This window comes from Enoplosus armatus, chromosome 9 (assembly GCF_043641665.1).
Source record: "Enoplosus armatus isolate fEnoArm2 chromosome 9, fEnoArm2.hap1, whole genome shotgun sequence".
Lineage (NCBI taxonomy): Eukaryota > Metazoa > Chordata > Actinopteri > Centrarchiformes > Enoplosidae > Enoplosus > Enoplosus armatus.
The window spans coordinates 826,927-878,721 of NC_092188.1; the positions used below are offsets into that span (position 1 = coordinate 826,927).

At 43.2% G+C, this 51,795-nt stretch overlaps 1 protein-coding gene across 1 annotated transcript; it reads right to left on the reverse strand.

The window, feature by feature from the left end:
- Nucleotides 1-7,206: 7,206 nt before the first annotated feature.
- Nucleotides 7,207-49,032, reverse strand: nek11 (NIMA-related kinase 11). The gene is made up of 15 exons (XM_070911953.1): nt 48,875-49,032; nt 40,645-40,810; nt 38,906-39,024; nt 38,569-38,633; nt 37,615-37,741; nt 33,836-33,985; nt 33,118-33,196; nt 31,652-31,722; nt 28,066-28,185; nt 26,485-26,578; nt 25,903-26,020; nt 21,827-21,945; nt 14,645-14,705; nt 11,660-11,753; nt 7,207-7,506 (listed from the first exon to the last, which is right to left on the reverse strand). The coding sequence occupies exons 1-15, from the start codon at nt 49,030-49,032 to the stop codon at nt 7,299-7,301; spliced, it is 1,749 nt and encodes a 582-aa protein (XP_070768054.1). The 3' UTR covers nt 7,207-7,298.
- Between the last annotated feature and the right edge of the window lie 2,763 nt (nt 49,033-51,795).

Below are 51,795 nucleotides of genomic sequence, written 5' to 3' on the forward strand. Positions count from 1 at the left end.
ATCAATCCTTTAATCATCCGCCTCATTTTCACGTTTCTTTCTGTCTATTTTAAAGGAACTCCCTCGTGGCTTCTATTGATCAGTATTAACATCTTTTACTTAACTTAAAGTACCAATACAACAATGTAAAAGTACAAGTAAAAGTCCTGCATTCAAAATACTACTCAAGTAAAAGTACAGAAGTATTATCAGCAGAATGTACTCAACGGGTCAAAAGTAAAAGTACTCGTACAGTAAAATATCCCCTGATATGTTCGTATGTATTTTTATATATTCATTTGCACCTCCTCCTCCTGCCCCTCCTCCTCCTCCTGCTCCTCCTCCTCCTGCTCCTCCTGCCCCTCCTCCTGCTCCTCCTCCCCCCTCCTCCTCCTGCTCCTCCTCTTCCTCCACCTCCTCCTCCTCCTCGTCCTCCTCCTGCCCCTCGTCCTCCTCCTGCTCCTCCTCCTCCACCTCCTGCTCCTCCTCCCCCCTCCTCCTCCTGCTCCTCCTCTTCCTCCACCTCCTCCTCCTCCTCGTCCTCCTCCTGCCCCTCGTCCTCCTCCTGCTCCTCTTCCTCCACCTCCTCCTCCTCCTCGTCCTCCTCCTGCCCCTCATCCTCCTCCTGCTCCTCCTCCTCCACCTCCTGCTCCTCCTCCTCCTCCTCCTCCTCCTTCTGAACCTGAACACGTAAAACCAAAATGAGAAGAAATGAGTATGAAAATCTGTTGTTTTCTTTAACGTGGGTTAGGTTAGGTAGGTTGTGCAGGTCCAGCTTCGTACGTCAAATCAAAGACAGAGGCTCTGTTGAACGGTTTGACTAAACTGAGCTGTTGGGAGGTTTTTCTGCTGCAGGTTTGGAATCTGATCCTGACAGTTTGATGGTGAGTCAGAAAAGTGCCCCTCAGAGTTTGGACAGTTTCCGTCTGAATAATCATCAGCAGGAAGTTCCACGTAGAAACAAGCAGTCAGACTGCAGCAGCCTCGGGCTCAGCAGCAGGAGTCCTCGTCACCGATGGAAACAGCTTTGGAAAATGGTGAAGAGCATCTTGATGGCAGAATTTTTTCATCTCTCTACCCAATTTCATGGGAGCAGATTGCTTCAGTCAGACTGTGTGGCAACGTGACGCAACCTCAGAGCAACATGTAGAGCACAGAGGAGCTGAGAGAGGCTTTCTGTTTACTGTACGAGGACCAGAGTCCACAGAGAAGTACTATATAAATAAATCTCTACTTTGATTCATCATTTCTGTCTGATATCGTCTTTTCACAATAAAAGTCCTTGAAATAATTTGAAATGACATCTACTCCTTCTCCTTCATTAAAATCCAGAATCTATAGATATAAGTTGAACTGCTGGACGAGTTGAATATTGAACCAGGATTGGCTTCCAAACTATTTGTGATGTCACAAATCACGCTCGTAGGCCCGCCCCTGAGAATCTGATGTCCAATGAGCTCAGAGAAACTGAGCAGCTGAAAACGTCATTCTGCACAGTGAAGCTCAAACATCAGGAACAACAAGACGAAATATGTGTAAAAGTGTAAAAGTGGATTATAATTCATATTCATGTTGCAGTAAAGATGGAGCTGATGAGTATTGATCACGCTGACTCACCGTCACGACAGAGTAATCATTAATGTTATTAATAACACCTCTGAACCCTCATTTTTCTATTTAAGGGAAATGTGAGGACTTAAGGGCAGCAGATATAATATGTTGAGGATAAAGTGATCACATTAATAACATAATCATAAAACAGTGATGCAACAGGTTTGAACGAATGAAATCAGGAATGTCTTGGTGATGTGTTTAATGACCCTGAACAAACTGTATTTAGTGTTTCTCACAGGGAGCCGGCAGCCGAGCGGTGACCTGACAGCGCTGGTAGAAAAGGGTGTTGGTATTTAAAAAGTGGGAACAAAGGGCACATTTAAACCAGCAGCAATTAAAGGGCATCGACATTCATAAATTCAAATGAAGTCGTGTTAGCCGAGAGTTGGTAAAGGCCAGCGAGCAGCCGACTCTCTGCCGCTCGCTAACCTTTATTTAAATTGGGACGCGGAGAGCCGGCGGACGCGCTGCTAAAACGAAAAGAATAAAGTGTCGTTTCGAGTCCTGCAGCTCTCAGGACGGGAAGCTGATTTATGAATGATGAAATGATGAAATATGCATGGAGCTGAGAGAAACTCTGACCTTGTGAGAACGGTGAGAAGTTTGGGATGAACACTGGAGTCTGAGAGGTTGTCTTCCTCCTCTTTTAGACTAAGTTCATCTTTAGTTTCAACAAACCACAGAATCATAACTTCATTTATCAAAGTTTATTTCAGCACTCACTCGTTCATCTTCTGCTCGACGTCTTTCGAGTTAACTCATTAACTAACTTCCTGTAGTTCATGTATATCTCAGAATACATACGCAGGTGTGTCTTTATATGTGCACGAGAAATGTCTCATCAGTGGTGGAGGAAGTATTCACATCCTTTACTGAAGTAAAAGTACTAATACTTCAGTGTGAAATGAAAACTGTCAGAATGTCTCGTCACCTTCTTCTGCTCAACATGAACAGCTGATATTTGAAGTCCTCCTGGTCTCAGCTGGCGTCTGATCCTCCATCATCATCCGTATTAAAACCTTCAGCAGCTGCTGGACGCTTTCACGAGGTAATTGGACAGTTAACACAATATTTAAACTTTAGAGGAGGGTTTCTTCACTAACAGGACATCCTGAAGATAATGAGGTCAGTGCTGGACTGACGTTCAAATGCAGCGTCTCATCGGGTTTAACGGCGAGAGTTCAGGTTTATTAAATAACAAAGAATAAATCAGCCGAGCAAAACAAGTCAACAGGTGAAGTCCTCAGTCCTAAAAACATGATCCTCTTTTCAGAAAGAGTAGAAATGTGTCGACACAGTAAAATATTATATTAGTAGTATATTTATATTTATATATTTATTATATAAAGTAGTTTCTAGTAGAACATAAACTTCAGATGACATGAGAGTGTGTGTCTTTAAACAAGGAAAACTATCATATATATATAATCAATCATATCAATGACAGTTCTCACAAGTATATAAGTACAAACCTGTGTGTGTGTGTGTGTGTGTTAATGCTGAACCATCAGCGAGGGAAATAAATTAAAGTGCTGATGAAACTTTATTTAGGTTTTATTTTGTCCCTCAAGTCTTTTGCCAGTCAGGGGCTTTTATTTTGACAGTCTCTACTCAGCTCGTCTGGTCTTCACACCTGAGACCCTCCAGCAATAACCTCCTAACACGAGAACACACACAGATCTATAAGATCCATCACACACACACACACACACACACACACACACACACACACACACATACCAGTGGACCAGTGAGTGTGTTAATTACACTCACCATAACTCACCAGGGGACGGACAGAGACGCCTCTGATATGAGCTGAAGTCCAATTACAGACTCCCAGTGTGTGAGTGTGTGTGTGTGTGTGTGTGTGTGTGAGTGTGTGTGTGTGTGAGTGTGTGTGTGTGTGTGTGTGAGTGAGTGTGTGTGTGTGTGTGTGAGTGTGTGTGTGTGTGTGTGTGTGTGTGTGAGTGTGAGTGTGTGTGTGTGTGTGTGTGTGTGTGCGTGTGAGTGTGTGAGTGTGTGTGTGTGTGTGTGAGTGTGTGTGTGTGTGAGTGTGAGTGTGTGTGTGAGGATACCATCAATGATCTGCTGTATTTCATTCTATTCTTTGAGGAGAGATAATAACCAGCAGCATGAGTCTCATTATTATTATTATTATTAGTTTTTATTGGCTTTGTGTCATTTTATCGTGTTTGTTTTGTGTATTTATTTGTTTATTTATTTATTTTCTGCACATTTATCAAAACAGGAGGGAACAACAGAACATATTGATTAATAATAGTATTTCTATAATAGAGAAAATCAGGACCAGGTTAGTCTGGAGAGACACGTTTCCATGGTAACGCATCATGAGACAGAGTTTCCTGAAAATAAACCAGATTTACTGAAGAACACCGGGTCTAACTATTAAATCCTGAACTGATTTATGATTTATCGTCTGATTCACGGCATCTTGTCATGAATCGATCTGTGGAAACTTCCAGAAGCATCCCGGAGGATGAACGTCATCAGAGAAATGTCCCGAAATCGTGATCCATCACTGAGGTACAAACAGTTGGATCTGCTCCGGGATCAGCTCACTGCTTATTTACCAGATAACACTTTCATAGTTCAACTGAACAGACTGCAGGTTGTTGTGACGGGACGTTTCACGTTCTAACATCTGCAGCTGCCTCCGGGTTCGACAGATTGTGTGTGTGTGTGTGTGTGTGTGTGTGTGTGTGTGAGTGTGTGTGTGTGTGTGTGTGTGTGTGTGTGTGTGTGTGTGTGTGTGTGTGTGACTGTTACTGGACCTCCTGGACTTCAGATGTGTGTCAGAAGCTCGTCTCCACTGTGAGGATCAAACCTCCAGCTGCTGTTTAACATGTTGAGGCTTCACTTTCACTCCGATGCTGGAAGCTGAACTCATGTGATAAAGACTCGTTATCTGTTTGTCACCGAGCACAAAGCTTCTGCTCTCTGTTTTACAGGATGAGATAAAAAACAATGATTTATCATTACAGACTTCAACCGGCTTCTGTCAGTGTGAGACGACGTCTTCCTGAACTGCTGAGCTGCAGTTTGACAGTTTGAAGTTTGAAGCTGCACGCAGACACAGTGGAGCTACAGCTGCAGTTAGTGGCTGTAAATATTTAGTAACAGCTAATCTCTCCGTCAGAACTAGTTAGTCTCAGTCTGATGATAAAACTCAGTTTGAACTCATGAACAGCTGCTGCAGCCGACTCCTGATGTTTAGCAGGTATAATGTTTGTCATGTTCACCATCTTAGTTTGACGTGTTAGCATGCCATTTGCTAATTAGCAGTAAACACTTGAGGTCCAGCTGAGGCTGAATGTCCTTAGTTTTACAGGTATTCAGTCTCAAACCAAAGTAGTGGACAAATTAAACAGGTGAAGACAGACATTCTTCTGTTTGTCCCTTTTGGTTAATTCACAGTCGTTTGACAAACTGGGAGCAGCTTTAACTCCTGGATGCTTCTCTGCTGCTGGAAACATTTTCTGGTGTGAAAACCAGAAACATCTGTTGTTTAGTTGAACCTTTCATCCAAACCAGCTCCCAGTGGGATCTAAACCCCCAACCGCTGGCAGGGTTTGAGCTTCTCTCTGCCCACTGAGCTCCACACAGCCGTGACAGAGGCCGACCCCCCCACAGACCCAACAACACAAAACCAGAAGCGAGAAATGTTGTCGCTTTGATTCCACGCTGAGCCCCAACAGATGGAAAGAGGAAGTTAAGGGTTGAATTGTTTCTCAGAGAAGAAGTCTGAAGTTAAACAGAAGGTTTGTGTTGTGAAGCGGGAAAACAGGCCGGCTTAAAGCTGCAAGAGACATTCAAGGTCACCGAGGCGTCATCAACATTTAGGTACACCCCCACATCCGCCTGTCTGAGGTCTCTGACCGAACCCACAGCTCGAGACTACAGGTGAGGGTTGGAAAGTAGACCACCTCCAGGCTCAGCTCCCTCGTTCAAGGGTGTAGACCTCATTACAGCTTGGGGGGGGGGGGGGGGGGCACGAACTCAAGAGTTTCTCAAGAGTTTCTCAAGAAATATCAATAATATCACCAACGTATATCAAATTATTCATCGTCCTTCGTCTGTTTGATGGAGATTTCAAATCACACGAGATGGTTTCAGGGTCTGAGTTAACTTCTCTCCTGCGATGATCTCTTCTTTTCAAACCTCTTCACATCAGAGACGTCTCATTAGCATTGACCGACTTCCATCTTATTACATTTGAATCGTGCTGCAGTTGCCTGACACAGTTTAACAGCTAAATATTCTAATATTATATATACATATATATATATATATATATATATATGTATATATAAGAGGACAAAAAGCAACCAGAAGAACATATTGTCAGTTTGTAATGAACAAAAAGAAGGTGAAGTGAACGTCTTGTTCCTTCCTCCTCTTCCTCGTACAGACCTTCAGTCATACAGAACTGCAAAAAATAAAGAAAACAAGCCGGGACATGTGCTCATGAGAGGAAGGTCACATCCTCCTCTTCGCTGTTTCCAGCTCTTCACTTTGAGTCACAGCTTCATTTATTCACCGAGTCTGTTTCTGGTTTCATCCACGAACAACTTTCACTCTCAGACAGTGGGAGACTCTTTTTGTCATTTATGTCACTAAATGACAGACAGGATGCAGTTTCATGGTCGCTGTCAGCTGCTGACGAAGTGAAGGCGGAATATTTAACAGGCCGACTGACGGTTTCACTGTAAGAAACCGGATTTGTCTGGAACATCAGACCAAACAAAGATGCTGACACGGATTTCGCTCTGAGCCCCCGCAACCTGTTGGAGAGGCACCACAACTGTCACCTGCAGCCTGTTTCACGTCTGTAAACTGTGATTGATCTCAGCAGGAAGCGTCATCACCCTGTCAGGAATCAGGCAGGTTCTGCTTCACACTCAATTCAATAGAAACGCCTGTTCAACAACACACTGAACAAAAGGAGCCAAAACGAATGGAAAACTTCACCTTTGGCCTTATTTCCTGTGAATTGAATCACTGCCTTTCTGCTGCTGATTTCTTTTTAACCAATTATGAACGGTCAGGTGGTAAATGCCTAATCTGTCCCTTATCAGTCAAACTGAGGGCTCATTAAGCCCACTGAGATCCACTTGTGTAAAATGTCTACATCTTGAAAATCGAATAATTTCAAGACGAACAAAAGACACCTCGATGATACTTTGATAAAAACCGTATCAGAGCCTGAGAGAAAGCCTGCAGGTGGGCTGGACTGCCCCCCCCCCCCTGCATTATTTCAGGTAAAAAAACATCACAGTTTTACTTTCAGTTGATTTTTCTTCTAACAAGACGACAGAACTGAGCCTCAAGAGCTGTTTGTGGTAAAGATGATGTTAGAGTTTGTGTTCCTGCTGCAGTTTTAAGGAGGCCTCATGACCCCTGGTGGTTCCTGACTCTGATGATCTCGTGGTGAATATAAAGCCCTTCGGGGGACCCTGATCTGAGCTCTCGGTTTTTGTTTGCTGACCTACTTTTTTACTTCTTCTTCTTTGTTCAGTTTGCATTTAAACAAGCACAGCAGACGAATCACTGTCTGCAATATTCAGAACTTGTACTAGAATAAATGTGGCAGTATCACAGTATCACTGGTATTTATTACATTTTACTGATGTTACAGCTCATAGTTCACGTGTGATACAACTAATCTGGTTGTTGCTGCCAAACAGTCAGACAGGTGGTCTGTCCTCCTGCAGCTGTCTCACTCTCTGTAGCTCTTCTTCGTAGAATAGCAGCTGGTCCACCTGGAAACCATCATCAGGTTTGTCCTCCAGGTGTTTCAGAGTCTTCGTCACGCCGTCATCACGCCGTCTGGCCTCCTTCAGGTCCTCATACAGCCTCTGGAAGACGTCTGAACCCAGACGGCTGCAGACAGACCTGCAGGGAGGACACGCTCAGGTGTTAATCAACATAACGTATATAAACATACTGCAGGTATGAAGAGAGTTATTATTATATTCAACATCACTGCTGTGATGTCCTTTCAGGACAATCAGAGTTAAAATCTACAAACTGAGCATTGCCACATATTTTTACATAAAATCAGGCCTTAAAATAAGCTGTAAAATGTGGCACTTTGTCTCAGAAGTGTTGAGACGTCCAGGAGACATCACAGAGACTGATGGACTGAATCAACACACAGACTCTCAGATGGATTCACAGCAGCAGGTCGTCTGGTCTATGTGTGTTTTATCATGTGACCTGCTGTTTCTGTACACACTGAATCTGAGTGATGACAATATCTGTGTGTGTGTGTGTGTTTCTATACCAGACTACTGACTTAACAAATCACGACGTCAACACTAAACCCTATTTTAACCTTAAACAAAGTCTGAACCCACAAACAGCCCATGTCCCCCCAGTTAGGGTAATAATCAAGGACCTCACATGGATAGAAAGACATAAAATTGTTTGTGTGTGTGTGTGTGTTTCCTCCCTGTCGTTAACATGACAGTTCAAATCAACAGTTTTGACCTGCTGAATATCTGAAGATGTTTGGGCTGTTTGACTCCATATCACCTCCACCCCCTCCTCCTCCTCCTCCTCCTGGGGGAGGTGTTATGACTGACAGGGTGGAGCTCAGTCCATCAGACAGCAGCTCTCAGGTCAGCTGACGGCTGTCTCTGTTGCTCACGTCAGCCAAAAGAAATACTTACACCTGCTGACGTCTGAGAGTGCTGAAGCTGTAGAGGTGTATGTAACTGTGTTTGTGGGTCAAATGTGGTAAAAATACAAATACGAATGCCCCTCCCCCACAGACAGCTGTTAGAGTGGAGGGTGGAGAGAAACAAGTTTACAATTGTGTCTGATAGCAGGCGTGTTTCGTAGATTAAGAGGATTATATTGTAGGTAAAGTTTGTTTACTGTCATGGAACAGGCAGTAAAACGTCTCGTTGTGTTTGAATCATATTTCAAATATTCAAATGTTTTATCTAATTGTAAAGTTGCTGTCAGGTGAGGCTGCTGGGAACAAAAAGCTAATCTGAGACGAGACAAACTTTCTGTATTAACACCATCGGAACAAAGACCGGCGATTTATTGATTCCAAACGTTCCGGCTCTGATCGAAGGATTAACGTCTGAAACAAAACGATATTCAAGAAAGAAAAAAATGATTCTTAGATGCATTTTGAACAATTCAGCATCGATGCACAAACCTGAATTGAAACGTTCTGACAGCTACGTTTAAAAAGTGTGGTGAGGTGACACTTTGTAGGAGGAGTCAGGAGATCCGCTCACGATGTGTAGTGAACCAGTGAGCTGTGCACTAAACAACAAACACATACTTCTACTTCCTGCTGACTACCGGCTTGTTTTGTCCAACATCCACAGGATCGTGGTGGTGACGCAGTCATTTGTTGGCCCCGCCCATTTTTTCCTTCCCTCCATTTCCTGTTTTGTCTCTGAGCAGATCGAAGTCTCGGCCCCGATTGGTTCACACACCTCTGTGAAAGTTTAAATCAATGCTGGTGATTTTGTTTTGCTGTAACGAGTAATCACATACATGTATGTACTGTATGAACTCCATACGTACGGACACATACATGTACGTACTGTATGAACTCCATACATACGGACACAGACAGATTAGGTTCACATGACGGATATATTCTGTTTGTCATGTGAAGTAAAGGAATGCTTCATTCTTAATTATGTCTGTTATTCTATAGTCAGATCAAACAAGAAGCACAGCTCCTGTTTCTAATCAAAGTTTATTACTTCTCAGTTAATGACGGCTAATGTATGAACAGATTTTCAGTCTAATGTCAGCAACAATAAAGCTGCTCGTGTTTCCGTCACGGCGAGACTTTGTTCGTCTTTTCCTCCACAGCTTTAAACGTCCCAACAGATGATCATTTTCAATAAAAAATATCATCTCTTGAGGCTCTGAAATCAGAACACCAGAGAGAACATGAAGGAACATGAAGGAACATGAAGGAACCCAACAGACAACAGCAGCTGAAGCTAAACACTAAACTGTCCTTCTCAGACCTCCTCCTCCTCCTCCTCCTCCTCCCCCTCCTCTGTGTGTTTTATGAGGAGCTGACAGCCTTTAATTCCCACACGGAGCAGCTGTGTGTGTGTGTGTGTGTGTGTGTGTGTGTGTGTGTGTGTGTGTGCACCTGATGTTGTTGCCATGGTGACAAACTGACCCTAGGAGGAGGGGAGCACCAGGTTCTCAGCTTCATCAACCCCTGCCACCTGACCAATCAGATGACTCGACCTTCCACCATCAGCCAATCAGAGGAGAGCAGCAGGTTTAAATTTCCCCTCAGCAATAATTACTCTTCACTTTCAGTCACAGCTTCATGTCCGTCAGCATTTATTCACTCATTCTGTTTCTGGTTTGATCCACAAACAACTTTATGGGGTGTTTTATGTGCAAATTAAAAATGTGAATAAAAACAGGTGGATGGAAACACACTAAATGAGTCCATCTCTCAGTCCTGTCTCACTTCCTGTCTCACTTCCTGTCTGTGTCTCTCAGCTCTTAGCCCATTGGTTCCTACTGAAGACGTCAATCTTTAAAAACTTTAAAAAGGCTCAGTCGTTTCCTCCAAACTAACAGCAGGAAATAGTGCATCTGTTGGGGACTATTTTCAGCGGCGGATGAATCCACATGTGGAGCTCTGGTGAGTGTTTGTGGCAGCAGGACGGTGTGTGTGTGAGTCCAGATAAACTGCAGTGTGTGTGTTCATGGTGATGAAGGAACACAGTGAGGCTCACTGATGGGATTATTAATAATAATAATACTAATAAGATATATCAGGCTGTGATACACACACAACTCTGTTAGAAACATCCACTGCTGCTCTGAGTCTGAACATGAAGGATTTGCCGCAGGACGGTTTGTGGATCCATCTGCAGCTTTAGTTTGAAGAATGTTCTTCAGGTGATCTCACACTGTGGTCAAACTGCATGAACCTTCCCTCATTAGACAAATCATCCCCCACCTGTTTCAGCAGGTGAGATCTAATCAGAGAGGGGGGGGGGGGGGGGGGGCGCACAGAGAGAACGTTTGATGGATTTTGGTTTCTATAAATTTCTTCTGTATCCAACTTTTCTGTGTTTGTGTGTGTCTTACACTTCATTCCAATTTGCCCAAATGTTTGTTGTCATGTTAAATTGTCTCTGTTGTTTTTTGGAGTGAAGAAGTTATTATAAGATCTTTGTTTTTTATTGTTGTGTTTGTTTTTATTCTGGTTTCTTTCATTTTAATCTGCACAAACAAACTGAATCTGGTTCATAGCACGCTCTGATCCACACGGCAACATGCTGCAGCTTCAGGCAAGATGTTTGTCTGGAATAATTGGATTATTCGCAGAGAGACAGCTCTGAGCTGATACCTCAAACCAAAAGGAAACTTGCAGAGGAGAAGTGAGCGCTGCGCAAAGTCAGGGTCAAAGTTAAGGTCAGAAATGCAGCTGTCGCCCTCCTTGTGCTACATCTACATTTTATAACTGTATTTTACATTAAATAACATGTTATGAAAGAAGAAATGTATAAAAACTGTATAAAAACAGAATAACAAAACGAAAATGCAAGAAGAATGCAACTCTTTAGCTACTCTAAATATAAGTAAACTCTATATAAACTCCATGTAAAACATCACTGACATGATACAGGTACATGAGGACTGCTTACAACTGTGTCATGCAGGAAACATGATCATATTTTCTATCAACATAATGAGGAAATGTTCTGTAGTAACGTAGAGCTTCATTCACGACGTTGCCTCTGTGCAGTGATGGTGTTTGTCACCACAACAGGATTTGGAAAACAATAATTTAACAGTATATGAAGAAAATATTAGGAGACAAGGCTACTTAATCCTGAATGAGCAGGACCAGAGAGCAGACTCATCACTGTGAGCTGCTGGGGTTTTACTGCCTTGCTCAAGAGAAGGAAGGAAAATATTCAAACTACGCCGACTGCATTGATACTCTGACACATTAGAGTTGTCATGGTGTTCAACTCCAATAACAGAAGTACATCAGGTGTAATAAACCCCCCCCCCCCCCCAGACTCACTCTCTCAGGTGTTGGATTCTGGTCTCCAGTAGGCTGCTGTTGATCGTCGGAGGCCCCTGAGGGCTCTGAGGGGCCTCAGGCTCTGCTGGGTCTCCTGGTTTACAGACAGAAACAACAGAATGAAGAATGACGAACAGAATGATATTACAAAGCATCACACATTTTATTTAAAATCCTGTATTTTCAGCTGTATCTCTGTGGTCTCTGCCGTCCCTCTTCATAGAGGTCTGTGGAGGTGATCTGATGGGATTATTAATACTTTATTAATTATTAATTATTTACTATTATTCTTCAGATGTGATGTCTTAGTTAAATACATTTCAAGTCTCCACAGGTTAGGAGTCTTCCCGATCTTTGAATCTTAACGAGGCTGCTGATTATAAGAAACTCTGAGCTGTAACGAGCTCGGAATGCTAACGAGCTCGGAATGTTAACGAGCTCGGAATGTTAACGAGCTGATGACCTCACAGAGAAAACAGCTCTTTAAAGCTACAGTCCAGGAAAACGAAATGCTCGTGTACATGTACACTTCACTGACACTTCAACTGCTTTCAACAATTACTTCAACTGACAGCTCAACCTATTTTAGATCTTACACTTCATCACCCATTGTCATGTTAGCACCTTCCCACTGCTTTTATCTCGTCAACTGACAATTCAGTTGCTTTCATCTCTTACTCTTTGACCAGTATTTCTTACTTTCATCTCTTTCTTGAACTGACGCTTCAACTGCTTTCAGTATTTGCACATCAGCTGACATTTCAACTCCATTCATCTTTTACTCTTCAATTGACATTTCAACTGCTTTCACTGCTTCCATCATCATGAAAAATCGGATCCAGAAATCTGCAGAGCTACAGTCCGAAGTGTTGGACCGACAGACAGGCTGACCTTATCACCACTAACAGGACTAGAAATAAGCCCTGAAGACAAATGAATAAAACAGAGTAAACATGAAGACAGACAGCTGTTGTAACCATAACAACCAGCATGTGTGAACACTAGTGTGTACATACATAGAACCACTGTGCATTCATGAATAAATACAAATAAACATGCGCTGGTGTTTCAAATGAAAAGCCTGGTAGTGTGTGTCGGTTTGTGTGTTTCCGTTGAAAATATTTACATCAACTTGTAATTTAATTGTCTTCAACATTTTCAATCTCATATCTAATTTAAAAAGACTACAAAACTGACACAGAGCAATTTGAATGAATTTAAATGTTAGCAGTTTTTTATTCTGATGCCAAAACATTTCAAATGTGCCGCTTTGATTTGCATCTAAATGACACATTTCCATTAAACTAGAATAAATCAACTGTATGTTTTCTCTTCACAGAGCTACAACAAGTCAAGCAGAATAATAATAGTTTCTCCAACAGCGGCTTCGACCTCACCGACAGAGAGATCCAGGTCTTTATTTCTAATTTCCTCTTTTTCATAGTTTTATGTTTTAGTAAGAAACCTCCTTGTTCCTCCAGCACTTCATGTTTATCTGTTAAATTCAGTTTAATTTGGGTATTAACTACTGATTATCTACAATCAATTAATCTACCATTTCATCAATTATTTGATTCATTGTTTGGTCTTCAATTTGGTCTTCGTGAGATTCAGTTTACTGTGAAAATCGGAGACAGAATTTTTTTTTTTATTCTTGATAAATAACTTTAACGATGAATTGATCACAGTTATAAAACTGTACCTGATTATTTCACAGTACATTAACATGTTTCATAAAATAATACTAACATGTCCACATGTACAAAGTACTTCCACAATGTCGCCAACCAAAACTGAAGGAAAAAAAGATGTTTAAAAAGAGAAGAAGAAGAAGACTCTCCTACATGTTAAATGGATCCTTTAAGCCTTCTGGTGAAGCTGTTCAGGATCATTTTATAGTTTTTAACTGTTTGTGTAAAGAAGCAGCAGAGGAAGTCGGAGGACGAACGAAGTTTCATCTCCGGCTGAGCTGTTCAGGGTCTTTCTGTTCTGAGGTCAGTGGAGCGAGACGAGCAGGTTTCACAGCAGAGGACAGATTGTGACTGAACCAAGTCAACAGGAACTGACGACTGAGAGGAGGACGAATACGCTCAGTAAGTGGAGGCAAAAAAAAGGAAAGGACGGAGGGAGGAGAATGTGATGAAGAAGAGGAGAGAAGGAAATGACTGCAGGGATAAACATCCAGTCATTAACATTTGTCTGGACAGGAAGGACAGACTTATTAACTGCACCATGCTGCTGGGGAGGGATCTGACCTTGAACGCTGTATTTCTACTGTTCACAATCGTCACAACAAAACTTAAAGTAATTGATCCCGCGATGACTTTCAGAGCTGTAAAATCCCGTCTCTGTGTGGGAGTTTGGTTTCTGATTGACCTTCAAACTGTGTGTGTGTGTGTGTGTGTGTGTGTGTGTGTGTGTGTGTGTGTGAGAGTGTGTGTGTGTGTGTGTGTGTGTCTGTGTGTGTGTGTGTGTGTGTGTGTGTGTGTGAGAGTGTGTGTGTGTGTGTCTGTGTGTGTGTGTGTGAGTGTGTGTGTGTGTGTGTGTGTGTGTGTGTGTGTGTGTGTGTGAGTGTGTGTGTGTGTGTGTGAGTGTGTGTGTGTGTGTGTGTGTTTGCCCCTTTAGATTCAATTTCAAATCTTTGCTTCACTTTCAAATGAAAGTTATGTTTTAATGTCAGCCGTCTGCACATTCAGTAATAATTGATGTTTATTTCAGTTTGTTGCTTTGCATCAACACTGAGCTGAATATTGAACATCAGCTGATTTGTTCCAACAATAAATAATTTGCTTTAACTGGAAAAGAAAAGTAAAATGAGTTTAAATGCAAAACAGTAAGAAATAACTGAGTATCATATTATTTCTCAGTGTATTTAAGTTCATTCTGAGTACAAAGTACTATGTTCATGTACCCAGTGTGTACAGTATATACATTGTGAATATACCCTGTGCATATGTACTTTAATGTGTATGTGTTCAAACTCACCACTCAGCTCCTCTTCCAGAACTTTCTGCATGTGCTTCATCATGGACTCCAGCTCACTGACCTGAGGACAGAAATCACCACAAACATCACATCCTGAGAAAAAACTATTTATGACATTAACCTCTATAATGACAGTAATGTAATACTTTATTGGATAACACTGAAGGTGCTGAGTTGTTTAGTAATCAAAGAAACAAACATCTTTCCCAACCCTAAATCATGTTTTTTAATTGCCAAAGTTTAAGCTTATGCAGATGATAGGATCTTGTGTACACATGACTCTTCTCCAAGTCAAACCATGTTTAGATTACTGCCTTTACGTTCTTCAGACATCAAACCTGACGGTACTGAAGCCTGAGACTGGAACAACTGGCACAGAATCTGAAGGTAAAAATGGGTCTTTTTATCAGAACAAAGCATGTTCTTCCCTGGAGATCGACAGATCGAGCATCATGCTTCACTAAAGAGATGCCCTGTACTCTCACGCTGCTCATTCCACCTTAAAACAACTCAATGCACTGTGTTTCATTACAGGAGAGAAATATCACACTCATCACTGTTTACGCTCACCAAATGCAAAGCCATGAGTTTATACGGTGCACACAGCCTGTGCACCGTATAAATGTGTCAGTTTGATTTCACACATTCATTCTGTAAAACAAACAGAGCGAAGAAGCAGAGAGTTCATGTCTGTAGGACGTTAATCCAGTTTCATTTGATTCACAGTCCAATTAAAGTTGATTTAGACATTTAAACTGCAGTCAAACACTCATTAAGGTCGCTGCTTCAGAGTAAATCATGTGGAGGACATGTAGATGTGATAACGACACAAACACACAGCTTTTCTGTTTCCAACAGTATTTTCTCACACACAGCTTCACTGTCACCAACTGACCAACACCAGAACAGACTTGGTCCAATTAGTCATCACAGCAGAATCATATTTGTAATCAGCTCATCAATGGTGGAGTGTTTGTTACTGAGTGATCTAGGACAGGTTTATTTGGGAAAATGACTTTTGATACTGAGGAAAACATTTCAAACATCTGAAGTTATTTAAGATGTATTTAATATATATTTAATATATACCACTATCATCAGAAACGGTTTCACTGATTCTGACTGTAGATGTTCGACATCAGTGTGTTTGATTAGACTGAGCTGCGACTCTGAGAAGAGGGGGTGCCACCAATTTGTATATTTCATTGTTCATCTCAAATTAATTAAAACCAGGATGAAAGGAAAAGTGTATTTGTGTTCTAACTGAAAGACACTCAGCATGTTTCAGTTTGCACATAAAGAAACTTGAAAAACTGGAAATTTGAAAGATTTGTGTGGATGAAACCAGAAACAGACTTGATGAAGAACATGAAGCTGTGACTCAAAGTGAAGGGCTGAAAACAGTGATGAGGAGGCTGTAACCTTCCTCACATGAACACATGAGACTAACACAAATGTCATGTTTCCATCATGTTCTCCACATGGTTCTCCACATGGTTCTCCATCGTTTGAGCTTCGACTGGAGCTCTTTAATGATGTCATCTTGTTGTGTCCTCTTCTTCTTCTGCGATTGTTTAATGGCAGCGACTGGAGAATTAGCTCCACCAGCTGTTTATTAGCTCCACCAGCTGTTCATTAGCTCCACCAGCTGTTTATCAACCAGTGGACCCATGTTCACACAGCAGCAGTGGATGAAACAAGCAGCAGGTCACGTTTTATTTTCATGAGGTTCTGGAAATTTGGTTCAGATTTATGCTACATTTGGAAGGAAACTCAACTATTGTGTTGTTGATGACATGACACTGACAAATAAACAAAAATATTATTAAATGATTTGGGAATATAAAGGACACATTCCTCAGGCCACTGCTGGGAATCATCAATCCAACCATGTGTGCTTTCACTGTATAGCCCTGACAGTACAACACATCCATCAGCCTGCAGATTGATCTATAACTGATATGAATAATGAATTCACATTTAAACATGACTGAATTCAAGAATCTGATTCAACATATATCAACTCCTGAGTTCACTTCCTGTTGTGAGACACAAAAGGAGATGGAGGGATTTCACCCTGCTGCTGCTCACACTGAGACTCACCCAGCTCTCTGTATCAATCTGCTGCTCGACGTCCTCACAGCTACTGAGCAAACAATAAATATCGTTTTTCATTATCTATGACAATAAACTCTCCTGCTCTTCTTCATTGTTACCGTCAGCTCTCCAGACAGTAATCACTGAGAGGGAAGTCAAACTGATGTGTTTCTGTTCATCATTCAGGAACATTTATGGCTTTCATTTCTGTTGATATGAAACACAGACGGAGTTGGACGGAAGTCATCTGTCACATCCCAGAAGCTGTGGGCCGACACTGCTCAGATCATGAAACGTCCCGATCCTGATCCTGACCTCCAGAGGATGGACCAGTTAGATGTTAATGAACCAATGGGTCTAGTGCCACCCTGAGGACAAACTTTACATTTTCAGCTGTTTTGTATCTTGTTCCAGTTTAATACAACACCCAAATAGGCAAACTATGAAACGGCTAACGTGTCTCTTATTGAATCGTCTGTTTGTTATCACTCTTTTTTTAATTAGCACACTTCTTATTTTCAGTTGGCCCTGACAAAGATGAAACCAACTGTAACTAATCAAAGGTTTAATATGTTGAATCAGCCAGAATAACTGAACACACGTGAAGGGCCTTTAAAAGATGTCCAACATTTTGGAAAACACTATCAATATGAACAATAGCTAGACGCAGTGACTTCCCAATGTCTTGTTGTCAGGAAGTGTTGAAGTGCTGGGTGGATGGATACATGATTGCTAGTCAAAAAATAGTTCCAGCACATAACTCCCCCTAAAACCACAATCTATGGTTTGTACATTTCTGTTTGTGTTAAACAAAACGAGATGCATCATGTTGAGTGAGCTTTAGAGGTTTGGACAGAGAGGTTATTATCATTCTTTGTTCACACAGTGGCTGTAATGAACACTGCAGCCTGTAGGGGGCGCTAACAGGAGTTTAGACTAGTAGTTTGGTTAATCTCAGTTTTTAAAATGTTCCCCTGTGGCTTTTTCTAAACCAAGTTTTGATACAAGCCAGTAATGACTCAAATATGAGACCAACAGTCTGAACAGACGTCTGGTCTGAACGGACCTCCTGCTTCCTACATGTGTGAGAGTCGGTTTGACTTCATGGACATGAAGGAGTTTTTGCTCAGCTGTGGACGTCTGAGGACAGACGGTCAGTAGGAGGTGAGACGGTGAAGGAAACCCAGACAGCTGCTGTACTAACACACAGTCACAGATCAGATGTGAGTCTGAACGGCCTCGTCTTTCTTAAAGTTACATCATATTCTGCATTTCACACTTTATGTCTGATAACCGACGTTCAGCACCAACTGCATTTACTCAAGTATTATTTTGAGGTACTTTATACTTCTACTCCACCACATCTCAGAGGTAAATATTGTGCTTTTCACTTCACTACATTTAACTGATAACTTTAGTTACTTTGCAGATTCTCATTAATAATACAAAATATAACCAACAAATAAATTCTGATGTATTATTATAGATTAAGATAAAACTTTATTGAACCCTTGAATATGTACAAGCTACCCAGCTGTACATAAAATAGCTGAAATGAGCTCCACCTTCACCAGCTGCAACATCCAAGTGACACATTAATGCATCAATAATCATAATCTAATAATATAATATATTTTATTCTGAAATGGGCCATTCTGCTTAAGGAGTACTTTTGGTACTTTAAGTATGTTTTGATGCTAATACTTTTGTACTTTTACTTGCAGGACTTTTACTTGCAACAGAGTATTTTACCCTGTACTATTGCTAGTCTGGTTGGTTCTGTTGTTGTGCATAATTTGGTCCAATGACATGACGCAAATGTTAAATAAAAGAGGCCCTAGAATTGAGCCTTGGGGAACTCCACACATTTGTTAAAAGTATTACAAACCAAGTGACACAGAAAACATGGTTCCAGGTTGTATTATTACAGAACTGGAGTACTGCTTGGTCTCTGGGTGTATAATGGCGTGTGTAGTCTTTACTTTATAGGAACATGGAGGTTACTTAAAAGCACATACATGATGCACAGAGGATGGTACATGGGGTTGTGGTTCAATTCAGCAGCATAGACAGAAAGGTGCAGAAACACACAGCAGACAAGCACTGTGTCAATAAAAACCAGAAGTATTTAAAAAAAAAAACAATATACAAATAATAAATACAGATGTAAAAAATATGGGGAACAAAATAACCAGAGCCTAACATTGCCGTTGATGACATGCCTGAATATTGCATAGATAAATAATCTTTAATCGTCCAATATCAAGATTCCATTATCTATCTGTTTATCCTTCGAGGGTCGAGGGGGGCTGGAGCTGATCCCAGCTGTTGATATCAGCAGTAATAGAGCCACATTTCCTCTCCACAACCATCCAGAGCTGAAGTCTCTGTGTTGGAGGCTTTTATCTCCTGGTCTCTCTCTGTCTCAGCTCCACTAATTATCCTGTTTCGCTCCATTTCTTTTCTTCTTCTCTCCTGTTTTTTTCTGCCATCACTATCAGCAGTGACAAATAGATTTAATCTCTCAGCCTCCCACTTTCTCTGAAGCCTGAAACACAAAGAGGCTGCTGGCCTCCACAAACTGTCTCTCTCTGTCTGTCTCTCTGTCTCTGTCTCTGTCTCTCTCTCTCTCTGTCTGTCTCTCTGTCTCTGTCTCTCTCTGTCTGTCTCTCTCTCTCTGTCTGTCCATCTGTCTCTCTCTCTCTGTAGACAGTATATTGGACTCGTCGCTTCGGTCTGGTGTTGTAAATTGGATGCAGAGCTGCTATTTACCAGAAAATTAGATCTGTCTCGTCCTTTTGCTGTGGGCCTCGAAAAGTGTGTGTGTGTGTGTGTTTGTGTTTGTGTTTGTGTGTGTGTGTGTGTGTGTGTGTGCTGGATCAGGCCCACAGAATCTGCAAAAATGGATCTCCATAAAGTGAAAAACTGGCATTTTTCTGTTGTCTGTCTGGTACCTGTTAGCTTTAGCCTCAGTCTGTTAGCATGATGTCATCACCTGGCACCTGTTAGCTTTAGCCTCAGTTTAAATTTAGTTTTATTTCAGTAATGAATGTATCGCTCTTTTAATCACACCTATTATTATTATTGAGCTCTTTAATGAATCCCTGATGTCCTATTGTACTGAGTACTGGTGTCCCACTTTATCGCGTCCCCCTGGTGTCCCACTGTACTGAGTCTTCCAGGTTTCCCACTGCACTGTGTCCCCCTGGTGTCCCACTGTACTCTGTCCCCCTGGTGTCCCACTGTACTGCGTCCCCCTGGTGTCCTGAGTTTAGAGTCCAGAGTTCAAATTTCCAGGTTTGAACTCCCTCAAAGTTCAAATTTGAGAAATTCTGTAAACAGCCACCAAAAGTTTAAAACTCTGTTTGTGCAGACTTTATTTCCCTCTTAATCCCTCGTTCCTTTAGTGTGATGTTTGTTGTTTTTCCCTCTAAATGTTTAAACTATTGGATTTTACTTTTTCACACAATAATCTTATCTGCTGAGAGGCAGCTTTGTGCATCAATGAGCTGGAGAAAAGGCACAAATGCTCTTATTGGATTATTTTCTTTAACAGCGAATAAGCTGCTAATAATGTGCATCTTAGTTAACAGCAGGTCAGAATACCCTGTCCTTGTGACTGTGTGTGTGTTTATGTGTGTGTGTTTAAGCCTCTAATTAGAGGACTTATGGGGCTCAGCTCAGTGTGTGAGAATCATATTATGATAATTTGAACACAAACGTCACATTAAAACACATGAAACCAGCAGCTGAAATCAAAGCTGCTTCTCAGCCTCCACCTACAAAATCCCCACTGTGTTTCATGCTAATCCATGCTAATGCTAACGCACACATTATACTCTGCTGCCCTAATTAGGGCGCGGTACATAATAATATTTGGCCTTTTCAGCACTGGATAATAATGAGGATGAGCTGAGTATAAACACAGAAACAACACTGATCTCAGTGTCTTTTCTCCGCTCACATCATGATTATTATATTTTTGGTCAACTCTTTTTTTCAATTGATTTTATATAAAACCATGATTTAATGATGGATATAACAATCCAATCAGAGCAGACACAGTTAGTTGATTAATCAAGTATCTCTGTGCCATATTGTATAATATTTCGTTTTAGATTCAGCTTCACTCAATTTTTACTGCAGTAAAAGTACTAATATCACACTGAAAATACTCAGTTACAATAAAAGTTAATAATGTTCCTGCAGTAAAAGTCTGTGAGTATAATCAGTAAACTGTCCTTAAAGTATTCCAGCAGTCAGATGTCCTCCTGTGTCTGTCCCCCTGTGTCTGTCCTCCTGTGTCTGTCCTGTTATAGATTCTGTCATTAGAGGATTATTCCTCCTCATTAATGTGAAGCAGGATGTTACTGTTGGAGTTGAGGTGGAGCTCATTCTGAACTATCAGCTAATGATTATTAGTTCACTGTGGATGAATCAGCTGATTATTTTCTCCATTAATGGATCGATTGTTTGGTTTCTTAACATTCTGAAAACAGTGTTGGGTAGTTTCATCTATAAGTTATCTATGAGTTATAAACTCTTCATATGATTTGTACATATAATTTGTAAAGTAAATACAGTTGTCAAATAAACATAGTGGAGTAAAAGTATAAAGTAACATAAAATGAAAATACTCAATTGAAGTACAAGTACCTCAAAAAAGTAAGTACTACTGAGTAAGTGTACTTAGTTACATTCCACCAGTGTTACCTGGAATTAATTACGAAACAAATGTTCCTCCTCTTTGGCGTCCCCAAAATACTCCGTGGAGTTTTTTCCGCTGGTTTTAACAGATCTATTTCCAGTGTTTTTCACTTGTATTTTATGTCCCCACACAGCTGACAGAAGACTTACAATAACTGAGGTTCTGCTGTGATGATCTGTTCATAACTGAGGAGAAACGTCCACACATGAGTTAAACACCCGAGTCTCTCAAAGGTAAATCCTTCTGTTTGGATTATTTTCTGATTGTCACATTTTCATTATTATTCAAAACAAACACTGACACCATTATTAATAATGATGTCCTGGACAAAATGTGTGAAAATAAATCTTGTTTGACAGACAGACAGACAGACTCACCTGTGGGTCAGACAGGAAAAGTGTCTCTGCAGGTGTTTCTGTCTCTTCGTCCTCTGAACAAGAATCAAATCCGTCCTGGTTGTAATAAACTTCTGCAGCCTGAGGGTCCTCTGGGATATCTGAACACACACACACACACACACACACACACACGAACAGCAACAGTTGGTTTAGCAGCTAAAACAATCTTCAGGTTAGCTGATGGTTTACTTTGCTAACTTGTTAACTAGGTTATCTTTGTCCCTCTTTGTTTTCTGGGCTACATGTAAATCCGGGCCGGTCCTCCTCCAGTCCAGAAGGAGGTGCTGATGGGCCTGAAGCTGTTTGATAACTGACAAAAACACCAGAAATGACAACAATAACAGTTTAGCTAGCCAACTAGCTAACTATCCATAAGCTAACAAATGAAGCGTATTTATGAGAAACAAGCAAGACAAAAGTTTTATCACCTTCACAGCTTCAATTCACACCGCTCTGTCACATATCATTCAGTGATTGAACTGATCAGGGATCAGATAATTTGATCCTATGTGTTGAAATGGCTGCAGCTGTTTGCTTTGATATGACAATATGAAAATGCAGTTTTCAGTCCAGTGCTTCTTGGATGGGTTTACACTTCGATTGAGATCAGATCTGATCTGACGCATGAAGAGACTCAGTGTAAATCAAACAAAATTGGTCCTGCAGGTTTGTTTGACTAAGAACAAAGTCAAAAAAATTAAACTTTAATTTCAGCTCTCTTTCACACACAAACTGATCCATTGTTGTCTTTTAAATCTGGTCCTGTTCTTGTTCACACTGACTTTTTACAAACCTTAAGTAACAAGTCATATGCAGCTTATTGATTGGATGGTTTTTAAAGTTAAATGCTTCTTATAAAGTAAGAAACTGTGTAAAAATAAAGCGCTGAAGAACAGAAAGGACTCCCTGAGTCTTCAGTCCTGATGGATTTAATTTGTCAGTTTTAACAGGCACTCTGTCGGGATAATTATTCCTGCTAACGAGCTCTGAGAGGTTTAAAGATGGAGGATGTTTAATTCATGATGTGGCTCTCTGAGGTCTGACAGTCTCTTCCTCCCCTGTCAGCCAATCACACGGCTGGGATCAGACAACGGGCGGGGCTCTGGGAGCAGACGTGAGGGGAATTCATAGCTAAATAAAACTGAACAAAAAGAGACGAGAGACACTTAAAAACAAGTCAGGTCAAACTCAGACACATTCCTCTTAACCTCTGCAGGTCACATTGATTTTAGACTAAAAACATCTTAATTTACCTCGAATAAAATGTCTTCTCTTGAAACACACTGACAGGAAACATTTTAGATGTCCCGTAGAAACATGTCCTGAGCACTAAACAGTGAACATCTGTAACAACATTTACAGCAGAGCCTGAACCAAAATGGTGAAAGTTATATGACGATATGAACTCATTTAGGCTGCATTTAGACACAGCTGTGCTTTGAGCTAAATGCTGACATGTTCACGATGCTAATATGTTGATGTTTAGCGTGTATAAGTTTACCATCTTAGTTTAGCATGTTAGCATGCACACAGAGTCCAGCTGAGGTTGATGAATGTCATTAGTTCTGCAGGTATTTGGTCATAAACCAAAGAATTGGACACATTAACTAGCCAGGTGCCATCTGTGTGATGGGCAGGTTAGCTGGTCACCTCTAGTCACATTTGATTGGATAAATGTATGTAACCACCCCAATTTGATATAAAAATAGTAAAAAACACATACTGAGCACATAAGAGATAAATTAACAACTAACACACACCAGCCAACAGCTATTAGTATTAGAGAAATACTGTTTAAACAGTACCTCTCTACATGTGACCTCAGACTGACCTGATGACTCTCTGAAAGCTGATTGGCTGAGCTCCAGCACCATGTGACGTCACACTGAGGCTCAGGTGTTCTGCCTGTTTCTGTTGAGGCTGAAAATATTCAGGGGACCACTGAGGCTTTTAAAATCAGACTAAAGGTGAGGTGTTTATGTCTCGGAGGAGTTTCCTGTCTGTCTGTCTGTCTGTCTGTCTGTTCTGGGTCGTGTCGGAGCTCTCAGACCCTTTAATGAGCTTCTGGAGGATGAAAACAGTTTTAGGAGCAGAAAGCTGGAAAGCGTGTGAAGTCAGAGATCTAAAATAAGACTGCAACCGTTTGAAAAAGGTGGCGTCTCCTCTGATGAAAGACTGGCACTAAAATAAAGCTCAATAAAGTCTAAAGTTAGTAAACTAAACGACTCTTTGAGATGAAAGTAGATGAAACATTTTCAAAGATAAAACTAATTAGAAGCTTCTTAAGGAAATTACCAGCAGGTGGTTTCAAGGTTCAGTCCAGATTGATACATGATGAACAGTGAGGACATGTTGAGCAGTGGGAACATGATGAACAGTGAGGACATGTTGAGCAGTGGGGACATGTTGAGCAGTGAGGACATGATGAACAGTGAGGACATGTTGAGCAGTGAGGACATGTTGAGCAGTGGGGACATGTTGAGCAATAGGGACATGATGAACAGTGAGGACATATTGAGCAGTGAGGACATGTTGAATAGTGGGGACATGTTGAGCAATAGGGACATGATGAACAGTGAGGACATGTTGAGCAGTGAGGACATGTTGAATAGTGGGGACATGTTGAGCAATAGGGACATGATGAACAGTGAGGACATGTTGAGCAGTGAGGACATGTTGAGCAGTGTGGACATGTTGAGCAGTAGGGACATGATGAACAGTGAGGACATGTTGAGCAGTGAGGACATGTTGAGCAGTGTGGACATGTTGAGCAGTAGGGACATGATGAACAGTGAGGACATGTTGAGCAGTGAGGACATGTTGAGCAGTGGGGACATGTTGAGCAGTAGGGACATGATGAACAGTGAGGACATGTTGAGCAGTGAGGACATGTTGTCCAGTCCTCACCTCTTCACAGGGCTGTTTTAGAGTCCAGGTTTGTCATGTGTCAACGAGGGTCCTCGCAAGGATAGAAGCACAAGTGTGAGTGTGTTTTGTGTGAGAGAAAAACATGAAATGAACGCGTCTGAAAAGCATTTCTTTCATGATGACTTTAAACTTTAATTTCTCCCCGACCTGAGTCGTTTTCTCTGAGCAGCAGCAGGAGAGACCGTCTCCTCTCGGTTTCATCACGAGTCCCCGAGCAGTTTGATGCAATCAGACGTCTGTAAACTCAGTAATGAGCTGAAGAGCTCGTCTGCGTTTTAAACTCAACCTGTTAGCTGTTTGAGTCACACTGAGGAAACATGGACGCTGACTCGGCCTTCAGTACTGGAGGTGCAGCTGATTTCAGTCCAGTAACAGTTTCATATTTTGTACTTTAAGAGTTTTTATTCGTTTATTTTTGACTCACTTCTGTTCTCCAGAGTTTCGCACAAATTTAACGTCTCACTTGAACTCAACCAACTTCAAAGGATTCATTTAATAATCAGGCCTCTCAGATCTCAGATCAGCACGTCCCAAACCGGGGCCCAGGGATTTCAAGAGGCCTCAGGGAACTCCAGGACTCTCCAGGAGTCTCGAAGGTTCCAGGTGAATCCGAAGGATCATGTGATCTAGATGCTTCAGACCAGCTGCTTTTCATTAGTGTTGCCTTGCTGGCTGCTCGGTTTATTCAATATTATTACAAAGACAGATCATACCTGCTAACTGAGGACAAGTTATCAGAGCTCATTATGAGCTGCTGCCAGGGAGGATTTCATGCAACACTTGGACTCAATCGTCGGGACGGGAGGAAGTCCTGATCTCAAGAATCCTGGACTGGATTGTAAATGTATTGGAGAAACACAACGTACCTGAGTTTAGTTAAGAGTCAACGACTGGTCACCGTAGTGACGCCTACATGTCTGAGTAGATTTAACTGCTTTGAAAGTGTTTATAAAATAATAAGAGGCGGATGGAAATGTACCTAATGAGTATTATTAGTGATAAATCAGCTGGTGATTTAAACTAAACAAAGAAAGACTTGTGAAGCAACATCACTATCATTATGGACGTCATCGGGGATCATGTAGGAAATCTAAACCAAGATGTGATGAAGATGCTCGTTCTCTCACCGTGCAGCTCTGACTCCGACGTCTTGCTGTCATCCTGCTTCTCGATTGGCTGCGACCCTCCTGGTGTCCGGTGGTCCTGGATGCTGATTGGCTGATTGGCTCCGTCCTCTCTGCTCTCCTGTTGTTCGGAGGAAAGGTGCTAATTGACTTATTTTAAGTGAAAGCCAGTGGAGTTCGTCTCACTTCAAACATCCACTGACCCACAGAGAGAACTGACTGAAAATGGAAATATTCAGAGAAGCTTTCTGCTGTTTAGGAGGCAGTTAGCTAATTAACCTGTGGAGGATTAATTAAACATAAATCCATAAAGAGAAGCAGTCCAATTCAATACAACTGTAGTTCGAGCTGAAAGGAAAAATGCCCTTTTCACCCTTCACATCACATATATGGCAAAAAATCCAATCCATATATCAAAATCCAATATGTTTTCTTCCTGTAAAACAAAGTATGACGTGTGCTTAGATAAACGTGAACCAACAATAATATCATGACATCCACCCATCAATCAAGAGCTAACAGTCATTGGTTAGCTAGCTAGCCACAGAAATGCCCTTTAAATTCAGTGAATACATCTTTTCTTACGTTCAGAACATCCAGGCTGACTTTTTCAAAATGGCGGCTCCTCAGTTCCCTCCTGCGGGTGTGGACCTCCTCGTATTTCTCCTCCGCCAGTTTCCTGTAGAGACAGAAACCAAACACACCTCTTTAAAGCAGGATTTCAGACAGACTGAGGTCCAGACTCCCAGCAAGTCTTTTAAATTCCTTTTTATCCATTTTATCAAACTACCCCTGTGACCCCCGAGGATATTGAGGAACAGCGTAGAGAGACCCGGGGAGCCATCTTGTTGTTCTTCCTGGGAATTCTTGCATTTACACCAGCTGTTGAAACGTCTTCTCATTATCTCCACTGAGCCTGCATTGTGATCTCAATGTGCAACCAGTCAGCAGGGCTGGCTGTCAACTAAGCAAGGCAGCGTTACGGCTTCTGCACGTATCTCGTGCTTGTGCTGGGCTAGCTTAGCTTAGCAGGAAGAGGAGTCATGTGACCTTTTCAACTTGTTGGGCAGACTTTTGCTGAGATGTGATCTCAGTGTGAGCCAGACCACCTCCAGACGTGGTCACAATGTGTTCTGCACTAACACCTGGATTTACATGTGTTTCCCTTCATCCGGAGAACGTAACCAGACACAGATCACATTCATTCCAGGTAGAAATGGAGTGTCAAAAACAAATTATAGATTTTATTCAGAGCCTTTTTATTGCTCCCTCATGTCATGTCTTGGTGTTATTCCTCAATGAGCAGCAGTGATCAGACGTCAGGTGTCTTTTAAACTGGTAACTAGTCATTAACATGATGACATGCTGTGTGTCGTGAGCCGTTGAGTAATCTTCTCATGATGATGATGATGAGCGAGGACGAATAAACTCCCTCCTTGATGAGAGGATGCAAGTGATGGAGGCGGGGAGCCAAGTTATCATTTCAGCTCCTCATCAGTATTTCCCAGAATTCCCTGTCTGTGTTTAACTGGTCTAAAATCTGCCTGCCCACCTGTGTGAGTAAACACATGTTCAGGTCGGATGGAAAGTGTCGTCTCCTCCGTCTGTCTGAATCAGCTCTGTGTTCACTGAGGAGTCACATCTGATTCAGACTTTATTACCCAGAGAGCAACGAGAACAAGCGTTTAACAGCCGCTCGCACGATGAAACTCCATTAACACGACGGCTGAGAGGGACAGAAGAAGAAGAGTCTGTCAGTCTGCTTTCACAGACGTCAGAGGTGGAAAGTAACTACGTACATTTACTCAAGTTCTGTACTTAAGTCCAATCAGTATTTCCATTTTATGCGAATTTATACTTCTACATCTCAGAGGCAACATCCTGTCCAGACTTCCTGCCACAACAGACAATAAACAAAATAAAAGAAGGCTTCAGGTTCGTTGCTCTCTGCAGGTGTTTATGTTAATCTGATCACATTTGAAGCAGGAAACTCTCTGGTTCTTCTTCTGAGCTCAGAGTCGGTCAATTCTTATAAATAGAGAACAATACAAACCATGACACACACACACACATACACACTCACATTCCTAGTGGAGACTTGAGCTGATCAGAACAGAGTCTATTAGTGTGTGTGTGTGTGTGTGTGTGTGTGTGTGTGTGTGTTACCTGAGCCTCCTGGCCTTCTCGTCAGCAGCCTGCAGTTTGCGGAGCCTCATTCTCTCTCTGGGCGTCATCTTCTCCACCTCTGACTTCTCCAACAGCGTCTGCAGGTGAACCTTTGTCGGCCTGCAGACGACCACAAACACACCTGTCAATCATCTGAAACAGTCCAATCACATCACTGCATTCTCAGTGGTGGAAAGTACTTAACTTGAGTATTTCAGCTTTCTGCTACTTTATACTTTTTATTAATTACTAGTTACTTTATAAATAATAATTTACATAAAATAAACGTACAATAAGCGTAGAAAATACAAGACTGTTGACGATTAAACAGATCATTTCCAAGCAATTTGGCTTGAAAGCAGTCAGTCAGTAGCATTTCACATCTCACATGGTTTCGTTTACATTGTGTAGTCGTTAAACTAGCTAACTGTATATAAAGCAGTTAAACTAGCTAACTGTATATAAAGCAGTTAAACTAGCGAACTGTATATAAAGCAGTTAAACTAGCTAACTGTATATAAAGCAGTTAAACTAGCTAACTGTATATAAAGCAGTTAAACTAGCTAACTGTATATAAAGCAGTTAAACTAGCTCGCTGTATATAAAGCAGTTAAACTAGCTAACTGTATATAAAGCAGTTAAACTAGCTAACTGTATATAAAGTAGTTAAACTAGCTAACTGTATATGAAGCAGTTAAACTAGCTCCACCACTGCTGATACTTTAAGTACATGAAGCTGATAATACTTCTGTACTTTTAGGTAGGATTTAGGATTTAACTAGGATTATGAAGGCAGGACTTTTACTTGTAATGTAGTATTTTCACATTGATGTATTGGTACTTCCACTTAAGTATAGGATTTGTGTACTTCCTCCTCTGCTAAACTCTGCCAACACAGAGGAACTGTCTGACCTCTGTGTTGTTAAAAACCGACCTGTCTGTCTGTGTGTGTGTGTGTGTGAGTGTGTGTGTGTGTGTGTGTGTGTGTGTGTGTGTGTGTGTGTGTGCGTGTGCACACATTAGTGAGGATGGATTATCTGACAGCGAGCAGTGTGTGTCCTCTGTCAACACACACACACACACACACACAGCTGGTTAACACCTCAGTACAGCTCGCCACTCGCTGCTCTAATTATAGCAGCTACTCACTGAAGAGTGTGTGTGTTAAGAAATAATAGTGTGTGTGTGTGTGTGTGTGTGTGTTTGAGAGGGCTGAGCCAAAGAAGCATAACAAAGAGGAGGAAGAAAGGATGATGAAGAAGAAGAACACACACTTAATTACTGAGGGGAAGAGAGAAGAAGAGGAAGAAAAGGCAGAAAGATAAAGAAAAAAGAAAAAGCAAGGCTGAAGAAGAGAAAGACGAGATAAAAGAGGAGGAGGCTGAGGAAGAGGAGAAAGAGTAGCAAAACAGAAGGCGATGAAGAAAAGGAGAGGAAGAACAGGAAAAAACAAAGAGGAACAACACGACGAAGAAGAGGACAGGGAGGTAAAAGAGTTACACCAAGAAGATGATGAGGAGGGAGAATAAGAAAAGGGCAGGAAGAGAAGGCTGACGAAGAAGAGAAGGGAGGAAAATGAGTACAGCAGGAGGTGATGAAGGAGGGGGAAGAAAATGAGAGAAAAGAGGAGGAAGAGGGAAAATGATGGGGAGGAAGACTAACAAGATGTGATGGGCAGGAGGGTGAAAAAGAGGAAGCAGAGCAGCAAACGGGGAGGATGAAGAAATGTAAAGTGGATTAGAGGATGAGAAAGAGGAGGAGGAGGAGGAGGAGAAGGAGGAGGAAGATGAAAATGAGATGAACAAAGACCAGTTGGAGATGTTGGGGGAGGAGGAAGAAAAGAGGGAGGATGAAGATTAAGAGATAAAAAATAATAGCAGCAAGAGGAGAGAAAAGAGAGAGATGAAGAAGGAGGAGGAGGAGGAGGAGGAAGAGGAGGAGGGGACGGAGAAGGAGGAAGAGGAGGAGGTGGAGGGGGAGGAGGATGAGGAGGAGGGGGAGGAGAAGGAGGAAGAGGAAGAGGAGGAGGGGTATGAAGAGGAAGAGGAGGAGAAGGAAGAGGAGGAGGAGGGGGAGGAGAAGGAGGGGGAGGAGGAAGAGGAGGAGGGGAGGAGGAGGAGGGGGGGAGAAGGAGGAGGAGGAGGAAGAGGAGAAGGGGGAGGAGAAGGAGGAGGAGGAGGAAGAGGAGGAGGGGGAGGAGGGGGAGAGGAAGAGGAGGAGGGGGATGAAGAGGAGGAGGAAGAGGAGGAGGATGAGGAGGAAGAGGAGGAGGAGGGGGAAGAGGAGGAGGAGGAGAAGAAGGAGGAGAAGGAGGAGGAGGAGTGGGAGGGGAGGAGGAGAGAGAGAGAGAGAGAGAGGAGGAAGAGGAGAAGGAGGGGGAGGAAGAGGAGGAGGAGGAGGAGGAGGAGGAGGAGAGGAGAAGGAGGAGGAGAGGAGAAGGAGAAGGAAGAGGAGGAAGAGGAGGAGGGGAGGAGAAGGAGGAGAAGGAGGAGGGGGGGGGGGAGGAGGAGAGGAGGAGGGGGAGGAGAAGGAGGAGAAGGAGAAGGAAGAGGAGGGGGAGGACGAAGAGGAGGAGGGGAGGAGAAAGAGGAGGAGGAGGAGGAGGAGGAGGAGGAGGAGGAGAAGGAGGAGGAGGAGGAGGAAGAGGAGGGGGAGGAGGAGGAGGAGGAGGAGGAGGTGGAGGGGGAGGAGGATGAGGAGGAGGGGGAGGAGAAGGAGGAAGAGGAAGAGGAGGAGGGGTATGAAGAGGAAGAGGAGGAGAAGGAAGAGGAGGAGGAGGGGGAGGAGAAGGAGGGGGAGGAGGAAGAGGAGGAGGGGAGGAGGAGGAGGGGGGGAGAAGGAGGAGGAGGAGGAAGAGGAGAAGGGGGAGGAGAAGGAGGAGGAGGAGGAAGAGGAGGAGGGGGAGGAGGGGGAGAGGAAGAGGAGGAGGGGGATGAAGAGGAGGAGGAAGAGGAGGAGGATGAGGAGGAAGAGGAGGAGGAGGGGGAAGAGGAGGAGGAGGAGAAGAAGGAGGAGAAGGAGGAGGAGGAGTGGGAGGGGAGGAGGAGAGAGAGAGAGAGAGAGAGGAGGAAGAGGAGAAGGAGGGGGAGGAAGAGGAGGAGGAGGAGGAGGAGGAGGAGGAGAGGAGAAGGAGGAGGAGAGGAGAAGGAGGAGAAGGAGAAGGAAGAGGAGGGGGAGGAGGAAGAGGAGGAGGGGAGGAGAAGGAGGAGAAGGAGGAGGGGGGGGGGGAGGAGGAGAGGAGGAGGGGGAGGAGAAGGAGGAGAAGGAGAAGGAAGAGGAGGGGGAGGACGAAGAGGAGGAGGGGAGGAGAAAGAGGAGGAGGAGGAGGAGGAGGAGAAGGAGGAGGAGGAGGAGGAAGAGGAGGGGGAGGAGGAGGAGGAGGAGGAGGAGAAGGAGGAGGAGGAGGAGGAAGAGGGGGAGGAGGAGGAGGAGGAGGAGGAGGAGGAGGAGAGGATGAGGAGGAGGAGGAAGAGGGGGAGGAGGAGGAGGAGGAGAGGAGGAGGAGGAGGAGGAAGAGGGGGAGGAGGAGGAGGAGGAGGGGGAGGAGGAGGAGGAGGAGGGGGAGGAGGAGGAGGAGGAGTCCTACATGTTCTTGGCGATGAGTTCAGCGTCTTTCTTTCCGTCTGACGACACAAAGACAAACCTGTCCTTCATTTCCTGTGAAGACAGAGAGAGTTTTCGACTCATCGACTGAACTGTTTGATTTATATATAATACTTGATATTAATAATAAATAGCAATATAATAATTTATATATATTAATGTATATATTCTATAAACTCGTCATGTGTTTAAACAGCTTTAAGAAGAAAGTAAAGCTCAGATAAAGGAAGTGAAGTGAAAGAACAATATTCCCTCTGAGATGTTTCCAAATAAACCAGAACTACGATGATAAAACATAAACATTCAATTATGAAATCACTTTTGTGATCAGTGAAATTTAAAAAACATCTGATAACCGACCAATCGTCTTCCTCCTGCTCTAACGGAGGACCGGTCTGGTTTCTACGAGGTCCTCAGCTGAAACCCCTCAGCGATGCCACGTCCCATAGTGTCGCGGTGCAGCAATGAATCCCATCAGCATAACCATATTTCAGTGGAAACCATGGCAACCGAGTCCATAAATGTGTTATTGCTCTTTAGGTGCCCTGTATATCCACACAGGAGGAGCATCCAGCCTGCAGCGCTGATTTATGACAAACTGTATGACAATAATATCCTGCTCACACACACTCACACACACACACACACTCACACACACTCACACACACACACACACACACACACACACACACACAGCGTCCTCACCTTGTCTGTTACTACGAGTGTGAGAATGAGAGAAAATGCATGAATGTGAGTAATTTCACACCACGATTTAATGGGAAATAGGCTTCGTGTGTGTGTGTGTGTGTGTGTGTGTGTGTGTGTGTGTGTGTGTGTGTGTGTGTGTGCGCGAGTACATTTATCCATGTAGTAAAAGTACATCCAAATACACAGATACACACACTGCCACAACTATATGGAACGCGAAATGGTTCCTATATCACCTGCTTATAGCGCCACCAGGTGTTTATTAAACTTAATTTAACCACGCGTCACATGAACGCCTGGTCACATGATCATGACGTGACCGCCCTCAGCTCCAGACTAAACCAGCTTGTCGGTGTACGAAAACAAGCCGCCATTACTGCATCTCCTGCATCAACGCACTGGTTTTCAGCCTTTTAGATGAGGTTCTCCTGTGGAACCTTTGATGCTGCTTAAATCAAACCTAAAAGCCTAAAACCTGAGAACCGGAAGCAGATGTTTCTCCAAATTCAGCTCAGCTGTTAAACAGCTGGACTGAAGTTAAACTCACTCAGTGCTGGGCTCTGGTCTCTGGTCTCTGATTGGTGATCACTGTTCAATGACATGAAACAACACAGAAACAGCTCTTGAAGTTCTGATCCTCTTCATGCAGCGAGTCCTCCAAACTAAATGTCTGTCCACGTCAAAGCTCGTCTCAAACACAGAACACACGTATGAGTTAAGTGTCTGTTTAAAGTGTCCGACCTTCATGTTTTCCTCCATGAACGTGGTCTTGAGAAGTTCTGCAGCTGACGGTCTGGATGCTGGTTGTTTCTGCAGCATCCTGGTTCAAAGAGAGACCAAACACAACAGATCAGATGTTCAGATCGATCAGTCTCATGTCTGTGTGCTCAGTGCAGAGCTGGAGTCAGGATGCAGTTAGCCTAGCTTAGCATAGAGACTGGAAGCTCTGTTTAAAGTCAAATAGAACAGCTGGTTAACATGTTTTCTCTCCTTTGTTTGATCTGGACACAAACAGAAATGTAAAAAACTGTTTTCGAGGGAGTCACATGCTGGAACTATTTCTTGTTGAACAACAGTATATCCATCCGCCCAGTGCTTCTGTGCAGTGTCTCCAGCTGGCTGCCAACCCCAAAGACTCAAGGTGTAACTGCCCCTAAAACTACAAACTCTTGTTTTGACATTACTGGACTTCACAGGCCTGTTCCCTGCAGCAGATCTCGCATTGATTGCAAATGTTAGTTCTGTTAAGAACCGTTCAGAAAAAGTGAGACGCGTTACAGGGTCAAGAACTTCATATCCTCACAGACGTGACTGAAGTCCAAACGTCCAGAGGGAGGACATTTGGACTCTTCAAAGTCTTAGCTTCCTCTCAGGAGAGCTTTATTATGGTCTGTGTTGAGCTCAGTGTTTTCGTGCTTGTGAGTCGACTAAAACGAACCCTCCGTGAGTTCGCCCTCACCTCTGCATGACAGAGTTCAGATCCTGAGAGTATCCGGCCGGCAGCGTCGGGGTTTCTCCCTCCACGATCTTCATCACCACAGACAGGAAGTTTGGACCCTGGAAGGCGTGAGTCAGGGAGCACATCTCATAGAGGAGGCAGCCCAGAGCCCTGCAGCACAACACGCACCGGGAAGACCAGGAAGACCAGGAAGACCAGGAACAACAGGAAGACCAGGAAGACCAGGAACAACAGGAAGACCAGGAAGACCAGGAAGACCAGGAACAACAGGAACAACAGGAAGACCAGGAGCTTTAAAGAAACGCTCCGCGCACCAATCACACATCTCAACACACAAATGACAAATGCAAGGTACTTGTACTTTACTCGAGTCTTTGTACTCCACTACCTCTCACCAAATACTGCACTTTTTACTTCACTGCATTTATCTGACAGCCTTAGTTACTTTATAAATTAAGATGTTTATACACAAAACATAAGAGAAGAGTTTATAAAACACGTTTTGTTATAAATGAAACCAACAGTTTAAACAAGTTTAAACAATTAGTCTATTAATCAGTCGATTAATCGACTATTTTGATAATCAAAGTCATTCCAGCTGCTCAGTTGCAGATGTGCTGCTTTCCCTCTGAATGCTGTTAATAACTGTAATGTCTTGTTAATAATGTGGAGCTTTGACCAAACGATCGATCCATTAATGGAGAAAATAATCAGCTGATTCATAGTTCAGAATGAGCTCCAGCAGTTTCTAAATGAATGAACGAGTAAATCCACATTAAACACCAGTCGGCAGTAAGAAGGCAGCAGCCGGCTGATCTGAGGTCTGATTAACATGCAGTGAAGCCTCTCAGCCTCAGTCTGCCTTCACACTCTGATCGCAGAGTAAAAACTCGTTGCTCCGTTATCAGATGAAGATTAAAGATGGCAGGTGATGGAGGAGGGTGTTTCAGGCCTTTCACAACATTTCTGATCAAAAACAAAACTGAAAACTGAAACTGGAGTTCTGTTCATGTGACTTCAGCAGTGCTGTGGTGACGCTGACGTTCATTTACTGGATATGTAACAAATGATGATAAATCATGATACAATTCATTCATTATTCATCATTTAAACTCTGTGGACGCTATAAAATCATCACCTGACTTCCTGCTTTGTTGAGTCATAACTCCCGCGGCCACTAGAGGGCGCTGCCTCTTCAACACAAGCTGTTTCTGGTCATTTGCTGCCTTCATCGCACACACTTCTGATCTGTCGTGGATGTAGCTGGTAGCTAGCTGGTTTATGCAGGAAGAAGATTCTTAAGCCCGCCCACAAGTCTCTGATTGGATGATTGTTTGGCCATCAGTGAGTGTAACACCTGTTTGAATCACTGACGGCAGGTCTGGACCGAGGTAACAGATGTTTCTGAGATGAAGGTGTTTTCCTCCTCTCGTTGTGTCTTCACTCTGTTTGTTCACTTAATTAATGACCTGCTTCACTTCTCTCTAATTACCTCCGTCTGTTTATTAGCTCACTAACAACCAGCAGAACATCCATCACCTCAGTAACAGTTAGTGAATCTGCTCTTTACTAATTATCTACATGATCACACACCAGATCTATCATTCAGTAATTACTAATTAACTGCATCTTTCTGTTACATTATTAATACTTTAACAGGCATCTGTCAGTTTATTAGTAATTACTGATCTACACTAACCATCTACAAATCATGCCGAACTAACAGAGTCGGGAACAAACCGAAGCCTCATTTGGAAAAACAAAAGAATATATAAATGTTGAGTGCTGCTAGCGCCCCCCAGAGGCTGCAGTGTTCATCGCAGCCACAATGTGAAAGTGCTGCACAGAACAAACAACCAAGTGACAATATGAACGTTTGTTCTGCGGCTGCTGCTGGAGGAGGGACGCAAACAAACTACTTTCAATCTGCTGTCGTGTGTTTTAGACTTGGGATGAAAATGATGTGTTTGTGGAAGCTGTCGCTCATCACGATGAACCGTTAAAGATTTATCTCCGTGCGGCTCGACAGAGGTGAGCAGCTAGTTAGCGGTCTCGCCTGCAGACTGACGTTAGGTACGTGTCTCGTTCAACGAGCTGCAGGACAAGACGAGTGTTCACGTCTGTAACTTCGATAAGAAGGAGACGTTAGCATGAAGCTAATGTGGGTTGTTGGTTGCTGATTGGCTCAGTGTGACCCTCTGTTCCGCCTGTGACACAACGCTGATGTCACTGCTTTATGCAAGCTTTGATTGGCTAACGCCTCCATCTACGTCTCACAACTACCTCATGAGGTGATGTCAGACGCTAAGTTTACAGACTGCTCTGCTGCCACAAGGTGGACAAACAAAGAAATCATTTTTCAAAAGTTTTACTTCTTTATGAAACTAAGTAATAACACAGAACATCATTCCACCCTTTTTAGGAAGTTTTAATCATTATTATTATTATTATCAGTTATTAAACCTGCAAAAGAAAAAAGTGTCTTATTTTGAAACCACTGCTACCCTCAGGCCCCGCCCCCTTGCTCTGCTATTGGCTCCCTACATGACGAACAGTATTACATGTTGAGGGAGTCAAAGATAACTGACATGTGACAGTCAAACTTCAGCTGCTGATCATGTTGACGACCTCCTCGTGAAACTCAGCTGAAGAAAATGAAGAAACCTTCATCACTTTCTATCACTGCTGCTAATTACCTCCTCCTCATCATCCTCCTCCTCTCTGATCTGTTTGTCACTAATTACAACAACTGACCTCCGACTGCTGTCAGCACTGTGTGTGTGTGGGCTAACGAAGGTGGACTCTTCTCTCGTTAAGAAACCTGATTGAAATGACCTTTGACCTCTCGGCTCTGTTTGACTGGATTCTGTGCTGGGAGCGTTTTTTCTGTCAGTTTGTCTGTTTCTCCCACGGACCAGACAAACGGTGTTTGATTGTTTGATTGGTCAATAAAACACTGAACCTCATAAATCAATCAGACAGACGTTCAGGAGATTTTCTCAGCAACAAAACGTTTCAGAGATGATGAAACGTCGGTGGTAAACATCAGGACAGAGCAGGATGTTTCCATTAATGCTTCAGTAACACATCACAAATGACCGAGCAACACTTTATTAGAAGGTTAATAAATCTTTGTATGAATAAAATACAAAAGGTGACAGTCCAGGACAGACTGATGACGCTAACCCTGCGTTTACCTGAACACACCTGAGGACCACTTGTCATCTCCAAATGTGTCAGATCAGATCTGATCACATGACATCTGCAGAGGAAGAAGTATTCAGATCCTTTACTTCACAAACAGTACTAATACCTCACTGTGAAGTTAAAGTCCTGCATTCAAAACCTTCCTGCAGTTCGAGGTGTTTTGAACGATCAGACGTTCTGAGTGTAAATGTGGTCAAAGAGTCTCAGATCTGAGATCAGCTGACGGAGAGAAACCGTAACTCTGAGCATCATTTTGACTTCAGTCAGGTTTGTCTCGTCCTCTCGACTGATCGGACTCGTCTCGTCCTCTCTGTAATAAATGACCGACATCACGGACTGGACTCAGAGTCCACAGTCAGCTGGTTTTTGTTTTCCTTCCTGCAGCAACAAAAGCTGAATGAATTCCTGCTCCTCACCTGCTGGAGTCCATTCATCCTCCCCATGATGCACCTGGACAGCCTCCAGCTCCAAGCCAATCACATCAGAGGAAACAAAGCTGTACTGGTTCTACAAAACCGTGTTTCTCACAGCAGAAAGTATCGAGCACATTTGCTGACAAAAAGAAAGTTTACCAGACGTCAGACTTGGAGTCGTATCCCTGGTGGTTCAGCACTTCTGGGCTCATGTAGTACGGCGTCCCTGTGAAGGTGCTGGCCAGGTCACATGATCCCATCAGCAGGCACGAAACACCGAAATCACCTGGAAACAGACGACCAACGAACAACTGAGGAAAGGTGACGGAAATCAGCTACTTCTACGGCACCACATCTCCGAGGGAAATACCGCACATTACGACGTGTTGTCATCGTTAATATAAAACTTTATTGATCTCCAGGCAGCATCATTTGTAATGTACTTTTTAAATGCAGGACTTCTGAACTCAGTATTAGAGATTTAATAAATAACGCTCAGGCTTCTTTTACTGCTCACATGTGAGACTAAAACTCTGCTGGTCTGCAGAGCTCCGGCCGCCTGCTGAGTTTAAAGCCCCCACGCTTCATCCGTCCATCACAGCGCGGAGCGAGAACAAGAAGAAGACGTCACGGGAACATGAAGGACAACATGAACGGGTCTCGTTAAAACAAGGAACGCTTCTTGTTATAAAGAGAAACGCAGAGAATGCTTTTGTCATGCTGTCGTACTTTATAAAGCTGAGAGTAAATATCCAACACACTGAGACACAAACACACTCATTTACTCAGTCAGTTGAAACTTTGTGTGTTTGCAGCTGGTGATCTGCAGAGTTTGGTTAAAGTCCAAACTGCTGACAGCAGCAACAATGTGCTGAGTCCACATTCCAAATTGAACTGAGAGTGAATCCACTTTCTGTTTCGGGTTAAATATGGACTCATTATCAACTGGAGCCACGTTTCTATTTATGAGAGGGAGTCTTTGAAAGCAGCACGAGGGAATCAGTAACAAACACACACACACACACACACACACACACATAAACACACATGTATGTTCAAACAAACATGGAGAAAGTCCCATGAGCCTTTGCAGCAGCAGAGGAGGAAACTCACCGATTTTAACGAGGTTTCGTTTCAGGAAGACGTTCTTGGCCTTCAGATCTCGGTGGAGGATTCTCCTGCAGGAAGCAGCACAGCAGTCAAAGAAACGGGACAAAAACGCAGCTAACTGATTTATTTGTCTGGCTGTTTATTGATTGATCCACTTAATTATTGTTTGATTGATCGTGTGGAGCTGAAACTGTCTGACTGGTGCAGTTCATTACATGTATTGACTGTCTGACCTGTGAGGAGCTAATGAGGCTAATTAACCAGAAACTGTAAAATGTGCAGAAAGAAAAGACTTGAGGAAGAAGGGGGGGGGGGTGTTGCCCTGGCGACCGTATCCCACCTGTCATGCATGTAGTGAAGGCCGAGCAGCAGCTGGATGAGCCAGTCCATGACCTGGAGTTCAGGGAGGCTCCGCCCGGCTCGTCTCACCTCCTCCAGCTTACAGTCCAGATCCCGATCCTGAGGTGGGGGGGGGGGGGGTTCTGGAGTCAGACTGCTGGTATTTATTACACATGACTGTTCGTAGACGGTTATTACTAATAACAGTGTCTGACAGTCAAGACAGTAAAAGCCATTAAAGGAACTGACACATGTCACTTCTTGGGGTCTCGACATTTCAAATCAAACGTGTTGATCCGGCTCAGTAAACCACGTGAAGGTCTGTCCAGTGGTCGCTGAGTGTTTTCTGTAAAAGCACTTTTAAAGTCATTTAAAATCTGTCTCTGAGAACCAGGCACCACTGAATCTGAACCAGGATTTCTTCATTCGGTTTTCTAATAGGCTGCAGTGAAACCCCTGAGTCCCCCACAGCTCTGCGGGGGATTGTGGGTAATGGTCTGACTAGAAACAATAGCTCTGAGGGTTCCTGAGTGCACAGGCTCTTTGATTGGACAGCCTCTGAGTTGGTGCGTAGACTGTTTTAATCCAAGACTCCGTATGAAAACGAGTCTTTGGTGGCAGATGAGTCATCAGAGCTGCTGCAGCGTCCAGTCTGTGTTCATGGTCGTACTGGTGAACAAACAGAGAGGGAATTAAACCTTCAGAGGAGGGGGAGGAGAGCCCGATAACGAGGGGGGGATCACCACCGAGTGACGTGGTCGAGGAGAATACACCATGAGCGGGGGGAGGAGAGGAGTGTGAGGGAGATGAAGGCAGAGAGATTCATTAGTGGAGAGACGGTTGAGTTTGAAGACCTGCTGTTATCCAGAGGGGGGAGGGAGAGATTCAGAGATTCACTTTCATACTCGGAGATGATGGATGTTTGGAAAAATGAGGCGAAAAGAGGAGCTCTCTGATCACTGCTGTGAACCTGCAGCTCCACGAGCTGTTTAGCCTCTTTTAGGAACTCGTTTTGGTTTTGCGGCACATTTCCTGTCTCAGTGTTTCACTGCTGTGATATGAACGAAAGGTCACTGATTAAAACAAACAGGACTCGACGTGACACTGTCTCCACATGTGCTCTGCATGTAAGCGGTGCTGCCCCAACTGAAGGGGGTCCAGTATGTCGGGGTTTTGTTCACCAGTGAGCGAAAACTGGAGCGTGGCGTGGATCGATGCAGCGTCAGCAGTAATGAGGGCGTCGCACCGGACCGTTGTGGTGAAGAGGGAGCTGAAAGGCCAAAATGAGCCTCCTCCGTCGGGAGTCTGGGCTCAGCCTTCGAGAGACGAGGAGGAGCTCAGAGTAGAGCCGCTGCTCCTTCACGTCAGTGTCGTGGGTGTTTTGACTTGGACTCTCGGTCTGCAGGTGGTCTTGTGTCAGTCTCTGGTCTCGAGTTTCAAATGCAGGTAAAGCTGATTTTCCATAGTGTGTCTCTGCCATGCAACAACCAAGCATCCTCACTGTAGACAGGTGATGAGATATCACACTGGAGTCAGTTAGCGTGGCTTTGCGACTTTTTGTTTCTATTTCATTTCCTTGTTTTTTTGTGTTCAAACCAAATTAAACACAGATGAATTAAAAAATGGGTTTTGTAGAAACATTTTCCTCAAAGCATCGTTAGTGAAACTCAAGAGTAGCCGAAACATTTCAAACAATCCCGAACAGGATGTCAGGTCAGCTGATCCTCAGCGTGGTGTTACCTGGCAGAACTCTGTGACGATGCAGAAGGCGTCTCTCTCCAGGAAGCTGTGGTAGAACGTGAGGATGGCCGGGTGGTGCAGCTGAGACAGCAGGTGGGCCTCCTGTGTCGCTCGGACCGTCTCGTCAGGTCGAAGGTCGCCCAGAGGAATCTGCTTCAACACCTTCCTGGAGGAGACAGAGGTCAGAGGTCAAAGAGAGAGGAGACCAGCGGAGGTGCTTCTGTCTATCACTTCCAACCTGGTTTTATTGAGTTCTTAATATCTTAAGTTAATCTGAAAAATATTAAAGTCTGCACAGCAGAAACAGTCCTTCAGTCAGAGCGTCAGGGATTCAATTCAAGAGGAAAGTACTTATAATAAATGAGGAATCCTTGTGTTTCTATGGAGCTCGTCCTTCACAGAAATCCTCTGGAAACCTGCTTATAAACTTCACAAAACTACTAAAACCTGAAAGTAGCACAAAATTACAGGAAAAGTTCAATGAAATTATTAGGAAATTATAGACCTGTAAGGAGGAAAGTGTTGTTCCTTGTTGAACGTGGCAGATTCTCAGTACAGACGTTTGTGGACAAGCTAAGAGTCTACAGCCATGCTGATGCGCTGATGCTGTGAGGCTAAATGCTAACATCAGCACGCTAACATGCTCACAATGACAATGTTAACATATATTGTTTAACGTGTTCACCATCCTAAATTAGTGTGTCAGCATGCTAACATTTGGTTATTAGCACTAAACACAAAATACAGTTGAGCCTGATGAGTGTCATTAGTTTTGTGTTGAATTGATATATATTGTGACCTGATGGTGGCGCTACAGTCAGGAGTATATTTCACACAAACAAATGTGAAAAATCACTGCAGGTTTCAGCGTCTCTGAACCATCGAGCAGCTTGGATCAGTCTCACATCCAGACTGCTAATGTTAGCACGATGCTAGGAGAAGGATAATGGAGCAGTGTGGGTATCAAACCCCCCCCACCTCCTCCTGAGGGAGTTAATCAGCTGCTCCTCGCCGAGCGCTCCGTCTCTTCTGCTCTTGTTAAATTGGTGAGCAGGTCAGCAGGTGAACTGGAGGCTTTGGTTTATTAGCACAGCGCACAGAAACCGAGGACCAGAGTGCAGCTGAAATATAAGCGGTCCTGTTCAATGAGTCGTCCTTCTGTCTCAAACACATCCTGTGCTCACTTTGTGTTTTAGGTACACAGTGTCTTGAAGGTTTGAAGAGCATACGTTACATTTCCCATAAAGGAAAGTGAAAAGGACATTTTCACCTGCTGAAAGCTGCTGGAAGCTGTTAGCCAACCTTTAGGTTTAGTTTAGCAGCTAAACCACTTTGGTTCAGTTTACACTTTCACAGCTAAAGTACGTCGGTTAAGGTTTGCTAACAGACCAGTTAGGAAGTCAAACAGTTCAGTTCAGTGACGTGAACATAAGGTTTGAACAGCATATAAGATAAATGAGTCTTTGACAGACAGAATGACACAAGCAGAGAAGTGTCTCTCCTGATGTTTAATCACCTGCAGATACCTGCAGTGCGCTGTGTGTCCGCTGGTCTGAAGTCAGTGTGAGGCGACACGTGCTTCTTTCATAAATACCGGTTCATGTGGGAAACGCTGTGTGCAGGTTTTAATGGAGGGCGTTGGTTTACAGCTGTTCAAGGCTGACGGGGTTGAAAATGTTCATTGGCTTCATGAGTCAAACCGAGGTCCCACTGTTGCCTCCTGAAGGAGCTACGTCTTCCTCCTCCTTCCCTCTGCTTGGTGGATCTCGGTGGTCAGGCTGACTCGCGTGTCCTGGTTTACATCTCAGAGCCGGAGCTCTTGACAGCCCAGCTTGTGTTTTTTCTTCTCGCAGATAAACTTTAATCAGAGTGTCACACTTCAAACAGGCTTTCACTTTAGTTGCATAGCAACAGAGTCGGCGCCCCCCCCCCCCCCCCCCCCCCCCGGCTCAGTAAAAAGCTTCACACCAAAACAAGAGAACTCTCTCAGTCGAGATCACAGTGAGGAGTGAATGAACTCAATGAAATGAATTTCTGGGTGCTGATTATAAATTCAGACTGGATTTCCCAGAAGCCTCTTGGCTCCAACGGAGACTCTGAGCTGCCGACGGACCTGAAACTTCCTCTTTGGACTCGTAGAACAACAGTTTCCCTCTTGTGTTGGCAGAGATCTTTGTACTTCTACTGCATCACGGCTCAGGGAAGTATTGTACTTTTACTGCAACACATCTGTCTGACAGCTTCAGTTACTGGTTACTTCCTGTCCACTGAAAACCACGTATCTCCATATATTAATGATGAACCACGTATCTCCATATATTAATGATGAACCACGTATCTCCAGATGTTAGTGATGAACTGAAGGATGAAGAGTTCCTTCATGTGTTGAGAACATCCTCCTCCTTCTCCTCCTTCAGCTAAATAAACTATTTAAACTCTCCTCAGATCAGCTGGAAAACACATCGTCACAAAGCTGGAAACTTTGTAGAGATACACTTACATACTGTTACTGTGATACTGACAGTACTTACATACTGTTACTGTGATACTGACAGTACTTAGGTACTTTCACTACAGGAGTATTTCACAGTGTGGTATTATTATTTTACTTGAGTAAAGGATCTGAATACTTCTTCCACCGCTGGAAGACATCTTGCTCTCAGTTGGAGTCTTGTCGTGTCCTCACCTGTTGCTCAGGTGAACATCAGTCTGATCTGAGAAACTGCTGCACGAAGTGAAATAAATGTGATAATCCGGGGGAAGAACACCCTGCACCTCTCTGAGCGGGCTGTCAGTCTGCGTTATCACAGCAGCAGCAGGAGGCTCACTCCCCCCTCTGACTCACACGTTTTAACATAACAATTAGACGATAACGGGGGAGAGGGGGGTGATGATGGAGGGGGGGTGAAGACGATTGTCTCGTGTGTCTCCCTGGGAGTCGATGGCGGCCCAGCGGCTCTGTGTTCTCTCCGTCTGTTGGCTGGTGGCCGTAGTTTAGTTCTTTTATTGGGGAGCAGATCTGCCTCGACGCTCCGCCTCCACGCTGAGCAGAAGATGCCAAACGGGAAGTGAATAAATCAGAGACCCCCCTCCACTTTTGACACAACATAAAGTTGGATGTGAGGGTGTCGGCGGGGGGCAGGTGGGCGAGAAAACGCAGCTAAGTTTCAGAGCTTTGAGCGCAGTGATGGATCACTCAGCAGCAGATCACAGCAGCTCACTGAGAGAAAACACACTCAGCCCATTGGTTCCTACTGAAGACATACGTCTCTAAAAACACCTCAAATATATACTTTCATGTTTAAAAGGGCACGTCCTAAAACACCTGATTACTGTAGTTGGGGACTATTTTCAGCGGCGGATGAATCCACATGTGGTGCTGTAGTGAGTATTTGGGGCAGCAGGACGGTGTGTGTGGGACTGAGTCCAGATCAACTGCAGTGTGTGAGTTTTATTATTAATAATAATAATAATAATAATAATAACAATAAGAACAATAAGAAGAAGAAGAAGAAGAAGAAGTATCAGGCTTGTAAAACTTCCTGAGAGGGTAGAAGTTATTTTTGAGTGTGTGTTGTCATTTAAAGTCAGCTGGAGAAACGCTAATGAGCATGTGCGGTGGGCCAAAGCTGGAGGGAATGTTGTAGGAGGGTTTTTTTTGCTTCTGCAGGAGCCGTCCTGGAGGCAGCCATCCTGTTGTCTTAACGGATCGATGACATGAATGTTTCATGAGTGAGGCTGAATATCTTTCTGTGATTTCAGTCCGACTGTCCGTGAGTGAGATGTCGATGAAACACCGTGTGTCTGGTGCCCCCTCACACCTACGAGCCGCGTGCAGACACCTGAAGTGTTGAGATAACTGCTGGTTGACGTCCTCCTGCCCCCTCCTTCACACAAGATCAGCCAACCCATGGAGCCAAAATGGCCGCCTGGCCGGAAGTGACCAATCAATTTCAGGTCAAGACACCAGAGCTGATTTTCTGACATATTTGGGCAAAAGCTGTCGGCCCGACTCGCCTGACGGGAAGCAAGGAACCTTAAAAAAGTTTTCCATCTGTCCCATAAAGGTCCCATTGAATCAGAAGATTCAGAACTGTGTTCGTTGACCGAAGCAAAACCTTTTAGCAAATCAACATTCTTGGTCCCAGAAGGCTTTGCAGCAGAAACTCCAGGTGCAAACAGATCCATCAGCTGGGTCACACAGCTGCTGCGACACTCGATAAACCTCTGAGGAATCATTTCACTCAGACAAGCTCATGTGTCTTCATTCAGAACACTCATAGTATTACATCTGTGTGTTGTTGTTGTTGTTGTTTGTTTGTGTTCTTTTCAGGACACAGTCAAGTGTTTTATAATCGAGGAAAACCAATGAACACGTGACACTGAACAGACGTGACAACATTAAAACCAAGAGTAAAAGAAGCTGCTGCCTCATGTTACACCGTCAGGAGAGAATAAAACAACGTTGTTGTTGTTGTTGTTGTTGTTGACGTCGACACGAAGCCGACTGAAATTAAAAAAGGGACTCACGTCTCAATAAGCGCGACAACAAACTTTCTCTATCGTACCTGAAACATTTCTGTATCACGAAGGCGGACGTGCGTCACTTGTCACATGTAAACTTTCAAAATGAGCTCAGATGTTGTAGAAATATTCGGGATTTCAGAATGATTCAGATAATATTACTGGATCATAATGATCGATGCATTAATGTGTTCATCAGTTTAATGCTGCAGCTGGTGAAGATACAGCTCGTTTTAATGACTTTATATTCTGCTGGGCAGTGACTTTCACTAAGGGATCAATAAAGTTTTATCTCAGCAGATCATGACATCATCGTCTCTTCTTTTCATTATATTTTGAATTATTCATCTGAATCTGAAAATAAAATAAATGTAGCGAAGTATAAAGTAGCAGAAAATGGAACTTCTCAAGCAAAAGTACAAATACCTCTAAATGTACTTTCCACCTGTGATCGAGCTGATTGGTTGGAAACATGATGTCTGACTTATTATCAGACAGGAAGTATCATCAGGACGCGTCAGCTGATCATTTCTACAGACGGAAACATCGATCAGCTGTTTGTCTTGAACCTCTCAGTGATTCTCAGGAGGAAAGTTTGTTTTCAGAGAGGAAGAGGAAGTCTCTTCCTCTCTGAGCGACACGTTTAATCACAAAGCTCCGTCTGCCGGTTTCAACGAACCGAGATGTGGACGGACGCGGCTCTTCTGTCACCATGGATACCGCATCCTGACATCCTGACATCCTGACATCCTGGGGGGGTCACGAGAAGAGAGAAGTTGTGAAGCTGCAGGTTCGTCTCTGACGAACAAGCGCTGACACATTGATCGGGGCACTGTGTCTAAATCTGGCAGCAGAGGAGAGACGGGGGGGGGGGGGGGGGGGGGGGGCAGGGGGGGGCAGGGGGGGGCTGTCAGATGGTGAAAGGGCAGAGATGACGACTCCAGACACCAACTCACCATCTGTTTTCTGACAACAGAGTCCAGTTCTCTCTGCACGTCCTGCTGCTAGACGGAGCGTCTCCTCCACCCTCATCCCTTCATCCTGCTGAACATCTACTCCTCCACCCTCATCCCTTCATCCTGCTGAACGTCTGCTCCTCCACCCTCATCCCTTCAACCTGCTGAACGTCTGCTCCTCCACCCTCATCCCTTCAACCTGCTGAACATCTGCTCCTCCACCCTCATCCCTTCATCCTGCTGAACATCTGCTCCTCCACCCTCATCCCTTCAACCTGCTGAACGTCTACTCCTCCACCCTCATCCCTTCAACCTGCTTAACGTCTACTCCTCCACCCTCATCCCTTCAACCTGCTGAACATCTGCTCCTCCACCCTCATCCCTTCATCCTGCTGAACGTCTGCTCCTCCACCCTCATCCCTTCATCCTGCTGAACATCTACTCCTCCACCCTCATCCCTTCAACCTGCTGAACGTCTACTCCTCCACCCTCATCCCTTCATCCTACTCCTCCACCCTCATCCCTTCATCCTGCTGTACGTCTACTCCTCCACCCTCATCCCTTCATCCTACTCCTCCACCCTCATCCCTTCATCCTGCTGAACATCTACTCCTCCACCCTCATCCTTTCATCCTGCTGAACGTCTACTCCTCCACCCTCATCCCTTCATCCTGCTGTACGTCTACTCCTCCACCTACTGCGTTTCTTTACTGTCCTCTACTGCGTTTTTTACTGTCTTCTACTGCGCTTCATTACTGTCCTCTACTGCGTTTCTGCATTTCTTTACTGTCTCCTACTGCCTTTCTTTACTGTCCTCTACTCCATTTCTTTACTGTCCTCTACTGCGTTTTTTACTGTCCTCTACTGCGTTTCTGCGTTTCTATACTGTCCTCTACTGCGTTTCTTTACTGTCCTCTACTGCGTTTCTGCATTTCTTTACTGTCTTCTACTGCCTTTCTTTACTGTCCTCTACTCCATTTCTTTACTGTCCTCTACTGCATTTTTGCGTTTCTTTACTGTCCTCTACTGCGTTTTTTACTGTCCTCTACTGCGCTTCTTTACTGACCTCTACTACATTTTTTACTGTCCTCTACTGCATTTCTTTACTGTCCTCTACTGCGTTTTTTACTGTCTTCTACTGCGCTTCATTACTGTCCTCTACTGCGTTTTTTACTGTCCTCTACAGCGTTTCTGTATTTCTTTACTGTCCTCTACTGTCTTTCTTTACTGTCCTCTACTGCGTTTCTGCATTTCTTTACTGTCCTCTACTGCATTTCTGCGTCTTTTACTGCCCTCTACTGCATTTGTACAGTGTTATTTCAGTGTATCAGATCCATAATTAATCAACATTTAGGTAAAAATGAGTATGTGACTGGACTTGTTTCAGCAGATAATCAATATTATAGGACTCTGATTGGGATCAACAGTGATGTCCTCTGTAACCTGCTTATAAATGGACGCACAGTGTCAGTCTGTAGTTTCAACTCTATCTCAATTTTATGGACGACCAAAAATGACATATTCATGAATAAATAAATAAATAAGCACCTAAATGAATATATAAATAAAAGCAAATATCAATATGCAATTGCAACATAAAAATATATATCGCCTCCCAGTTTTTAAATCACACTAAATTAAGAAGGAAAGGAACACTTCAAATTCAAAACAACATGTAGAGATACATGGTTTTCACTGGACAGGAAGGGGATGGGGAATATTTCCCTCGAGATTAAATGGAGTAGAAGTAGAAAGTAGCATTAAATGGAAATGAAGTGAAGTACTTGTGCTTAAGTACTCGAGTAAATGTACTTTGTGACTTTCCACCATCTGTCAGTGGACGCATCACAGAAGCTGAATAATTCTGAATCTGACTGATTCACTGAACTCAGATCAGCTGGAAGAGACAACCACAGGAACACACACTGATTATCAGTACGTGTGTGTGTGTGTGTGTGTGTGTGATTTACAGGCCGATGCTGCCATCTAGTGACACCGAGCAGAACTGCCTGAAGGTTCATGACCGTCAGTGGAGAAAACAGAAGTCCCCACGATGTCCTGACAGATCATAATAATACTTTCATTTGTTTATGTTCTCAGTTTATATTCGGACATTTTCAGTGTTTAGTAATGAAGCCACTTGCTGACGTCAGTAAAATTACATTTTAAAACCTTTACTGACATACATGTATGTCCAGAGAGAAAAGCAGCTGTAGCAGCAAGAAATGGCACTAACAAAAGTCACATTGACCTTTAACCTGTGTATACTAATAACAAGCTTTTTCATAATATGATCAAACTTTGCTACTTTAGCTGATAGCTTGTGTAGGCCTTGTGTTCTTACATATTGAGTTGTTGTTCTGGTGATGTGAACCACTTAGTTGGTCTTTTCACTTTCATAAATTTACAGTTTGTTCACATTTAGAAGAGCTGATTGCTGAATGAGCTACATTGTGTGGATGCTGGGAGATGAATATGAATTTTAAAGCGAGTACAAGTGACCGACAGTGTGCAGGATTCAGAGTTTTGATCCTTTCTGGTATGCAAGAACTTTCAACTGTCATTTGAAGTTTCAAATGACAAAAACGTATGAGCTTATTTCTTATCTAATACATACAGACAGACAGCAAATCAACCAGCAGCAGAAGCGAATCAGGCAAAATATCAGATCCACAAGGACGGACCAGAAACACAAATTGGATCCTGCAGGCAAAAACAGAAGATATGAACTAAAAAGTGAATCGACTCACAGCTCTTCTCCGTCTGTAGCTTTGGTGTCCTGAACCAGATAAACTGAGCCGAAACTTCCCCGGCCCAGACTCTGCAGGATGCTGTATCGCTTAGCAACCAGGCCGCCGCTGCCAGGGTGCGGCGCCTGGCCTGACTCCACCTCCTGAAACCTGAGCATCCTGTCAGCTCACCTGAGGACAGAGGACAGGTTCACTGTGAGCTTAGACTGATCCTGGATCCTCTGAGAGATGGTGACTCCTGCTACTCCTGCTACCAACACTACTACATTTACATTAATGTTTATTAATGTGAATTAAACCAACAAGTCATTTAATGTCATTTACAAAGGCTTAACAACGTGTTGTATTTATAAACTCATCATTTGTTTTTTTTATGCAAAATCTTAATCTGCAAAGTAACTGAAGCTGTCAGATAAATGTAGTGGAGTTAGACGTCAAATAAGGGTCAATGCATACATAACTTTAAATATACTGAAAAGTCTAAATAATAATAAAGATATATTTGTGCTACTCAACTCTTTATTTTGAAAAATGTTCATATTGAGCAAAATTAGAATTTATTTTGGAGGTATGGCCGGATACCAAAGGTTTTTATTTCCGGGAACTTGACGCTAGTTTCCGATAATGGAAACAAACAACATTTCAAACGGCTTTTATGGGTTCAGTCGTTCATTAAACAGGAAGTCACGGAAACAAGCCGGTAACCGGATGTTTACCCGCTGTTTTAGTCCGTTAATCAGCTCGTTGTTCGCTGTTTAAGTGACAAACAGGGACGGAATGTGTCCGTGTCCGATAATAGAGAAGAATTATTGCAGACACAGCGGGGGGAAGTTGCCGCATCGTCTCGCGATAACGAAGTTTAATGAGATTTGAAATGAACCCGTTTCTGTTCAATAAACAGGTGAGATCAGAGGTTAGTTGTGTTGTTTACCTGCAGCAGACTGGACCGACAACTTCCGTGTTTGATCCCGTTTCCATGGAGACTGAAGACGACCCACCCCTCCGTCACACACACACGCGCGCGCACGTGGCACGTGACCTAATTTCATACCAGACTCCTCTGTAAAAATAACAAATTAACTTTTGAACACACTGAAACACGTCATACTGCAGGTGATGTGAAGAAAATGAACTGTAGAAACGTTTTTACACTTCTAACAAGCAGTGGTGGAAACTCAAGTATTGTACTAAGTACAATTTTGAGGTACTTGTACTTTATTTGAGTATTTCCATTTCATGTTACTTTATACTTCTACTCCACTACATCTCAGAGGGAAATAATGAACTGCTGCTTCAAACTATTTCACCTTTAATTTGCAGGTTTACTCATAAACTAAAAATATAAGACTGCAGCTAACAATTATTGTCATTATTTATTAATCTGATAATTATTTGCATATGACTGATTTATCATCTAGTCAATAAAATGTCAAAAATATATATGTGACCCATCACAGTTTCCTGAAGCCTGAGGTGATGTCTTCAGATCCTTTTGAAAACCAACAGCCCAAAAAGATTCTGTTCTGGGGAGTTTTGCTTGAAAAAATAACGTCAAAACTTAAGACATCTAATTAAGACCTGTAAAACTTCCCTTCAGAGATATTACAGTAAACTTGGCCTCAAATTATGGCAAAATTTCATTTTCATAAATGTAAATGTACAAATAAAATAGAGATTATTCAGCTGTTCCACCCTCCTTAAATATAAAAGCTGTTCAAACCATTATTTGTGGTATACTGTGTTTCACAACTTTATTGACTTTCTTGTTTTTTAAACATTTTGTCTCTATATTACTGCTCTGTCTTCAAATTAAATGTGTCACGTGTTGTTTTGTCACTGAGGTTTGTTCCAGCAGGTGGCGACGTTTCCTCAGTTCAAACACCAGTAACAGTAACACCAGTAACTCCAGTAATAGTAACACCAGTAATACCAGTAACTCCAGTAACAGTAACTCCAGTAACTCCAGTAACAATAACACCAGTAACTCCAGTAACAGTAACTCCAGTAACTCCAGTAACAGTAACACCAGTAACTCCAGTGACAGTAACACCACCAACAGTAACACCAGTAACAGTAACTCCAGTAACAGTAACACCAGTAACTCCAGTAATACCAGTAACAACAGTAACTCCAGTAACTCCAGTAACAGTAACACCACTAACAGTAACACCAGTAACAGTAACACCAGTAACTCCAGTAACAGTAACACCAGTAACAGTAACACCAGTAACTCCAGTAACAGTAACTCCAGTAACAGTAACACCACTAACAGTAACACCAGTAACAGTAACACCAGTAACTCCAGTAACAGTAACACCAGTAACACCAGTAACAGTAACTCCAGTAACAGTAACACCACTAACAGTAACACCAGTAACAGTAACACCACTAACAGTAACTCCAGTAACAGTAACACCACAAACAGTAACACCAGTGACTCCAGTAACAGTAACACTAGTAACAGTAACACCAGCAACTCCAGTAACAGTAACACCAGTAACACCAGTAACAGTAACTCCAGTAACAGTAACACCACTAACAGGAACACCACTAACAGTAACTCCAGTAACAGTAACACCACAAACAGTAACACCAGTGACTCCAGTAACAGTAACACTAGTAACAGTAACACCAGCAACTCCAGTAACAGTAACACCAGTAACACCACTAACAGTAACTCCAGTAACAGTAACACCACTAACAGGAACACCACTAACAGTAACTCCAGTAACAGTAACACCACTAACAGTAACTCCAGTAACAGTAACACCACTAACAGTAAGACCAGTGACTCCAGTAACAGTAACACCACAAACAGTAACACCACTAACAGTAACTCCAGTAACAGTAACGCCACTAACAGTAACACCAGTGACTCCAGTAACAGTAACACCACTAACAGTAACACCAGTGACTCCAGT

Excerpts from the sequence above, each read along its gene's own strand:
- nek11 (XM_070911953.1), bottom strand. The coding sequence starts at position 49,032 with ATGCTCAGGTTTCAGGAGGTGGAGTCAGGCCAGGCGCCGCACCCTGGC. Across the intron at positions 33,986-37,614 it reads GACTCCAAGTCTGACGTCTG|GGCTCTGGGCTGCCTCCTCT; the intron begins GTAAACTTTCTT and ends GTTGTGCTGCAG. Across the intron at positions 11,754-14,644 it reads TCTGGAAGAGGAGCTGAGTG|GAGACCCAGCAGAGCCTGAG; the intron begins GTGAGTTTGAAC and ends TCTGTAAACCAG.